General features: G+C 40.9%; 3 protein-coding genes across 3 annotated transcripts; 1 reads left to right on the top strand and 2 right to left on the bottom strand.

The window, feature by feature from the left end:
• Positions 1-13,552: 13,552 nt before the first annotated feature.
• buc (bucky ball) lies at positions 13,553-18,248 on the bottom strand (the record flags this gene model as incomplete). The annotated part of the gene is made up of 5 exons (XM_083936039.1): positions 13,553-13,647; positions 15,089-15,184; positions 15,254-16,750; positions 18,003-18,152; positions 18,242-18,248. 5 exons carry the CDS (start codon positions 18,246-18,248, stop codon positions 13,553-13,555), a joined length of 1,845 nt encoding a protein of 614 aa, XP_083792165.1.
• A 1,387-nt stretch (positions 18,249-19,635) lies between these two features.
• On the top strand, positions 19,636-29,638 carry kbtbd2 (kelch repeat and BTB (POZ) domain containing 2). Its single transcript, XM_083936307.1, has 4 exons — positions 19,636-19,785; positions 21,748-22,241; positions 24,871-25,036; positions 25,572-29,638. The coding sequence occupies exons 2-4, from the start codon at positions 22,069-22,071 to the stop codon at positions 27,126-27,128; spliced, it is 1,896 nt and encodes a 631-aa protein (XP_083792433.1). The 5' UTR covers positions 19,636-19,785; positions 21,748-22,068; the 3' UTR covers positions 27,129-29,638.
• A 3,031-nt stretch (positions 29,639-32,669) lies between these two features.
• On the bottom strand, positions 32,670-65,022 carry avl9 (AVL9 homolog (S. cerevisiase)). Its single transcript, XM_083936174.1, has 16 exons — positions 64,849-65,022; positions 61,012-61,132; positions 53,912-53,997; positions 52,747-52,818; positions 51,416-51,505; positions 51,264-51,330; positions 50,947-50,987; positions 50,811-50,849; positions 50,654-50,723; positions 49,995-50,476; positions 48,237-48,371; positions 47,936-48,155; positions 45,697-45,814; positions 45,174-45,227; positions 37,853-37,941; positions 32,670-35,286 (listed from the first exon to the last, which is right to left on the bottom strand). The coding sequence occupies exons 1-16, from the start codon at positions 64,930-64,932 to the stop codon at positions 35,159-35,161; spliced, it is 1,896 nt and encodes a 631-aa protein (XP_083792300.1). The 5' UTR covers positions 64,933-65,022; the 3' UTR covers positions 32,670-35,158.
• Positions 65,023-66,301: the final 1,279 nt, after the last annotated feature.

Raw genomic sequence — 66,301 nt, 5'->3', positions numbered from 1 at the left:
TGCTGGGCGTCCCAACTAACAGAATGTCAGGACAAGCTTGGAGTGCCTGTTCTGTTTCATCTGCAGAAAGGCACAGTCCCTCGTCCTGCAGCACATGACCCTGGAGGATGGAGCTACTGCACTGGACCATGTCGCGGGAAAAGCGGTGAGATACTTCTGCAGACTCATGAGAGTGCAGGAGTTGCAGCCCCCCTGGTGTGGTGCAGCATTCAATCCTCACCTCCTCCGTCTGAATCACAAAGCTGCCATTTGCTGGCGTCCTGGTAGTGGAAGGGGGCACCATTTCCTTAAGCTCCAGAGAATGATCCCCCTTGTGCACATCCAAAGCTGATGAGAGGGGCTGATTGACAGGGACACTAGGGCTGTTGTCGCTGTTGCGTACTAGAAGGCCACTGGGGCCCTCCGTGTCGTTGAAACCTAGAGTGCTGGTCCTCTGGGTTGCAGACAGTGGCTCAGTTTGAACCTCAGAGCTGGTCGTTTCTCTGGTCTGGCTATTTTGCTGGTAGCGGAACCTGCGGGAGTGGTAGGCCATGGTCTGGTAATACTGAGGGTTGAGCATGCGCCGGTAGTCCATCAGATGGAGGTGGGTATGGGGTAAAACAAAGCTAGGTGGCTCCATGTACGGATTTGGCTGATAATGGGGCATCATCGGCATGCCATAACCTTTAATAGAAGAAAAGTAGTATTAGTCTACAGCCACAATAGCAGCTCTACAAGCTGTAGCTTAGAGCCTGTGGGGGCGTGCAAGCAGGACGATTTTAAAACAAAGTGCAGTTGAGGCTGATGGAAATGTAATTATTCTGCAGGTATTTGGTCAAAGGATCGGACAATTTTTTTATTTTTACTAATGATGGCACTAGAGGATCACCAAAGTTACTATATCATTGTAAAAACAATATTAAAAAGATCCCATTTTGTTAAGTGAGATTTCCATGCCTTTTTTATGATAGCAGTTTGAGGTGCAATACAAATATCAAAATAGTGAATCCACAGAGAAAAGCATACAGTCTGTATGCAGAAACTGTGCCTTTAAACGAGCCGTTAGTACAGTTGTAATGTCACGAGTGCAAAAGTAGAGGACCTGGAAACACTGACCAATCAGAGCAGACAGTATGGGTAAAAGTGTTTTTTGAACATTAAAGCCACTGGAAACCCACCTCTAAAAAGTAAAAATGTATAATGATATCAAAGTTGGGTGTCTCATTAGAATTAGACTTGAAAACTAAAGTTTCTAACTAGGAAATTAAGTTTCCAGCAGCTAACAAAAACACAAGGGAGATGTAATGAAATATACAGTATAGGATAACCAATAAACTCTTAGATAAATAAATACAGAAAGTATAAAAAAAACAGTAAGCAATAAACTCTAAGTCAAATATGAGGTAGATGTAATATTAGGTCAAATAAGATTCACAGAAAAATAAAATCAGATAACTTAAATTTAGAGGAAATGTATAAGATATAATATGTATGACTGTATGAAAGAAATGAGCAGTAAGATTGAATTATTGCACTTAAGTAGTGGATAAAGTTATTGCACAAAGAAGAAGAAGTGTCCAGGTATGTATCAGTAGAATATTAATTGCACAGTGAGTGGCTCCCACTCCTTCCCTTCTGTCCTCCATTTCCTCCTCCCCCTGAGTGAGGAGTTGTAGAGGATGATGGCCTGAGGGACAAAGGAGTTCTTGAGCCTGTTGATCCTACACTTGGGCAGAAGCAGCCTTCCTTTGGACAGGCTCCTCTGGGTGCTGGTGACTGTGTGCATTAAGCATCTACAAAACTGAGTGAAAATAAACGTTCATTACTATTAGAAATCATGTTTAAAAAAACAGCTTATTTTGTGTGGGCATGGCCGATCAAATTTTGATTGACAGCCCCTCTCAGTTTGATTGACATCTCCCATGACATCCAGCACACAACATGGCAGAACTAACGTAAGTAAACAGCAGCGTGATCAGCCGAGTCCAGCCCTGACTTCCATATTTGAGCATCTGATTCTAAATGTTTTGCTTTCATATTACTCCTGAATAATGTTACAATAGTTAGCATATGCAACGTTAGCTTTACGTAAGATGTCCCCATTTGTTCTCAGAGCTATGAATGCAATGTCAATTGAATGGCTGTATAGCGTTAGTTGGTATCAATATTTTATCATAACTTTAATCATTGAGTTTTCTGCGCATCCTGGTGTGACGGAGCAGAGGTTTCAGGTCCGCTAGCTTGCTTGGGACAAACTGTATGAAATGCGGATGCAGGATCATATGAGGGTTAACGTATAACTGCGAAATGGTCATTAACGGGTGCATATCGTCAGTACTCACTGACTTGTTGAACCATATATTGTACTTGCAGGTGTTCCTATGGAGAGAGTCAGATGAAGCTGACAGAGGCAGAAAACATGTGCTGTCAGGTGGACACACCGGTATGACTCATCTCTCCCCCTCAGTGACTTTCTGCAGGACTGATTCATCCAATGCAACGAGGAATGCAAAGATCTCTACATTGGAGAAGCAAAACAACAACTGCATAAACGCATGGCCCAACCAAGGAGAGCCAACTCCTCAGGCCTGGACTCTGCTGCCCACTCACATCTCAAGTAGAAAGCCCACTCCTTTGATGAAAACAATGTCCACATCATGGACAGAGAGGACAGATGGTTTGAAAGAGGAGTAAAAGAAGCCATCTATGTAAAAGTGGAGAAACCATCGCTAAACAGAGGAGGAGGTCTGAGACACCACTTATCTCCAATTTACAGTGCTGCCCTTTCATCCCTTCCCAGGAGATTCAACAATCTAACCTCAAAGAACAACTGTTCACAAATGGCCCCATGTGACTCCCAACGACTGTGGTTAAGACTCAACAGATCACTAACGAAGTCCAAACCTACTTTCCACCAACGACTGTCACTAACGATGGTAGTTCGTGCTTGGAGCACAAAAGGGTTCCAGTGACATCATCGCCTTGTGAGAGGTTAAATACCTGGATCTCCACACCAGTTAGTTGGACCAGTCCCAGCCTGGTTCTGGTCCTGGTCCAGTCCCAGCCTGGTCAGATGCGTACATGAACTGATGAAGCCTCTTGGATGAGAAGTGAAAGGTCTTCCTAGACCAGAGGTTCCCAATTCCAGTCCTGGAGGGCCACTGTCCTGCATGTTTAAGGTTTCTCCTGCTTTAACACACCTGACTCAAACGATTTTCAAACCTGTCACAAGCTTCAGCTGTTTGATAACGAGCACATGATTAGAATCAGGTGTGTTAGAGCAGAGAGAAACCTAAAACATGCAGAGCAGTGGCCCTTCAGGACCGGAATTGGGCACCCCTTTCCTAGACAAATAACCAAGTCCAGTTGCTTTTGACTGAAATTGCTTTGGGGATAACGATGACCTGGACAAATGAGAGCATTCACAGGCTTACCTAGTAACCATGTCTTGGATTGCTTACACACCTATTCATCTGGACTTATTTGTTTCTTTGTGCTGCTGCAACATTTGAATTTCCCCTCTGAGGATCAATAAAGGCTCATCTTATAACAAGTGCTCTTATTGCACTCAAATCTTATATACAGTCGATTCTCTGTGATGGCTAACTATTAGTTAGTTGGGCAGAGGCACAGGATACATTTATTTGACTGAAAAGTTTTCGGTAAAGTTTTGAAACTTTATCATTATAAATTTATGTTCAAATAAAATCAATACACCTCCTAGTCTAATTAACCCTTTTATGGAGGAACACTTCAGATGAAACAGTGTGCAGATTCTGACTGTATCCAGTTTCAGATATATCCTGTGAGGTTGTTTTTTTTCTCTCAACATGTGCTGTTGCAAACCCCTGTACAATAGTAACACTTTCTCAAGGCCATGGACAGGTGAGGATAGCAGCGTACGTATTAGATAACTCAATGTATGACATTCTACTTGAACTGATACTGTATTCAACTGGCTCAAAATAATATATTTTATTAGTAAAGCACTTTTCACTGAGAAAGCTACCCCAAAGTTCTACAGAGTAAAATTAGATTAAAAACAAGAGCATACAGCAAATCTAATTTAAATATGAAATTGAGTATTTTTTTAAAATCCAGTCATTTTATCATGCCTGAATAAACAGCATTAAATGAAAAAAGTGAGGCTTTAATCAATTCAGCTCAATTTTATTGACAGTGTCAAATCCTAACAGAAATGATCTCAAGACATGTATAGTGTAAGTCTAGACAACACTATAACTCCTTTATGATTTACAGAGACCCAACAATTCCTCCATGAGCAGCAACATGTCACAATATCTATAATAATTCAATTTATGTACAGTGTTTACATTTTGCATTATACACATACGAACTATAATAGTATATTATATTACAATTAAAAACATTTAACTACTATCCACAATGATGGCCGTGGAGGTTTTCAGATGAAGAAATAAACCTGGTTGTACAGAAATGTTCTATGACACAGAGCTAATGAGCAGGTCAACAGCTACAGCCCATAATAGACAGAACTTCAGACACGTGGCTTTTTGTGCAGCCATACTGATAATCTGTGCGGGTGAAAGATCATTCTGAAATAATCTCACTTTGTCAGCCAAATTTTGTTTTGAGAATGTCATCTACACAGTCTGCTAACATTAATAAACACCAAAGCTGACGGACTAAACAAACTACAGTTACCAACTAAACTGATGTCCTCTGACACACTTTACAGTAGCCAACGTTAGTGGTTTGCTCAAGACACGCCACATCAGTGAACATTACACTCATGTTAGCTTAGGTAGGAATCACCGAAACTAACTGTTAGCCCATCCATTTCAGGTGGTGTTATATAGTCTAATAATACAATAATGAGTCAGTAACGTAACAAAATATATCTTAACTGTATCTATAGGTTCGATCCTCACATGATCAGCCTGCATGTTCGGGACATCAGGGTGCTGTGTGGAGAGGGAGAGAGGACACACCTCCAGGTAATAGATAGGGCAGATCCAGATGATAGACGGATCCTTTAGCCAAAACTGTTAAACATGGGGGAAATGAGAGCTGCATATACGGGAGTTTTTGTGGTCGGGACCACTGCGGCTCATTAAAAACGTGGTCCACTGTTTTTCCGGTGGACTTTACCACAGATAGGTAATAAAAGGAGGACACACTGTTTACGATAGCCAGGTAGCTAACAGAAGGTAGATAGTTTGACAAAGAATGATTAAAAAAAACAAAAAAAAAAAACACGATAGGTACAGTAGACAGCTAGAAAACTACCGATAAATAGAAGGCTATTGTTAGCAAGATAGAGGGATCAAATATGCTATATCGCGAGCTATATTTCTAAAGTTATTAGGGTTAGAGTGAACTTGCGTTGACTGAGAGGCGGAGCAGAGCGCTTTTATATGAAAAACGATGTGACATCAGTACTTCTTGAAAAGTGTAGTGACGTAATATTTCTGAATATGACCACACCCACTTCAAATCCAAAACCAGGACAGTTAAAAACTGAAATGAAAATATTTTGAATTTAAATTCAAACTTATTGTTTATAATTTGTATATGCTTAATCTATGCACATACACTCCTAAATTACATATTTAGAAGGATTTTGTGGATTTGGGTTTCCAGGGTCTTTAAAGCATGTTCTAGTAAACACCCAAAATACAAATATAAACCTGAAAATGAGCATGACATGTTCCCTTTAATGTCGGAACAAAGTTCATCACATTCCATCCAAAAGTTGAGAAATTTCACTAAACAAACCTAAAGATTCCTGATGGTGCTAAAGGAAAAGCCCAAAGATCAACTTTGTGGGAAACATGTGTTTTGCATATGTAGCACGAAATAGTTAAGAAATTCTAATACCATAACATGATCCATGCAGTTACTGCAGTTGAGACAGCAATTTAAAGAACAAATATGAGCTTGCAGCTTATTTAATGCGGTACAATCAATGGTATTCACATTAGCACAGGCTGCAGGAGGCGACACATAGTACATGATTAAACTACTGATTCAGACATGTACAAATGGGTGATCACCTCACCAGAAACTGGATGTCCACAGAATCTAAAATATTTGAGAATGATGTTTGTATTAAAATATGCACCAATTCATTTAAAAATAAGTGGAAAACACTGAAAATATGACAGCATTTAGTCCAAAAAGAGCACTTCGCTGCATGAATTGCTCTGCACAACAGAAAGGGCCTTAAAGAGCAGTGATGCTTTCCACATAACATGCAACATAAGCATAAGTGGTACCCCCCACAATCAATTAGTTGATTGATTTATTTCATAGATTTTATACAAAGAACCCAAAAAAATGAGAACATGTTAAAGAGGAAACGTTAATTTCCAATGGGGTTCTAAGATGTCAGAAGACAAAAACAAAGAACCACATGACATTCAACAAAAAAATAGCACAATCCTGAAAAAAACAAACAAATGAGAATAAAATTAGATTTTTTTACAAACCTGAAAGTCCTAACCAGACTTCTAAAAGCCCCTCATGTTTAAAAACTTTAAGCAGCACCAGTATTAAAAAAAAAAAAAAAAAAAAGCAGCTTCCCTCTAGGCATTATATGTACCCAAATAGATACAAGGTTGAAGATTTGGCACTCACCTAAACCAGGGTAGGCATAGTACGGGTTGTAGGACACAGGCATGGGCACAGGCCACTGCATACTCTGCATGGGTATGCATGGCTGTTGGGGCTGTATGTAGAAGAAAGGTCTGTTGTACTGTTGCTGCTCCTCAGGACGTGGAGCTCCTGAAGGCCCTGGAGCCGGCTGATGGGATCCATGGGCCTGCTGAGTTCCATACGGTGGGTTTGGACCTAGACCAAAGGAATGTTTGAAGGTAGACGCGGCTGCCTTCATAATCAGTCGAAGAGACGAGGAGCGAGCTCAAGTAATTGTTTGAACTGTTTCTTCTTTGTTAGTAGGATTGCTTCCGTGTTTTTTCTGACAACAAATGCAAAGAGAAAATTACCACTGACAAACCAACACAGCTTTCAAAGCAGGGGAGCTTGTCAAAGGCTGCACTGATTGACTGGATTTTGGTTCCAGGTGACACTTGTCCAATTAGTGTTTGACGACCAATGAGAAATGTTTGTTCCCTCCCACTGCATCAACTCCCCTGAGGAAAAAGGCAGACAATGCATCAGAGATGGAGAGCAGCTGACTGACCTGCAGCTTGTCTGAATCATCATCACAGGTTACAGATATGTGACACAACCTGACGTTTATACCACAGAGGCTTGTTTTCTCGCCTCATTTGCAGACGAGCAGAGCAAAAGATCTCTAAATTCAAATCACATATTCACAAGACCTTTGCTGAGATGCAGGTTTGACCCCTGAAGAGCCAATTATGAGCTTGTTTGGTAGCCTGGAGCAGGATTCCTAGACGATACTACCCCATGAAGAGCAAACATGCTCTCTGAGACCAGTTTGTTTACTGCCAGTGATTTTTAAGTCTCTACTAATGTTTAAAGATGTTTTCAGGTCTGTGCGGACAGGATAAACATTCATAAAGAGGTTTTTACATGCTGCTGTTTACAAGAACATTTGCAGAACAACTCGTGTGTACAAAAACATGCTTAGAGCACACAAGATTATAATAAAACATGAAATTTACTTATTTATTCACATTTCAAAACAAAGTTTAGGGCTTTACATGACAAACTCAAAATGGTAGTCAATGATATAAGCTATTATACCACATTGAGCATAAGGAACTATGTATACAATGATATAAAATAATAAAAACAAGATAAGATAATCACTGAAAAAAGTACAACAATGCTGTCGTTTAATGTGTATTTTTTAATCCCAATAGAAAAAATATATATTAGTGCACGGTGGTGTGGTGGTTAGCACTGTTGCCTCATAGCAAGAAGGTTTGTGGTTTGAATCCCGGCTGGGGGCCCTTCCCGGCTGGGGGCCCTTCTGTGTGGAGTTTGCATGTTCTCCCCGTGTCTGCGTGGGTTTTCTCCGGGTTCTTCCTCCCACAGTCCAAAGACATGCAGGTTGTTAAGTAATAATGGTAACAATGGTAACATCGTGTGCCTGGTGTGAAGCTTGAGTTTGCGCGTGTGTATGAGCACTGTAACTTGCTGCCGCATGTTTCTAAAACAAGCTAAGCTAAGATAGCAATAGCTAACATCATGGCTAACATACGTAGCATAGCATTAAGTGACGGGACAGTGCACTGAAGCTGTTTGAGACTCAGACTCAACTGGAGGGTATATAAAAGGTGGTGGTGTTTAACCCTTGATGTTGCCCGCACTGATGATAATGAAGGCTTTAAATGGTGTGTGGATGCAGTTTCAGTCAGTAATACTGCCATGTGTGTAGAGGAGAGCTACAGGAGAGGTGTTAACCCGCTACCTTATGTGCAATAAAAGCTGAGAATTCAGTAAAGAGTAGTGAAAATGTTGTAATGTGAGGTTGTCCAGGCAACAACCGGCAGAGCATGCCAAAGTCATCAGTTTTAATAATTCTCAGAGACCCCAGGCGATTAATTTCTCAGTTTTCACTGGTTGGGGTATGTTAGGGTCATACATACATACATTTTATATTGTCCGTTTTTCCGTGATAACGAGATAGTTTTCCTCCTGCAAACGAGATAACTCCCTTCTGTTTTATCCTGATGAGATCATTCATTTTAGAGCTAATGAATGAAAGGTGATAGTCCTGAGATTTCCATCACCCCTGACGCCTCATAAAGACTTCTCATACCTCGAAGAGCACTATACCAACACTGACAGATGATTTCACTTGGTCATTTACTGTAATGAAACTAAAAATGTATCTGCACATTGTAAAACTCCTCCCTGTACTGGTATTTATGTTGCTGTAATATAATATTGTTGATGATAAAAAACCTATGTAGTTAATGAGGTCAATCATTTTCCATCTTTGCCAAGTGGTGAGACTACAGAGAGCCAGGAACAAGAGAGGATTTCAGAAACCATCAACACACAATAAAAGAAAAGATGGCAAAGACGTTTGGGTGCCGGAGACAAGAAAAAGTCCATAAGCAGTCGAGCGTTGATGACATCTTGTGGAGATGGACTGCACTTTTCCAGATGGAAGAGGTATGTTTTTAGAAGCAAGGCAACTCTGACCCATTAGTCATACATGTACCTAATTATTGGCCCGTATGTTTCACAGGACTGGCACTTTGTGTAAGGCCAGTTCGATCCATGTGAGCAAATGTCTTGTAGTTAACAGCTAGGAAACACTCAACAATGAGGCCAGACTGTTGACATCCAACTCTGACTTTTAATAAGATTAATTAGACATTCATTAAAGCTGATCTTCCAGCAGTTTGATCAGATTCTTAGCTCTTTGCAGAAGATTGTTTGTTCATACATTTTCAAAGTTCTTTCTGTATGCTCTGTTTTTATTTTCCAGCTCAATGCGCAGTTCCTGCGAGTTACAACAGTTCCCTTGGAGACAAAGTTCTTGGCACAATTAGACATTAGACAAGCATTCCCCCAAACTGCTGGAGGTCATCAGGAGCAAGGGAGGACGTGTGAACCTTTGCAGGTTTTAGATTTTTAGAGAACAGTAACTTTTCTTACTCAGACCGTGGACATCACCATCAGAAGGGAATGCATCCTCAAATCTCTGATAATATACCTGGGTGAACCAGTTCAGCATGTCCGTCACTAAGGGGCCATTCCGATGTAATGTCTTCTGCATGCACGTATCCATTACTTTGAATGAAGATGCGTGTCAAGTGTGCTCAAAAACCAAAGCGACACTGTAGCGGTCAGTGCGATGCGCCTGTTTATTCGTGCACGTCCACGGCACATATCTCAACTTTTTTGATTGCATCAGCACACCTGACGTCATGTGATAACAATCAACCAATCAGATCCACTGACCGGCTTCCTTTTCCATCCAAGAACTTAACAACACCTGATGTGTGAAATGACAGGTATTTTCCTTCTTTCCCACAAAGAAATTGAGCAGTAAAGCAACTGAGATGGATTTAGAGTGCTCGAAATCCATTTAACTTTGTTTTAACCCCCCGTTTAAGTGACAGCAAGGCACACTATTAAAATGTGATGGATCATTTTGGTTGCTTAGTAACAGCAGAGGCGACGGTAGCGCAACTTCCCAAGCGCCTTAGATAAATTGGTGAAAATGGCACAGGTTCTCAGATGTTCTATCTGAACTGTCCCTAACAGTTTACACTCAGACCCATTTTTGTTCTTCAGATGCAACATAATTATATTCTTTCCTAGTAAGATTTCTTTGATTTCTGTTTATTTAAATTTTATGGCCGAATTGCTGTAAGTTTGGAGGACTCATTCACCTTTATTGTATCAGCACCACCATCACTTTAAACTGAGAACTCTTGTTTCTGTTATTTATCAAGTAAATTGTTCTGTGTTTATAACGCTGAGACTGTTAGGCGTTTGCAAAGGTCTGTACTCGACTGTGCATTGTTTTGTTGTTTTTTGTGTGTGCAGGATATGCAGGAAAATGAGGCTGATGAACTGGAGCAGGCAATCATGGCGATCTTTGGGAGAGAGGATCCACCCAAAGACAATGAGATTGTGCAACAGTCATTGATGAAACACAGGTCCTGAACGAGGTGCCATGTTCTTCGAGCTCACATACGCACTCAACCTAAAATATCCAGAAATCTGCAATACACCCTTGAATTTGTGCAAAAAGTCCAGAGGGAGTTTGGTGTAAAAAAGATATCCCTAAAAGTTCACAGGCTGAGCAGCCAGCTTTAAATCCTAGAGTGGCAGGGTCGGCTTGCCTGATTATATCTTCCCATTGGTGTTTACATTTTAAAGTATTTCTACAACAAAGACTTTGGATTCTTTTATGTTCAAGTTGGTGTTTGGAGGTTGCACTTGCATGACTGCAGTATTGACATAAGTATCTGTCCAGGTTAAGAGACTGTCAGCATCACAGGCACAAGTAGGCAGTGTGCTGAAAAACTGGAGAACAATTGCATTTGCACTGCAGTGTTGTACATTTTTTTGACGAAAGAAATGTTGGAAATTCAAGCCAAGGAATAACTGTAGTCTCTCTATGGAACTGAAAACACTTAAGGAAAATCCTTTGAGCAACTGTTGTGTGTTGAGTAAATGATTTTACTTTAAGGAATAGTTACTGTCCAAATAGCTCTCTAATACTTTACAAAATGTATTTTACTCTGACCATTTTTGAATAAGAACTTTTTATATTTGTTTTAGGAACCTTTTCTGATTGTTTTATCGGGTCATTTATAGGGAAAATCCCTTGACGTGAGTATTTAGTTTGGGCAGATTTCAGCATTCCAAACCGTGTTAATCTGTGAAAAAATGCGGACATTTCTTGGCTCTTTTTTTCTCACCTTCATACACAAAGAAGTTATGGTTGAGAATGGACTAAGGCCCAGGGCATGGAATTGGCACCCGCCCACAGCCAAATGCTGGTAACTTTTGTGATTGGCAGGGGAAACTGTCAATCTACCTGCAAAGATGGCGTGTAGCCAATAAGACAACACAGCACTGATCAAGTGTTCAGCCTATTGTTGCTAAGCAAGCCCTGCTGTTTTCTTGGACTTTCAAATTAAAAAATGAGAAAAATAAAAAAAGAGGCCGCTGGCTGCAACAGAACAAACAGAGGATGAGGACGACGATTAAAAAAATAAAAAATAAAAAATAAAGACGTTTTAATACAAAGTGGAAAGTGATGGCAAGGTTGGCGTCTGGCTTGTGTACGACGCCACAACAGAGGAGATGCACTGTCGGATCCCCGTGTGTTTGGAGAGAGGAGGAAGCAGAGGGGAGAGTCTGCTCCTCCTCTTTAAGGACTCAGAGCCTCAGTCTTTGCTCTGTGAAAGGGTTTTTAATCAGTGTCTGTTTGTAGCTGGTGGCCAAAAAAGTTAACTTCAGGCCCTGCTAAGGACTGTTTATCTTTATACATAGAAGAAAGTGCAATGTAAGCCATTTGGCTCAAAAATGCAATAAATAAGACATTGTGGTGTGGTGGTTAGCACTGTGGCCTCACAGCAAGACGGTTCCTAGTTTGAATCCCGGCTGGGGCCCTTCTGTGTGGAGTTTGCTGATAGACTGGCGTCCTGTCCAGGGTGGACCCCGCCTCACACCCTGTCAGCTGGGATCGGCTCCAGCCCCACCATAAGAAATGAGTTTTTTTCAGTGATGCTTTTGTAGGTTTTAAGTAGATACTTAACTTTAAAATAATTTCAGGCCAAAAACTGTAAAAACACTTTAAAAATATATTTTTAAGAAGGATTTAAGCTGACACTAAAGGTTATGTTTAACTGTTAATAATCAGATGTCATTTTCCCAATTGACTGATTGTTTGGTCCATTAAATGTCAGGGAAGAGTGAAGTGCCCATCATGAACATGAGGTACTTAAATCCTCATGTAAAAGCAGCAAAGTACTCTACAAGTCTTGCATTCATTTGTAATTAAATCAAAAAAGAATCCAAAGTAAGTCCCCACGATGCAAAATAGCTGGTGTTCTAGAATATTATGTGATTGTTTTTATCACTAAAGAACACTGGAGATTTTAATGTAGTTTTTCCATGCTTCTGGTAGTCATGTGTATATTTTTGATCAATTTGCCACTTAACATTTCTTCATGCTCATTTTGCATCTTTTTGGTGTGTGTTCAAGGTCATTTAGCTTGATAATCCATGTTAGAGGAATCAATATTTTTGCTTTTTATAATGACTTAAGTCAAGCTTCCATCTACTAACAGCTGCTGAGAGAATATGTGCTTTACAGTAAATGACGCTAGACAGAACTAGCACCTTTGTCTGCTAATTTGGAGTCATCTCTATACATTTAAATAAATAAATTAAAAGCGTGCTGAATTACTGGCAGAACCACATCTGATGCTCAAAGCATAAACTCCAAGGTGGGTAAGACCCCTAAACTGCAAAAGCTCTTGCCCGGTATCACGCTTTGCTGTCCAAATAAAGTACATGCAAGTCAGAAAACCACAGATGAGTATGTCGTCAAGCTATTACAATAATTCAGATTATCCAAGTTCCCTAAATCTCAGAGCATAATGTGAAGCGTCACAAGAAGTAAAATGATTCAGCACTAAGCTTAAATAATGAATATCTTTTTATTGGACTGGTCCCAAACTGTGGCACACCACCACCATCATCAGCAACAACCTTTCAGCCCATGTGTGAAATTCATAAATCATGAATAGTGCAAGGCAGTGTCACTGCAGAAAAGTTATACTTTTTTCCCCCTTTTAATTGTTTTATCCAAACAAAATAATATGCCTCATTGTGCAGTGCATTTCACCTGGTGCTCTATATAACTTTTTAAACACATTATCCTGGAACAAGTACACCTGTTGGGGGGGACCTGAGGAGGAAACACAGAATTTTCATTAAGACGAGTCAAAAAAACAATAATGCATGTAATAAAAATCTTGTGCATTTCACCTACAGTTCAACACTCTTTGGGGACCTTAACTTCTTGGTTCTTCTCTCATCATAGAGCCTGACAAACAGAACAAAAACATTTGATTTATAGAAATGTGACAGCCTGGTCGGTGTTAACGCTGTTGTTATATTAACCTTTCTCCCAGTGTAATGGAGGCGGCTCGTCCTCGTTATCGTCCTCGTCTCTCGGCCGGTGGTACATCACTTTCCTCTGAGTACTCATATCTGTCCGGTGGAGATGAGGAGCAGAACACGAGTATTTAATTTGAAGAAGGAATGAGAGAGAAAGCATTTTGAAGAAAAACATCAGCATTCTCCTGTCAACTGAAACAACAATTGCATGCATACAACGGCCAAGCAGAGCTGACACGCATTATAAAACTGATTTTCACAAATTATGACGAGCATATAGGATATCCCCCGCGACCCGACCCCGGATAAGCGGATGAAGATGAGATGAGATGATATAGGATATCCATTCTCACGCTCCATTTTATCTCAGAGGTTGTTGCAGCAGTTTTTTGGTTGATGCCATTTGTTACACATACTTGGTGCTAAATATAACCATTTTTAGCATTTGAGAATTGATTTTTTTTTTTTTTTTTTTAAGGGTCAAAAAGCCTCCAAAATCCTACACTAAGACACCCAGACCACGAGGAACACCAGAGAAATATCCATGCTGTGATTTAGGATCAAAAGCCTTTGACATTTCGGGATTTCTGTAAGAATTTAGCAATTGGATGTCAAGCCTTTCTGTTGCGTAAAGTGCTCAGAAACCACCTTATCATGAACGTCCTGGTGAAAGCCATCCATCCTCTGAACGCCCCAGGTCTCTAGTTTGTGGTTGTAAAGTTTCATGAGGCTGTGATTATCCTAGGAGGTCACAGCAGCTCATTTTAGACAATGAAATGTCTCCTATGGGGACAGACGTCATCACACATGGAGACAACTGGGCTCAATGGATCCACAAGAGTCTCGTCTTTACAGTCAGACCCAGTTTATCACCTTCAACTCTGTGCATGGACCCCAGGGTGCAGAAATACAGGGAAACTCTCGGGGACCCAGAGAACAGATTTTCATTCACATATCTGGAGGTCAGAGGTCAACGCACCCCCTTTGACTGGACATGCCAGCTTTTCTCTAGCCAAAATTATCCCTAACTTTGGAGCGTTATTTAGCCTCCTTCCCGACATGGTCCAGTTTATTCACTCTAGCTTTACAGCCTCTTCAAAGCAGTCTAGTTAGGGGGTCCAGGCTTAATTTTACTGGGGTACTGGCCCCCTTAAAACTGCCATTGGTCTGAGGCTCCATCCCAGATGTGGGTCATGCCTTTTGTTCAGAAAGACAGTCAATCGTTTCCTTCATGAATCCTAAATATATTCTCATATATTGTGAAGTGTTTAAATAATTTCCCCCCGGGGATTATTAAAGTATTTCTGATTCTGATTCTTCATAGCTTTAGACTCTGTGATTCCATTGCATTTCACAAACATTAAAAAAGGCCTAAATGAAATACATTCGGGACCCAAAACTGCTCTTGACTTGGCTACACATTACAGCCGATAGAGGCTTTTTGTCACGTTTGGAGCTGCACAGTTGTTGCCACTGTAAACTGTTGGTTCAGGAGAAGATTGAGAATGTGAGCGTCTAAAGCAAAAAACTCAACCTTGTCTTTGCAGAGGGGTTGCTTGTCTCCTCCTGGGAATCACGTCTCCGTACCTGCCCTGGTCCGACATGGTCAGATCTTCTCTGCACGGTCCGTCTATGAAAGAGTTCAGCTCAAGATCACACACACACGCGCACAATCGCACGCACAGACGGAGAGACTTACCCTCACATGTTCTGCACTGCAGCTCACTACGGGTCATATCTCCAATCGCACCATCGGCTGTTTTACGAACGTCACGACCTTCCTCCTGGTTCGCTGGATCGGACCGGTCTTTGTACTGGCCTCTCTTGTACCAAGGTTTTGCAGCCTGTCTCTGCAGGACAGAGTGGGGCTTCCTGGGTGCAGAATGCTTCCTCACGACCACTCTGACGGGCTGCTCACACCCTCTTCCATACCTGCTTTCCTCCTCCGAGTCTCCAGCTTCGTCCCTGTACACCTTGGAGCTGTGGACTTTGTCCCTCGGTCCTGTCCCTTTGGTGAGGCTTTTCCCACAGCATGCGCACATGAACCTCTGTGACCCTGGCAGCCACACTTGGTCCACTTCTTCTTCAGCAGCAGCTTTTTTCGGAGACCCGCTCGCGACCTCTGCAAGCCTCCTGCCCGTATACGCGTGCTTGGGAAAGAGATCTGCGTCGTCCATATCTGTGGAGAACATCTCGTCTCTGGAGGAAAGCTCGTCCAGAGACGGACTGAGGACGCTCATCCGCTCATGGGAGGTCGGCATGGACAGGTAGTTGTAGTAGTAAGTAGCGGTTGGGGAGGAGAGGCGGCCCGCTGCAGCACCTCCAGGCGTCAGAACTCTCTCGAAAGGCAGCTTGAGGATCCGGTAGCTCGGATCGGCTTTCTGATGTTCTGCCGTTGATGCTTTGTCACCACTCATGGGATCTTTGAGCGTCTTCTGAGTGGAGGTAAAGGAAGAAGATGGCAGGATTGGATCCACCCTCTGCTGCTTCGGCAGCTCTTCAGCATCACTTTTGGGAACGCTTGCTGAGATATCTGACTGGATACCCGTGACCTCTGCGTTCTCCTGGGGGAAGAAGTGGCTGTCTGCCGCTGGCTCCTCCAGCTCCGGACGCTCTTCGTGAATAGAGGAGCTATCGAGAGGCAAGTCCCCTTCCAGCTCTGCTGACCAGCATCCCGTATTGCTCAGGCCGTCTAAGCTCCTTTGGCTGGACTCGCCGTCATACACCGCAGTTGTGGAGTCACTGAAGGTCACAGCTGGGAACGCCTGACTGATGTCGTCAGGCGTTGAAGGCAGGACGTGACCCTGCTCTTCACTTTTCTTCTCTTCTCCTGGAGAAAACATGCCCGAGGCCTGTGAGGCGACGCCAGAGTCAAGCTCCTTCTCGGCCTCCCGCAGCTCATTGGCTCGGATTTTATCCAGACATTCGATGAGTTTGGTTATGGTGTCGCTGGGGTCGGTTTGAGCCTCAGAGCAGGTCATTTCTCGGTGCCACTGGGGCTGTGGGTGATGCTGCTGCTGCTGCTGCTGCTGCTGATGGCGAGGCGTGTCACTCCAGCTGGGAGCGGGGAAGCGAGGCTCAAACATTCGCCTGTAATCCATCGGATATAAGGGGGCAAACAGTGGGTGTGGGTAAACAAACCCAGGATACTGCATCTGCATGTACTGGTACGGGTGCATGCAGGGACGGTTAAAACCTGGGAAATCAGATCAAAAACAAAAAAAAGCAAGAAAAAGAAAAGCAGTGAGTTCAATCAATCGACGTGTTCTCATGTACACGTTCCAACTACGTAAAGTTACGCACAGAACTTCTTACGAAAAACACACTGACGTACTGCAGGACCAGACCGGAAGTCGAAAGACACCAAACCAGAAGCACAAAAAAAAGAAAAGATGTTAGGTGATCGATTTGAGAAGGTAATGGCTGTCCAACTCCGCCCTCCCGCAGGCTGCAGCCATTAGTACTCTGCCAATTTTAGCAAACAAAAGGTGACGGTTAGGGTAAGGCGTATAAAAGACTTGGTTAGGATTTTTTAAAAAGGCTGTAATGGCTCGAAAGTCGGCCGCGAAAAAAATAACTTACTAAAATCGCCAAAGCGGAAGTCCAACAACGCACAAAAACAACGATTTTAGCCAACAAAAGGTGAAGTTTGTCATGAAAAATACACAAATGACTGCGCATTACTTGTCGTCGTTATATGTACAAAAACTGCACGAGGACAGCTTGAATCAATACTGGCTGACAGTGGTTGAAAGTACATTCACTCAAATATGTTTAAGGTATATGCACTTTACTTGAGTAATTCCTTTTTCTGCTGCTTTATTCTTCAACTCCTCTACAGTTCAGAAGAAAATTGTGCACTTTTTGCTGCACCACATTTAGTTGATAACTTTGCTCAGCAGCATATAAGTAAATCAAAATAAGCCCCATTTTCCACATTAAACGGGATACTATGGATGTCAGTAGACACCAGCCACTGATTACTGCTGCACAGACTCTGGTTGCAATTTTTTTTAGCAAGTATCCTGGATATTTTGGCTTCTTTATGTACGGGGGTAGATGCATCGTCCACCTTTGCACACAGTCTGTGGGTTTAACACTAAAAAAACCCACCAAAGTCACAGGATAGCAAACAAACTAACCAGTCGGTGCAGCACTGAACAAGCAACTGTGTTCTGTGAGGTTAAATGACTGTTTTTAATCAATGGAGACTGGTGGCTTTGAAGAGAGCGTAGATAACAGGGCTGTCTGACAGCAAGATAAAGCTATGGAAATAGTCCAAATACCTCATACAACCACACGTCAAAGGCATCAGAACTATCCGTTTTAATAATGTGAATGCAGAACATTTACTTGTAACAGTATTTTTACACTGTGGTATTAAATGCAATATATGTCGGTTGTTTGCAGCAACAAAAAAGCTTTAAAAAGATGAAATAGCTTGATACCTCCAGGCACTCCATAGTGACTGTATGGGTTGTTCATCTGCCAGGGCTGGTAGGGGTAAGGTTGAGACGGTGGCTGGACGTAGAAGAAAGGTCTGGGGTGTTGAACTCTCGGTTGTCCAGCCCCAAATGTGTGTGGTGGTTTGCTTCCATCTACAGGAAGCACAGATACTTTCAAGCAAATCTATCTCTCTGTTCATGCAGGCTCATAATAGCATTTTAAGTCTAAAGAAAATCTTTACCGTCCATTTTTTTCTTTCACGTGTTGCTCAAACCGTGCGAAATAGGCCACTGCAGAGGGCTGAAAACAACCAAAGAAGCATTAAAGAAGAGAATTAAAGGCGAATTAAAGAGGCATTATCGAACAGCAGTCGAAGCCTTCGCTCTCAGCTCCGCAGGACGTTCTGCTAACAAAAGCCGCAGCTCCTCTGCTCATCACTCAAATAGGGAACACCTGCCGCCGCCGCCGCTGCTGCTGCAAATGAGCTTTGGGTCTAAACAGTGTCCGTTTAACCTGGATCAAAGAAAGTGTGGCTGGGTGACACATGCAACAAAGCTAACCAATGAAGAGAAAAACATATTCAGTGATGAAAGCTGAAATACATGTTTATTTAAAAAAAATTGCATGGAAGAAAAAGAGCATTTGACCATAAAACCATGAGCAAATATACATGAGCAAATATAAATCTGCAGAGGACAAAAAGGTTAAAAGCCATTTTTATTATGAAAAATACAAACAAGACATTAAAATAACAAATAAGTATTTTCCATAAAGGTACAATAAATGTGGGAAAGGATTCCCCGACATAAGAACTGTATTTCAAAGTATGCATTCGTTTATTTATCTTTTTATATTATAATTTTGTGTATGTATATATTGGATACATTAAAATAATAACAATACCAATAATATGCGCAAATGGGTAAGTGGTGTGCATGCTTAATAAAGAAATATGGTGCATATATATATATATATATATATAGAGCCCAAATGAGTCCTATTAGAATTTAAATATATGCTCTAGAGCACGTAAGAGAATTATGTATATTATGTTTTATAGAGGTCTATACATTAAACAACCTTCATATGTTGCCAGTTGTCTCCAACTGGGAGACAAAACAAGCAGAATTTGGCAACAATAATCTTATTGTTTCTGGCAGAAAAACTTTATACACAAATGTCGTTTCCTAAAATGTCTATTTTCGATGCATTTATAAATTAGAATAAACTATACAAAAACGTGCAATGAGTTGTAAAATCGCAAAAGCCCTGTATGAATATGTTTGTACCTTGTATTTTTTGACCGAGTTTTATTTGAGTTTTTAGATCTTATTTGTATTTATTATTATATTATTATTATTATTATTTATTTTCTTTCTCTGTTATTGATGTCACTTGCTCGGTTGTTTATACTCTATCCAACTTGTATAACCTTGTATAACGTGTGCCTTTTTAACTGTGCTATAAAAAAAAGAAAGAAAAGTCAAATTCCCCAAATGTAACCGTTGCCAGCTGTGTCTCCGTCTGGCCACCAGAGGTCGCTGTTCCTCTCTTCGACAGGCCATGGCCGCTTCTCCGGGCGCATGCGCAGTATCCTCAATTGGCCTCTACTCCTTTCAGGCGCTTATGATGCGGGTTGAAATGTTGTCCGCTGCTCGGCTCGCTTCTAACTACATAACTGTTTAACGTCTACACTCGGCCTTGTGGGAGCTTACTTGGCACTTTCTGTTGACGAGAAAAGCCTTCGCGAACGTTCACTGTGCGTGGAGTCCACCTACAGTCACTGTAAGCAAGGGTTTGATGTTGATTGTTGGGGTGGTTAACTAGGAAAGTGGCTCTAGTTTATTTAGCTCCTTTAGCAGTTAGCCTGTTAGCCGTGTGTGTGTGTCTCATGACCGCGCTCTAAATGTGGTTGCTGTTTATGTTGTACCTATCATGTCTTTCCTCTTCCCCGGCCAACTGCTAACGACCAACGGGCTAACGGCTAATGTTCTAGCGTTACCCCGGAAACTGTGGAACGTTGCTAACGTGCCGCGAGCAGGTTAGCAATCGAGCAAGTGTCGCTCCTTTTGAGCTCGCGCTAAAACGTTAACGTCGAAGCACGCTTGATGAGGTGTTCTCGGGTAGTTTGGTGAAAGAGGAGTGATGTTTTTAACGTGTATTTTAATTAAACAGCGCAACTTGTGTGACGCCGTTTGAAGGTTTTGTCAGGTTAGCTAAACCTCAGCGAGATGTGCGTTTTTGCAACAGGCCCGCCTGTCTTTGATGTTACCTTCCCCATGTTTCAGGTGGGTTTTGAACATGGTGATAACGTGCTAACGTTTGTTTATTGTGTATTTAGTCATTAAGAATATTTATTCTTTCTTAATTTCCCCTTTTTTCATTGTTTTATTTGCGTATTTTTTTTAAATTATTTGTTTATTTAGATTGTTTGTTCTTTCTTAATTTCCATTTTTTCATTCTATTTAATTTTCTTATTTTTGTTTATATATTTAGATTATTTTTTTATTCATTTTCTATTTATTTAGAGTCGTATTCCTTAATTTTCCTTCAATCATTCCATTTTATTTCCTTATGTTTGTATATATTAAGGTTCTTATCTATTCTTTATTTTTTCCTCCCTTTACATAATATTTAGTTTATTTATTTAGATTTATTTATTCTTTCTTATTTTTTTTCAGTCATTCTATTTTATTAGCTTATTTTTTTGTTCAGTGATTTGAGATATTTATTATTTTTCTTAATTTCCCTTTTTCATTGTATTTGTTTATTTTCCTAAAAATGCATCGTCACAGAGCTGAAATGTTGACCTTTTTTCATGCATTTATAGAGTATGGTGCGTTGGTGCAGATTAAACTACCCAACGGATTTTAAAGGAGTTAAAATGAGCACAACCTTAAGCATCAGCATTAAATATAACATACACAATAATGCAGCACAGCAGATATAATGGAAAACCATTTTACTGCAGTATACACACTTCGACTTAAAGTACATTTTGCATACCTTTACTTCAGTAAAATGGTAAATACATCTTCCACCACTGGACACTAGACAACCTAATAATAGACATGCATCTTAGAAGCTAACTAAACGGCAAACAGATGTCTATGTTCTCATTTATCATGTGTCTCCTTATGTGTGGCAAGACATTTTTTTAATGCGGTAGTGTTAAAGTTAGCTTTTGGTATGCTAAAGTGCTAGCTAGCTGCTCATACATCACAGAAATTGAAAATATCCTGAGGTTCATGTTGTCAGCTGTCACAGGGCGTGTTGACAACAAGAGTGTGAAGGCGACACCAGATCGGAGGTCGCCTCGGGTGGCTGCTGGTATCAGATCTGATTCAGTGTGGTGTGGAGATGGTTGTAAAATCCCCCCCACTCAAACCTTGAATTCCACGCTAATATTTAGCATGGCCAGTTATTAAAACTAAAATTTATTAGCGTTACCTTGTATTTTTCCCTTCTGCAATTGATTATCTCCTCAGTGCTTTAATGAAATAGACGGCGTCATTGGTGGTGTGCAGCTTGAAGGCATTGGTGATTAAAGTGGCTTAATGGCTCTGTGTCTCGGTAACCTGCCAAAAAAGCCCAATGATGAGATTTTACCCTTTTCCTGTTGATATCTGCTCAACTTTACTGCAAGGTTTTCTCTACCATCAGTTGGTTCATCAAGCTTCATACAACCAGCTGAGATAAAATTTTTGTACTGACAGTTTGTACTGTTTTTCCTCCTGTGTTTTCCAGACAAGCAGCTGATGCAGCAGTGTTGCGACAGTTGTGGTGCTCTCCCTCTACCTCCAGTCCCCCAGTGCCTCACTGCATGACCTCAGACAACAGAGAGATCCACGAGGGGGAAACCGCCCCTTCCTCACCCAGGAGGTGTTGAAGAGCTGTTCCTCCTCCACCCACCCCCCCACCCCCGCCCCTGTTTATCCTCTTGAATCTTTAAGTGTGTATATATATATATATATATATTTTTTTTTTTCTTCTCCTGGTTGGCTTGAGCCCGGTTCTTGCCGGCCGCGTGACTTTTCAAAACTGGGGCGCGATTCATGGGATGCAACCATGTCGGATCTCAGTGAGCGCAGGCCGGTCAACACGGACTACGCTGTCTCCCTGCTGGAGCAGCTCAAGTTCTTTTACGAACAGAAATTACTGACCGACGTTGTGCTGCTGGTCGAGGACACAGAGTTCCCATGTCACAAGATGGTCCTGGCCACATGTAGCTCCTATTTCAGGTGAGTAATGCGGGTGTGGAATAACTTGTGTTGTATGTTCGGGGGGGGATTGCTGTTTTTAACAACCTTAGGGTGATTGCCACCATGCTTTGTGTGGCTTGGCTCAGTTTCAATAAATAATGCACCATACAGCGTTTAGTTTTTAAAGGTAGCAGTTATTCCCCTCAGTCTCATTTGGATGAGTTGTAGGTAAGCCGTCATTCTGTAGCATGAGAGCTAACCTCCTACAGTTACAATGAATAATGCACCACGTTGTAGAGCAAGTGTGATCCACTCTATACTATACATAGAGGATGGAAAACAAGAGGATGGTGTTTCCTTGAATGCTGGAACTCGAGTGCCCCCCCCCCTCTTCATACCACTCATTTAGTCTGTGATATATTTTTTGCAGAACAAATGAAGCAATCCCTAACCAGTAGTTCTGTAGACGTATCCCTCAAAACCCTCGGGAGGCCTCATTTGCACGCACAAAATTGCATAATGAAGTGTGTGCACTGCAGTGAATATGACGGAGCAGCAGCCTTGGCTCTGGGAAGAGTCCATCTGTACTGTGAACACCCCCGTCTAACTCTGTCTAACCCCCCACCCTCCCCTCTTTCACTGTACACTCACACATGCATTCCAAGAAAAGGTCCCGACAACTCGATGCCTCTTACACACATGCACGCACACGCGCGCCTCTCCGTGAGATCTTCCCCACTGTTTCCCACACACTCGTTATCTGGTGTGAACATGCAAAGCATTTCCCCTGCAGTGTTCAGAGGTGTCGCAGCGCTTCCTCCTAAACCGCCTTCCCTTTTCTCTCTCTCTCCCTCTCGCTCTCTCTGTCCTGCTGCCTCTACTTGCACGCCTCGCTTAAGGGAAAGGAGGGAGTCTCTGGGGAGAGCTTGTGTTTGGAGGGGAAAGTCTGGTCACGTAGGTCTTGTTGGGAGATGGAGAGAAAGAGAGGAAAAGCAGGAGGTGGTTGTGGTGGGGGTGCAGGGGTATGCCTGCAGGGTTGCGTAATACGGCCTGGCAGGCTTATCCCCCGCTGCGAGCAACAGAGTCACAAACACCCACAAAACCCCACACAGAAGGGCAGAGGGGTTTTGCAGATGACTTATTGTTTAAGAGCAGAGTTGCAAGTGCCAGTTATTTATTTATTATTTATATTTAGTTAGTTATTACATTGAATAATCTGTATTATATGTTCATTTAAATGTTTATAAAAATCTCCTCATCATTAAACTGTTCCAACTTCACAATGCAGCGTCTCCAAAAGGCTAGCAGTAAACTACCAGCAGATTATCTTGATCAACAGTTTGACTTACAAAAGGACAGGAAATGGTTAAAAACGCTCTTCACAAGTTCAAATGTCTTGATTGTCTCTGACCAACAGTTTAGCACTTAGATATTCAGCTTATTATCCATTAAAACTCAAAAAAACATTTCACTTGAGAGGCTGCAAGTAGCTCATGTTTAACTTATTTTACTCAATTGTGTACATTGGCAGAAAACTAACCTGCAACATACGACTAATTGATTAATTGACAAATCACTCTAATTGCTTTGTATGACCATCAGTCTCAAACCCAAAGGTTATTGTCTTTAACAATAATTTACAGCAATATTAAATAGAAATAGCAGACAGCCACATTTTCCTCAATAACGAAAATGTTAAATCATTGTCAAAGTTATTTTCTGTCAATTGAGAACCATTTAAACACTAAAGCATCCTTCGGAGCTCAGTGTGCATATTTTTGCTCCACTTAGACATCATTTTTCTTTTTAATGATTGTTCAAAGCCCGTCCCTTGAAGCTGTTTACCTAAATAATTATTTGGCACACAAGAAGTGATGTTTGTATATTCTTCCGCGGAAGAACTGCGTTGTAAGCATGGGCAACGCCAACAGAAGCTCAAACTCAGAAAGTCTAAACACAAACGATGAAAAACATCACAAATGTCTCTATGAGCAGCACAGAAGCATCAGTGCAGTTATGTCCTCTGTGAGACTAACTTTAATATCTTTGGGCTTCTCTCTCTTTTCAGACATTTTATTGATCGAATACTAATCGATTTAATAAGCACATAAATCAATGAAAGTCATATACTGCCGTCCCAGTAGCCTTTGAAATGAAACCATGAATGTTACATTCCAGTATCAGTCAATTACAGGTAGCCTGACTCTGGTTGTCTCTTTTTACAGCCACTTTGGCGAGTGGCCAAGCATCATTAGGAGGCTCTGTTTATTTAAAAAGAAAAACTGGAGAGCAAAACAGCAAACAAGGCTGAACTTGGAGTTTTATAAACACTAAAAAATGTTGACCTCCTTATGGGTTTATTATGAAGTTATGTCTTTATTGATTGCAAAAAAAGATAACCAGAAACCACAGATATTTGCAGATTAGTAGGTCTGAAATGAAAATAAATATTCAAATACTAATTTCTCCTGGGGAAAAATGTCCTTCAGAATAAAAATCATTCATTTTATTTGTGCCCAATGAAATCCTTCTAAACAGACATAAATGAACCTTGAATTAAACCTCTTACATTCATGGGCACAGTCTTTATCACTGTGAAATCTTCACTGAATCAGTCGCTGCTGTGTTCTCCTGTTCACTGTCGGTCCTGTGCCTTTTGTTCCTGCAGGGCAATGTTCATGAGTGGCCTCAGTGAGAGCAAGCAGACCCACGTCCACCTAAGGAACGTGGACCCGGCTACCCTGCAGATCATCATCACCTACGCCTACACAGGCAACCTGGCCATCAGCGACAGCACTGTGGAGCCACTCTACGAGACCGCCTGCTTCCTGCAGGTAAGTGCAAACACTTCTGGTCAATGCAGTGCTTATTTAAAGTCCTCCTGTTGTCCTCCTGTTGTCCTCCTGTTGTCCTTTCTGATGTGACTGAACACACTAACAAGCATTGTCTCTTTATTGTGATATGTTATTACTCTGTGTTAAAGCTCCACTACACTACTCAATAGAGCGCTGAATGTATATTTATCCCCAGCAAATTCACTATTTCCTTCTGTTTGCGTAACATTTTAAGCAGTTTAAGCAAATTACTGAGCCACAGACAGAGTAGAGAAAAGGGCTTAAAGTTCTTCAGGAGCAGAGCTGTTTTAAATTCATATTCAGTAATACGCAATTCAATACGCTGTCTACATTTTCATCCAAGTATTGTGAGACTAATTCTAATCTAAAAATCAATCAAGAGCCCTTCATTTGTTATTTTACTTATTTTGAGAGTGTAAAGTATTTCGCTCCTGAACATCTTTAAATTACTAAGGTTGTGTATATTCACAAATACGAGTATCTACCATGATGTCTCTTGTCCGTCTCTGTTCAGGTAGAGGACGTCTTGCTGCAGTGCAGAGACTACCTGGTGAAGAAGATAAACGCTGAGAACTGCGTCCGCATGCTGAGCATCGGTGACATGTTCAGTTGCAGTGAGCTAAAGCAGAGCGCCAAGCGCATGGTGGAGCACAAGTTTCCCATGGTGTACCGGCAGGAGGCCTTCCTTCAGCTTTCCCACGAGCTGCTGATAGACGTCCTGAGCAGCGACAACCTCAACGTGGAGAAGGAGGAGACGGTGCGCGAGGCGGCCATGCTGTGGTTGGAATATAACATGGAGGCGCGCTCGCAGCACCTGTCATCTGTGCTCAGTCAGATCCGCATCGATGCGCTGTCTGAGGTGACACAGCGCGCCTGGTTCCAGGGTCTGCCGCCCAACGACAAGTCGGTGGTGGTGCAGGGCCTCTACAAGTCCATGCCCAAGTTCTTCAAACCTCGGTTAGGCATGACCAAGGAGGAGATGCTGATCTTCATGGAGGCCATGTCAGAAACGAGCGAAGCATATGTAATGGCCGGGGCCTTGCCTACTGCAGTCGTGTGTTACAGCCCGCAGGCGGAGAAAGTGTACAAGCTCAACAATCCCCCAGGAGACCTGCAGAAGGTGGGGACCCTCGTTACGCCAGACAATGACGTGTTCATAGCTGGAGGACAGATCCCTCTCAAAAACTCTATCACCAACCACGGCAAGAGTGGAAAGTTACAGGCGGTCTTCCGCTCAGTCGATAGCTTCTTCTGGTTTGACGCCCAGCAGAACGCCTGGGTCCCCAAAACCCCCATGCTGTGTGCGCGAATCAAGCCCTCGCTGGTCTACTGCGAGGGCTTCATCTATGCAATCGGTGGTGATAACGTTGGAGGGGAGCTTAACAAGCGCACGGTGGAGCGTTACGACTGCGAGAAGGACGAGTGGAGCATGATGAGCCCGCTGCCCTTCGCCTGGAACTGGAGCACCTCTGTGGTGGCGCACGACTGTATCTACGTGATGACCCACGACCTGATGTACTGCTACTTCCCACGCGCCGACACCTGGGTGGAGATGGCCATGCGCAAGACGAGCCGCTGCTTCGCCTCCGCCGCTGCTTTCGGTGACCTCATTTTCTACATCGGTGGCCTACACGTGGTCAGCAACTCTGGCATCCGCCTGCCCACGAGCACCATCGACGGCTCCTCTGTCACCGTGGAAATCTACGACGTAAACAAGAACGAGTGGCGCCTGGCCGCCAACATCCCCGCTAAGCGTTACTCGGACCCATGCGTACGGGCGGTAGTGCTGCTCAATTCGCTGTGCATTTTCATGCGCGAAACCCACATGAACGAGCGCGCCAAGTACGCTATCTATCAGTACGACATCGAGCTGGACCGCTGGTACCTGCGGCAGCCCGTGTCTGAACGCGTGCTCTGGGATCTGGGCAAGGACTTCCGCTGTGCGGTGGGTAAGCTGTACCCCTCCTGCCTGGAAGAGTCCCCCTGGAAACCCCCAACCTACCTCTTCTCCCCCGACGGAGCAGAGGAGTTCGAGGTGGACGGGGAGCTGGTGACCCTCCCTCACGTATAGCTCTTAACCTCTCCTCCCCTACCGCGCTGACTGAACTAGGAATCTGTAACATTGAGGGATGAACAAGAAGGAAGGGAGGAGGGGGCAGATCCGTTTCTCTAAGATATGAAAAGGGTTTGACGTTCTGAGGAACACTGCAGCCCCCAAAACAAGCTCGGAGCGAAAACATGCCCCTCAGAAATACTAGTAATCAGAAAATTAGTTGTTTTTTTTTATTATTTGTCAGTTGTGACATCTGTTAGATATTATTACAAGTCTGTCATACTGTTTCTCCAATGTGATAATCTAAATGTCAACTGATTTTGTGATGATGAGGGTGATGATGCACTTAACTGGTAAACCTTCTCTGAATGACAAAGGCAACTGTACCAAAATCCCCCAGCCGGCCCTGCGATAATGACTTCGCTCTCTTCTCTTTTTTTCTCACCACTGATAAAGGAATACTTTTGGTTTTGAGTATAAAACATCACCTGAGGCTCAAAGTGATCATCTTGCTCCTTTAGTGGAAGACGGCGGTCGTAGTATTATATAAGTCTGTATTGATCATGCAAGTAGTCGTTAGACGTGTTATCAGAAATGTTCAGGAGCTTTCAGCCACATCTCATGGCCTTCAGTGGTTAGAAGAGTTGTTTTTAGGGGAGGTGGTTCAGTTGTCTTCACGTGAAGAACTTCCATCCGTTTGCAGTTACTTGGTGCTTTTATTAAACTACTGATTAATAATCAATAATGGACCTTTTTTTTTTTTAGCTCAATTGTTATCATGTGATAATAAAATCTCATCTCTATCTGCTGAAGGCCACAAGATTAAGGATGGGAACGGATAAGATTCAACCAATACCGATGCTAAACTGCTAACTGTGGTGCTAATGTTGTTATAACGCCACACGTTTGGACTGTTTTCCTCTCCGCCATGACTCCTTCCTGTTATAAGTTTGCCGCAGCGCAGATGATTGTTGTGCACGGCGCTTCTGTCAGAAAAACATGCTGGCATTGATAAAGTCGGAAGCAAATGGTTCAAGTCCTGATTCCAATTTGTTACCGGTTCTCAACTGGAACAGTCCCCACACAAGATGGAAGTTAAAAGGTCTGGAAACCTTCTGTAAGTCATATCTTGTACTAAGAATGGCTTCTGCTTTTTTATAAAAGTTTAAACTGTCTACAAAGAAAATGATTCATATTGCAGTCTATAAAATGTCCTAAAAGTTTTAAATAGCCGGATTATTTTCACTATCACTCCAAAATTCAAAAAGTCTCAAATTTACAAAGATTGATAAACAAATGATCACTTTTGAGAGGCTGCAACTAGAAAATGTTTTGACTTTTTTTGCTTGAGATTTATTTTAGTCTCTTTTTTTAGACCTAAATGTCAAACTTTCTCAAGTTTCAGCTTCTCAAATGTGAGCATTTGATTTATTTTTTTCTTTAATTGAATATTTTTGAGTGTTTGGGACAAAAGTCTCAATTTGAGCAGTAGTTCATACTAATTTTTGTGGTTCTGGGTAGAGCTGCAAAGATTAATCGATTGGTTGTCAACTATGATAATCTGCATTTATTTTGAAGGGGAAAATAAGACACAATTCTCTGATTGCAGCGTCTTAATGGGAATATTTTCTAATTCAATTGGATAATAAATCTAATTTTTATTTTTTCCTCTGACAGCAAACTGAATATCTTTGAGTTGTGGACAAAACAAGACATTTGAGGACATCATCTTAGGCTTTTGACAGAAAACAGTCAGAGGATTAAAATAACCATTGGTTCTGGATCGCCATTGAAATCGGGGTTTACAACATCTTCTGTCCTCCACAAATGAGCAACATGCAAACATTTCAGAGCCACTTTTAAAGCTTACAAGTGTTTGATAGATTCGCTTTAAAAACAGGATCCAAGCAAGAAAGGCGCCGCAGACGAGAGGTGGTTTACGGGCGGGGTGTGAGGGCGGACGGGGGAAAAAGAGTGAGAAGAGGAGAGGGTTTAAGAGGTGACTGCAGGTCCGGTCACCCCATTGCCTCTCCTCCCTCACCGCTCCGTCCTCCACCCCCTGACTCCACTACAGTGCCCCATAGCTCTCTGTCCGCCTGTCTGCACACAGGTCTTCCACACAGCCCGCAGTTTACACCTCACTCATCCATCGTCACATCATCATTCATTCTTTTCCACGAGGGTCTCTGCAGACACACAACTCCACTCTCAGTAGGTTTCGGGCTCATGCATATTTTTTTGTTTGTTTTCCAAGCTGCTGAAATATATATAATAAAATATATATTTTTCATATGTTTAAAAAGACAACTGTTTTAGTGTGGGGAAAATAACCAGGTCTATTTTGTATTAGTGTCTTTTTTTTTTTTTATTTAATACCAAACATTACTGTAGTGTGATTGTGGGTAGATCCATTTTCCTATCAGATTTAATTTTTCTCGAGTGAATATTGAGGAATCTTGCTGCTGATTGGTTGTGAGAGGAGAGGGCTGGCCCACGGCTGTTACTATGGAAATCGTCCCCGGCAACCACTAGCAGTAGTGGAGAGGGTGAGGTTTGGGGTTAGGGGAAGGGAAGCGGGCGGGTTGGGGTGGAGGGTTCTTCCTCGTACCTTTTTAAAAACATGAGCACAGGTGCTTCATGACAAACCTTACTAGCATGTTTGGCTGCATCATATTCCTTTGGCACTGTATTTTGAATGAACGTTAATTTATTAAAAAACATACCAAAAACGTTCCTGAAACCGACTCCCTGTTTCTTTTTGTTGGGCTAAAACGTCTTTGAGACATTGTGATACACAGTTGTTGGCCAGTTATCTGAAATACTTGAGGGATTATCATTTGAAAACTAGTTTTGGTCCAAACCATCACTGTAACTTGGTTATTCTAATAAAGGGAAAATAGTCATTATTTTATATTCTCATTTACGTTATTAGCCATAGACTGAACCTCTTTTAAATCAGACTTCAACAGAGATGAACATATTCACACATGGTCATCGGATTTTGAAATTAAAAAGCCATTGAGTTTCTAGCACTGAATATTTACAGAGCCTATCATAAGTATTCACCCCCTTGGATGTTTTACCCTTTTATTGCTTTCATAAATCAATCATGGTCAATAAAATTTGGCTTTTTTCACACAAATTTTTTGGGGAAAAAACTCTTAAATGTAAAAGTGAAAACCGATTTCTACAAAGTAATGTTAATGAAACAAAATTATATAAAGAAAAATAATTATTTGCATAATTATTCACCCTCTTTTAAATGTAATGGTCTAATTTAATAGTCCATCCAATTGGTGCCAACAGTCTCACAAATAGTGTAATAAAGATCATCTGAGTGGTGTGGGTGTATCTCAAGTGATTGAGGTATAAAACACCTGTGTCTGAAGGGTCCAGAGACTGGTTGATCAGTATTCCTGGCTACCATTACACCATGAAGACAGAAGAACACTCCAGGCAACTCAGGGAAAGGGTTATTGAAAAGTACAGTTCAGGGGATGGATACAAAAAAATTTCCAAGGCATTGAACAATCACTGGAGTTCAGTGAAATCAATCATCAAGAAATGGAAGGAATATAGCACATGTGTGTATCTGCCTAGTTCAGGCCGCCCTCGTAAACTGAGTGACCGTGCAGGCAGGAGACTAGTGAGAGAAGCCACCAAGACCCCTACGACTACTCTGAAGGAGTTACAAGCTTCAGCTGCTGAGATGGGAGAGACTGTGCATATAGCAACTGCTGCCCGAGTTCTTCACCGGTCAAAGCTTTATGGGAGAGTGGCAATGAGAAAATCACCGTTGAAGAAAATTCATATTAGATCTCGACTAGAGTTCGCCAAAAAGCATGTGGAAGACTCCATGGTCAAGTGGAAGAAGATTCTTTGGTCGGATGAGACCAAAGTTGAGCTTTTTGGCCATCAGACAAGACGTTATGTTTGGCAAAAACCAAACACTGCACATCACCAGAAACACACCATCCCCACTGTGAAGCATGGTGGTGGCAGCATCATGCTGTGGGGATGTTTCTCAGCAGCCGGCCCTGGAAGGCTTGTAAAGATAGAGGGCAGAATGAATGCTGCAAAATACACCGAAATCCTGGGGGACAATCTTTTTCAGTCTGCAAGAGAACTACAGCTTGGGAGAAGATTTATTATTCAGCAAGACAATGATCCAAAGCATACTGCAAAAGCTACACAGGAATGGTTTAAAAAGAACCTGGTAAATGTTCTGGAGTGGTCGAGTCAAAGCCCAGACCTCAATCCTATAGAGAATTTGTGGCTGGACTTGAAAAGGGCTGTTACTGCCCGATACCCGTGCAACCTGACAGAGCTTGAGCAGTTTTGCAAAGAAGAATGGAGCAAAATTGCAGCGTGCAGATGTACAAGACTGATTGGGACTTATCCACACAGACTCAGTGCTGTGATTGCAGCCAAAGGTGCATCTACTAAATACTGACTTGAAGGGGGTGAATAATTATGCAAACCATTATTTTTCTTTATATCATTTTGTTTCATTAACATTACTTTGTAGAAATCTGTTTTCACTTTGACATTAAAGAGTTTTTTCCAATACATTTTTGTTTGAAAAAAGCCAAATTTTATTGACCATGATTGGTTTAGGAAAGCAATAAAAGGGTAAAACATCCAAGGGGGTGAATACTTATGATAGGCACTGTATACATTGACATTATGTATCTGATTTAAAAAAAAAAAAAATTTCCTCTGAATTTAACAAATTTTCACTCAATGTTATTTTTCAATGTTCACAAATTCAGAATCAAAAATTCAACGTTAAGTCAAACAAAATTCAAATGCAAAATACAATGTATTAAAGTCAACTAACATGTTTTCAACCTCAAATTCAATAGGCCGAACTCAGATGCAAACTGTTTTTGGATTTTTGATTCTTAAATCAAAAATAGAAATAAGGGTGAAAATAAGTCTTGAAAATCAGTAAACTTCAGAGGCAATACATTCAGATAATTTCAATGAAAAAATATTGAGTGTTGGAAACTCACTTTCCCCTCCATATTCCTCCGTACACCTCCATACCAGCTAGGCAAACACTGAAAATGCCCTGGAAAATGCCTTTAATATGATGTGTATGATGTTCCTTCGCTCTTGTAAAACCTGTTAGTTTAAAGTATGAAGAAGGACAAATGTCTCTCTGTAAGGAGTTAGTAAATGGTTAAATAAATGCATCAGCATGTGGACTGATGCTGAGAACAGCACAGTACACTGGGTGTGACTCTGCTGGCCTCGGGCTGAGCTCTTGTGTCCCATGATGCTGCCCAATTGTCGTAGGACAACACACGGGTGCATTTTTGTGCGACCATGTGCTGCCACCACAACAACAACCCCCTCTACAAACACACACACACACATCACTTTGTTCGGCTGACCTACATTTGTACCCAGACACAAACACCCAGAGGGATAAAAAGAACTGTTCCTATATCATATAGATACTAAAAAATAAAAGTCTGCAGTGTATTTTAATTATATTTTTAATACAGCAATATAGTATAGTATCACTTCTTCTCAAATACATTAAAAGCATCTGTCAAGAAAATATTCTGTGAATTTTAATCCACAATACATTCATATCTGTTAAATACAAAATGAAAATATATCATAAAAAAAGAAACGCAAGAGCAGCTTTTAACAGCAGAAATCCAAAGAAAATTCCCAAAACGATTTAATGGCCAAAGAAAGCTTAAAAGCATGAAGGACAACAACATTGAAATCGTTTTAAAGACAGAAGGGTGACACTCATTACAGCTGTAAAACTGGACTGGACAGAGCATGCTCACTGGACCACTTTTAATTCAACCATCGTTGAACGTTTGAAGCATTTGGAGGGAAAAGATCCTGTAAGCACCTCTAAAATGACAGTTCTACGAGATAAAGATTCACATAAATACAATATAACAGCTGTGGTGCACGAGTACTAACAGCACTCCGCAGATCAGGACTTGTTTCCAGTGTTGTCATGACAAAACATGGATATTTATGAGTTTATACACGACAAATAAATAAGTTTTAACTTTAAACTATCTTCAGATTTACGAAATATAGTTATCCCAATATATATATAGTATAAAAAGGCCTGGGTGAGGGTTTATCACACCCTGTCAAACACATGTGGGTGCAGGTTCCTTCATAGTTAAGGGAGGATTTTTAATCACGTTTATGAGGGCACATAATCAGGCATAAGGTACACAAGATTAATTATGTAATAGCATTGTGGTTGCAATAACAAGACATGTAAGTTCATGCTGAAATTATGTGTCAAATAATGAATTATTAATGGATTAATCAAATGCCAACAATTCCCCATGTTGCGTTTTTCACAAAATGTGATAATTTGCTGCTTTTATCTATTTTAATTTCTCTTAAAATAAACATTTGAGTGGTTTTAGGGGACAAAAGAGGAAATTTATAGACCCAGAAAGTGACACAATGTAATTAAAGATTATCAGACGAGTCAAAAATATATCTGAATACATCAATAAATAATAAGATATTACCAATTAAGTGTCAAAACAAATATAAAGCTGTGTACTTTCCCTTAGGCTACGGTCAGTGGTAAAACACGTTTAAACCAACAACCACTTAAAAGATAAAATGAGTGAAATAAATTAAGATTTCATTTACACAGCTTAATTTCTCCCCATTTGGTCATATTTAATCAATTATCTGTTTTCCTGTTCATCTGTATTGCTAGCTAGCTTAACTGAAAACACTGGTAGCTAAAAAACTAAGCTAAGCTAAGTTTACAAGCTAGACACACCCAGCTCACTAACTTTCTAAAGCTAACGCCTGTGATACAACCGTTGAGCAGTTAATGTTAATCCTCCATTGCTTGGAAACAGCCTTGGTCCTGGGTAACTTCCTGTCAGCTGATGTCATTCACATACAATGCAACAGGAAATAAACTAGGACTGTTTTGGAATGTTTATGTCTTTGAAAAGGTCTATACATGTGTACAGCATTGTTTTGTAGTTTTAATCTTTGAAAAATAGCTAAATCATTCTAGCCAGCAAGCTAATGCTAACAAACTTTGCTAGCTAACATTACATGACAGTTTAGACACATTTCCTTCTTCTTTTATGTTCTGTTTATTAAAGATCCCATTTAGAAATAAGTCATGGGTATTTTCTAAATGTGTACTATTTAATGTATTATAATGTCAAAAAAACTTAGAGAGTTAAAGTAAACGTAGAATTAACTAGCTAAGTGTGTTAGCATTTTCTTGCAGGCTAAAATGCTTTAGATTGGAGGTTAAAGGAACAGTTTGCTGCTTTAAATCTTTATGTTTACACACAAATTCAATTATTTAGCTGATAATATTTCTCTATTGATATATTTTTGACTTCAAAATCGTACATTTTGGCACCATTTTTCACTATTTTCGGATATTTTCCACCTAATAATCATCAAATAATAGTAGGTTTCAGCCTTTCCTAATTCACTCATAACCATTTTTTAACGCAGGACTTCGTGCTGTTATCACAACAACCACAATGCTGATTACGAAGACACCACTGAACATGAGCCAGAGTGAATTTAAAACCATTTAAAAAAGGTGCCACAGCTCATGCTGTTCTGTCAAATCCTGTGACACCGATTTGTTTATTTATTTATTTTTTTTACATAATTTCATTGTCAGCAAAATAGTCGGCAATATAGACAAACTCCAGGAATATGCAGCAAAAGAGCGACTACGTCCCAAACCCCGACAACGGCCTCTTTAGTGTCTTGCAGGAAAAAAGCATCCAGCAGTAAAACAGAAGTGATGCACAACTGCTGAGATTTCGTTTTTTTTTGCTCAAAAGCGCGGGCACTCTCTGCCTCACAGTGAATATGGACTGTACAGTTAGTATAAGAGAAGCGCGGCCTTCCTATCCGGAGTGGCGTCGCACCTGGTTTCACACTTAAAACCTGATTCTGAAGATGATTTTCCTCTCCGTCCGCTGACCCTCGGGCTTCACCGTGAACAGAAAATCAGAGGACGAGGACAGAGTCAAGAGGATCGGGGGGGTTTGGTTTCAGGGTTGGACCTCTGTGGCGGGCTCTGGATACTCCGGGGGGCTCACTGCTGCAGGCTGCGCCAGTGTGGAGAACCAGGAGGACATGGCCGACTTGGCGCTGGTCAACGCTCCTCCGACGGACTGACCTGAGAGCAGAGGAGGACGGTGAGACTTCATTCACAGAACAGGTAAATGAATGCTCCATTTACTTATTCAAAATCATAAATTCTCCAATTGTATACTGTATGTTATTTATTTTTACGTTCAGCTTCTTTTTTCAAAAATAAAATAGGTTTTGTAGAAAAACATACAGAATTAAAAATGGCTTCTCTTGAAGGATTATTTGAAAACTAGTTTTGGTATTATAATCAAGATTGTCAAAAACAATTGTTTTGACAATATATATGGTCAAAATGATATAAAAATACAATTTTATTTCTATCATGACGCATTTCAGCAATATTTATGTCATTTGGACGACGCTTTATGTTATGTTCTTTTTGCACTTAAAGCCCATGAACCCCCACACAGGTGTTTCCAGTTAACTGGTAGATTAGACCTCTTCACAGGACTGTGTGGGCGTGTCTACTGGGAATGACTGACATCTCCCTGAGTCTCCTGTTAGCACACCTGTATCATTCTTATTGGTAGACATGTATGACCTCATACATTCCCATCAAATTCTCATCAAAGCCCCGCCCACCTTCAGCCCCAGCAGAGGTCTAATCAGCCAGAAGAAGTGAAAACACCTGTGTGGGTGTTCAGGGGCTTTACGTTCTAAGTAAAATGAGAATGTGCTTTTCATTCATTCACTATGACTTTATAGAATTAAGAGAAAACATGTTATAACTTGATAGTCTATACGCTCAGCGGCCAATTTATGAGGGCCCACATGTCCAACTGCTCGTTAATGCAAATTTCTAATGAGCCAACCACATGGCAGCAGCTCATTTAGGCATGTAGACATGGTGAAGAGGATGTGCTGCAGTTCAAAGCAGCATCAGAATGGGGAAGAAAGGTGATTTAAGTGACTTTGAACGTGACGTGGTTGTTTGTGCCAGACGGGCTGCTCTGAGTGTTTCACAAACTGCTGATCTACTGGGATTTTCACGCACAACCATCTCTAGGGTTTACAGAGAATGGTCCCAAAAAGAGAGACGATCCAGTGAGCGGCAGTTCTGTGGGCGGCGATGCCTTGTTTTAGCCAGAGGTCAGAGGAGAATGGCCAGACTGGGTGGAGCTGATAGAAAGGCAACAGTAACTCAAATATCCACTGGTTCCAACATCTGTGAACACAAAACACCACCTACTTTCTAGCAGAGAGGGAACAGCGGGAGAAGACCACACTGACACTTTATTAAGCACCAGGTGCACCTAATAAAGTGGCCGGGGAATGTAGATTCAAGACTAAAATTAAATTAAAATCAGTCGGTCAGGGAATAAGGTACAATGATGTAGGGAATTTAAAACATTTGACATATTTTTTGTATAGTTTCATCTCATTTATAAATGCATCAAAATTAGGAATTGTTTTTAAGAAACTACATTTGTGCATAAAGTGGGGATGAGCAATTCCTCAAGCAGTCCTTGTTTCAATTGAACTCAATTGATAAACAACCGCACTTGAGTTTTTTGTGCGTGCGTGCGTGCGTGCGTGCGTGTTTGTGTGTGTGTGTGTGACAATGGTTATTGTATTGCCATTAGTTTTAAAAGAAAAAAAGACCTGGAGCAATGGTTGATTGTCACCAAAATAAAATAATAAAAGAAGCACAAAAGCTACTTGTACTGTCAAATCTGCATGATTACACTGTACTTTGGTTTCATAACTGGATGGCTAATGTTGCGTTCACACCGGCCGCGTAAATTCGCTTTACGCTGCCTTGTTCATGCTATTTGCATCACTTGCGCTGCTTGAACTGAAATATTTCCACATAAATATACGGATAAATAAACAGATTTTACGTGTTTTGCGTCATGCTGCGTGCCGCGTCCATTCACGTTTCGTCAGTTTGGTGACGTTGTGATGCAGCGCGGGGACTTGTAGTCTTCATGTGAGTCAGTGAGGATTCCTTCAGTGTTCTTCGTTCAGGAGCTTTTCCACTGCAGCGGTCTCCTTTGTTTGCTCAGCTTGTTTCTCTGATTACTTCACATCCAGACGTCCAGTGACTAAAATCCATCATCCGGTTCAAATACAGAGTTAAAAACTACCAAGATCTAAAAAGTGTCTCTTAAAACTGGATGAAAAGTCACTTCATGAAGCTTCTGGCTGACGCGTGCGCAAAGAGGATATGACGCCACTGACAGGAGACCGAATGTAAAGGAGCGCTTTTCTCTTTTTGAACATTGTTGGAAACATTTGGGATAATGAAGAAACATAATTAACAAGATAAAAACATAGGATCTAGTAGTTTTTAGATGATTTAATGCAGGAGAGTCACACATTAAAGCTTTAAGTAATAGCTATTTAAGCCAACATACAAACACCAAATATTTTCTCAGATTTGAGGATTTGCTGCTTTTCACTGTTTTATATTATAAATGAAATGGTTTTGGGAACATTGGATGGGCATTTTTTCTCTATTTTCAAATGTTTTATTTTTGAAACAATCAAGTAAAGACACTGATCTCTTTGAGCTTATTAATTGGGTGCTACACTGAATAATGTCTCCGCTCAGACACCTAATGTGGGGATTGGTTCCTGAGCTTTCTTACCCACTGCCTTCCCTGTCTGGACCACGCTGCGACTGGTGGTCATCATGGCGTTTCCGATCTTCTTCCCTCTCTCGCTGTTCTGCACCGAGCTGCAGAGGGGAGAAAACAAAAGGTTCACAAAACCAACGTGTGCATCCCCTCCATTTCCCTTGTGACATCGCAGGAATTCTTCCTCCTTTTCCAGGAAACGACGACACAAAAGTTGCGTTGCTAAATGTTGCGCCAAACCTGTTAGAGGGGGATTATGTAACAGCAGAGGCTGAGCTGCAGCCACAGGTGGTGCCGTGCTGATGATCGGAGCTGCCCTGAGAGCGGAAACGAGCAGGCTGCGTCCCACAACAAATGTGACAGCTAAATGCGGCTTTATCTCAGCAGCAGCCTGGTGTCAGTCCAACGCGCAACCTTTCACACGGATCCCCGCTGACCTGACATTAAGCAGGAATCTCACTCCTGCATTATCTGGGCAAAAGGCGCCAATGTGGATACGTCTCAACAGCTGCCAATGTGTGCCTTCACACCCTCTAATGAACCAATTATTTCATCTGAAAATAAACTTGCTCGCTGTGAAATTGACTTGACTGCTGCCGCCCCAATGACAGCATCACACTTTGAGTCTCATCAAGAGGACTCTGTTCCTCCTTTAAATATGCGGCGATATGTTGAAGTAGAGGTTATTTCAAAAGAGACCAACCAATAACAAAACCTCACATTTTTGTCGTGTGTTTCACGCCTTTTTTGCTGGTTGGTTTAGTGCGGAAACCTCTGGTGCTAAAAAAATTAAAAGTGCAGTTCCTCAAGTGGCCACTTGTCTCCAAAAGTGAGTCAATCCCCATAGACCCCCATGTTAACGTTACTAAATAAACATGTTAACAGCTTGGTACAGAAAGCAGTTTTGGTCTCGATAACTACCCTATTGGCCCAAATATAAGATAACCCTCCTTTTTTAAACAATTTGGGCCCAAAGGCGTAGATTTGGGGGGGGGCGTGTCCCCCTAATATTTAGAAGAGGTAGATTTGTCCCCCTTAAAAAAATATGAAAAGCAACCTACTCCCCAAAAGAGGTAAATAATAGTCCTTCAGAATTATGTAAATAAACTTCTTACCAGTAAACATGTCTTTGACTATTTCAGACACCCCTTAACTCCACAGTGCACGCCGCACATGTGGTTGTAACACAGAACTGGTCTCATTCTCCAATAGAATTGTTGTCAAGATGAACATGACTCCTTTAAAAATCATCACCAAAAACATGCAATGTTTTGAATATGCACAAAGTTTTGAACAATATCGGAGGATAATGGATAATAATAATAATTAAACAAATCATTTACATAAATTATTTAAATTGTTGTAACCAAACCTACGCCCTTGTTCGGGCCAATACAATAATTCCTCTGTTCATGACGGGGTGAATCTGTATGACATTATATTACCTGTTCACATGTCATCAGACTGTGTTGCTAGCTAGCTTAACTGAAAACACTGCTAGCTAAGCTAAGTTAGCCAGCTGAACACATTCATTGTTTTGTATTTTCGCTCTTTAAAAATGAGTAAATCATTTTAGCCCGCAAGCTAATGCTAACAAACTTAGCTAGCTAACATTAAATGGCAGGTTAGACACATTTTCTTCTTCTTTTATGTTCTGTTCATTAAAGACCACAATGGAAATAGGTCATGGGTATTTTCCAAATGTGTACTATTTAATGTCTCATAATGTTAAAGTAAAAGTAGCATTATTAGCTAAGTGTGTTAGCATGTTCTTGCAGGCTAAAATGCTTTAGGTAGGAGGTTAAAGGAACAGTTTGCAGCTTAAAATCTTTATGTTTACACACAATTTAAATGATTTAGATGATAATATTTTTCTATTGATATATTTTTGACAAAATGCCGTCTCCTTCCTAACTAATTGAAAGTAAATGTAGTAAATAAAAGTGTTTGTGTGAAAGAGCTCTTCATCTTGTAAAGTCTGTGTTTGAAATGTAAAACCAAAGAGAAAGTGAGACGTATGGTCAAACACCAAACAAATTGCGGTTGCTAGGCGCTTGTTGCTAGGGATCAATGATCAGGCTCCAAGGCTGCATGTACACCAGGTATCTGTCCTCGCTGTGCCAACTTCCTTCTGTCTTTATTTTCAAAATAAGTGACTATGGTGTAATAGTTGTGCCACATTAGTGAAGGAGCAAAGTGAGATTTTGAGCAGAGAAAAATACATTTTGCGAGCACATACATTTTATTTTGAAAATAAATTATATGCGAGCAAAAGTTATTTTCCTTTGAGCAAGCTAAAAATTCTAGTCTGTGCCCAATACATTTATTTTTTGCATGCTTGCTCTTATTATTTTAACTTGCAATAATAAGCCCCTCTCAGTTTTACGCACCATATCCAACCAATCAGAGACCACGAAAAGCTCAATTCAGATTGGCTGTTTCGTCTCCAATCAGCTCGCTAGTAGAAGTATAACAGCGTGCATCCCGGAAGCATTCAGAAACATCAACAGACCACAGTGGAGTTGTTTGACTAAAGCTGGATTATTATTTTTTATTATTTACTAATTTAAACTAGGGTTATAGTCGCCTGAACTTGGGTAGAATAAGAAATAAAAGATACAGAAACTCCATTCACTGAACGGGACGGTGAACTTTATTTCTTAGCTCCTAACATTAAACTCAAGTCAGACACACTCCCACTCTGTCCCCTTCAAAATAAAAGCACTTAAGAGGAAACTACAGTAGACAAGACTATTAATACAGAGTATTATGGTGCTGTTAACGCTATATCTCTGTGTATCTTGAGACATCAGCTGTTGTGGGATGTTAGTTAACTCCCCCCTCTCTCTGGTCTAGTAGTCCTGGCCTACATAACTGGACGATGTCGTTCGAACAGCAACACAAAAATGTCCCATCACGGCCAAATGTAACTAATATGTATTGCTTTGGTTATATATCATATTTTATGAAAATTTTATTAAAGTTTGTTTGTAGGTTAGCTACTGCCTTTGACATGAATTAGCAAGCATTGGCAACATACAAGATAGTTTGCAAGCTGACTAACATTTGCAGTTTAACACAGGACATCAGTGTAAAAGTTTACAGCTTAAGATTATTATTCATCAAGACAAAGTCAGATCAAAGTCTACAATTCATGAAAAAAAAATGTCTGAACATTGCAAGATGTTTGTTTTTACCTTTACCACTATTCACATATTGTTGAGAAAACATGTTGCATATTTCTCATGGTTGTCTATGTGTATTTTGATCAATTACAACATTTTTCTAATAATAAAATAGTTCATTTAGGATTGTACAAATCTAATAAGTGCTTTCTAGTTTTAAACGGATACATCTTTTTTTTCTTTTTTACTTTTGACCATTTGGCACATCCACATTCACATTTCAAAAAGATCCAGTCTTGTGTTTTAAGTTTTGCTAGTGCAGTTATACACTCTCATTTTACATTTGTATTGCAGGATGTTTCTTATTGTTTTAACTGTAGTTCCTGAATATAAGAACGCATTGATACTTTGTATATTTAGGGTTGTTGGTTAATAGTCTTGTAACTTCTGTATGCAGGCCTAACCATTAATACAGTAACTGATCTTAGCTGCATGAATGTTTTTATACAGTATGACACTTTGTGATTCATTTTGTAGATTGTCCCCCAAATGAGACATTTCATTATATCTTCTGATGCTACTTCCAGCAGGAGAACGCGCCCTGTCTTAAAGTGTGAATCATCCAAGACTGGTTTCTTGAACATGACGATGAGTTCACTGTACTCAAATGGCCTCCACAGTCACCAGATCTCAATCCAACAGAGCACCTTTGGGATGTGGTGGAACGGGAGATCTGCATCACGGATGTGCAGCCGACAAATCTGCAGCAACTTTGTGATGCCGTCATGTCAACATGGACCAAACTCTCTAAAGGAAGGTTTCCAGAACCTTGTTGGATCTATGCCACAAAGGATTAAAGCAGTTCTGAAGGCAAAAGGGGGTCCAACCCGGTACTAGCAAGGTGTACCTAATAAAGTGGCCGGTGAGTGTAAATTCCTCCTCTTTCTGGAAACTGTCTCCTGATGACAGCAGACATGAAGGTAAAGGTTTTTTAATGTGGCGGCCTGCATCTTAGCTGTGTAATGATAGCGCCTGCTTATAGGGGGACAATATCTACAGTTAATAATGATATCAACATTAAAAAGTAGATATAGGTAGTTAAGATGTAATACTTGTAAAATAGTACAGAAAATAACCCGGATTCAGTTTTAATATAGGCTTAAATTGTGCCACCCGGCCTGTGAAAAAGCTTCCAACAATCTTGTGTAAAGAGAGAGAGAGAGAGCAGTATTTCCCTCCTGAGACACGGTGCACCCAGAGAGGACACACTGACTCTCTCCGTCTCGCTGGCTGACCCAAATAAACAGCTCCTTACGCCACCCAATGCACCAACAATAAAGAGTGAGTGTCTGCCTGCCTGCAGCCGCGCAACAACATCTCTGCCAGCGGCTGCTCTTTGTCCAACACCGATGACGAGGAAAACAAGAAAAAAGGGGCCGGCTGTGTTTAGAATACTCATGCAACACAGCACATTCACAAGGAAGTGAAGCATAGGGTCTTTAAAGCCAGAGGCGGCGGCAGGACAGCAGTGGGACAAAGAGTGAGGAGCTGGACGCACTCAGCTTTCTCAGCCAGCAGCCTGGAGACATCAGACCCGTCACCGTCCGTCCCACTGACCCCAGTTTCACCCCCACAGGAAACAACTCCATGTTTACTGCAGACTTCCAAGATGGGCTGTCCACATCCACTGTTCGTACATAGAACTACGGAAAGTACCGCACTGGGATTCGTATATAATTTACAACTGTACAAATGACATCCAGAGCAATAAAGAAAAGCAGGTGATGTAGTATAAGACGCCTAAACTCCACGTAGAGAGGAGGGCCGGGGCGGTGGACGGGTCCAAAACACAGGAGGACCGGTGTTCAAGTCCTGCAAACCACCACCTTTATCTGATCTGAACCAAGTCCTTTAGAGACTAAACTTAACCGCCACCTTTAGACTCAACTTAACCGTCACCTTTAGTGACTAAACTTAACCGTCTCCTTTAGTGACTAAACTTAACCTTCACCTTTAGAGACTAAACTTAACCCTCTCCTTTAGTGTCTAAACTTAACCGTCACCTTTAGTGTCTAAACTTAACCGTCACCTTTAGTGACTAAACTTAACCGTCTCCTTTAGTGTCTAAAATTAACCGTCTCCTTTAGTGTCTAAAATTAACCGTCTTCTTTAGTCGTGTAAACTTAACAGTCACCTTAAGACTAAACTTAACCGCCACCTTTAGACTAAACTTAACAGTCACCTTTAGACTAAACTTAACCGTTTCCTTTAGTGTCTAAACTTAACCGTCACCTTTAGTCGTCTAAATTTCCCCGTCACCTTTAGTCGTTTAAACTTAACCGTCACCTTTACTTACTAAACTTAACCTTCACCTTTAGTGACTAAACTTAACTGTTACCTTTAGTCGTCTAAACTTAACCGTCACCTTTAGTCGTCTAAACTTAACCGTCACCTTTAGTCGTCTAAACTTAACCGTCTCCTTTTGTCGTCTAAACTTTACCGTCACCATACAGTTATGTTTATGGCGACAAACTTATCTGTGTGTGTGTGTGTGTGTGTGTGTGTGTGTGTGTGTGTGTGTGTGTGTGTGTGTGTGTGTGTGTGTGTGTGTGTGTGTGTGTGTGTGTGTGTGTGTGTGTGTGTGTGCGTGTGTGTGAACATGAGAAGGGCGTTCCAGCTGTGGACGGAGTCCCCTTTCATCCACTTCCTGGAATGAAACCGGAGCTGAGACTGAAGAAGTCTCCAGCTCATTTTTTTGGAGAATGAAACGTGCTCATGATTAATGACTTCAGCTGATACGAGACCCTCCACCACCTAGTTACACACTGATGGTGCTGCTGTTTACACGTTTCCTCACTCTTTTATTTTGGAGTGATCCTAAATTGTTTCAGGGAGTATGGAGCCTAATAAGAGGGAAAAGAAACGGCTCTTAGATGAATACTTTTTGCTTACAAATCCACAGGACATGACGTTAAATAGCATTGTTAACAGATGTTTAAAGGGTTGCAAAATAGTGCTTTAACAGGAAAACTCTCTCCTTCAAAGTAAAAGCACTGTGGTCTGACAGCAAACACAGAAGAAATGTGCTTAAATTTCTGAATAAAGTTGATATCAATAACTGAAAAACACTGGATTTACCAGAGTTTGGAGTTTATAGTTTATTTTTATATCACCTTGAAGCCATGTTTAAATTTGCCTACTTTAGATTTAACTCCAGTATTTTATTTGTGAGTGATCCTTTTTTCAGAAAGTACAGAGCCCAATTAACAACTTAATTATTGCTCTTAAATCTAAAATAATATTTTGTGCGCATGACTTAACAGAACATGATGTTGGTGAAACAATATTAATATTTTAACAGATGTTTATGCAAAATAGTGTTGTAAAAGATAAAATATCTCCTTCAAAGTAAAAGCAAACATAGGGGCAAATGTGCTTAAATGACTGAATAAAGATGAAATTAATAATTACTCATTGAAAAAAATGAAAGGAGCACACTGAAATCAAGCCATGGTTATGTTTTCCCAGGTTAGATTTTTCTCCAGGCTTTTATTTTGGAGTGATACTTTAATTTTTCCGGAAGTTTTGAGCCTAATCATCAAGAGTAGGATAAAAACTTGTTCGATTCATCTTTGCTCTTAAATTAGTGCTTTGTGTGCACAAATTAGCGAAACATAACAACATTTTAACAGATGTTTAAGGGTTAAAAAAAAGAGTGTTGTAACAGGCAATCTCTCCTTCAGAGTAAAAGCACAGGTGTCTGACGGCAAACGTTCGACAAAATGTTTAGTAGTGCTGAATAGTACTGAAGTACTGAATAAAGTTTAAATTAATAACTGAAAAACACTGGATTTACCACTCATTTTAAGATTTTTAAAGAATATGTATTCCTTAAAAAAAGGAGTAGGACACTGAAAATAAAGTGAGTAGTGTTTTACTGCACAGCCTCCTCTTTACAGTGGCGTCCTGTCACCACATGAGGGCAGCGGCGTGCATGTTTTGGTGACATCAGCTGATCTGCAGGAAATAATCTGATACCATGAAGTTTGAAAGAAAAAAGAAATGGGTCACTGCTCTGCTGCTGAATCTGCACTGCGGCTGTTTTTCCTGCTTCACATGTTGTTTGTTGATGCTCTAAGTTGCACTATTTTACACTTCATGAGCATGATATGAAGTTACATGTGTTGTAGAAATGGAGGAGAACTCACTGTGAGAGTCGTAATTTCACATCAGCCACGCTGTACTGGCCCTGGAACGGGTGTCTGCAATAGAGCAGAGAAGATTTATTTATCACACACACTCATCTTCAACCGCTTGTCCCTATGGGGTCGCAGGGGGGGGGGGGGGGGGGGGCACATAGAGACAAACAGAGACAGACAAACATTCACACCTACGGGCAATTTTAGAGTCATCAATGAACCTAACACCTGCACGTCTTTGGACTGTGCGAGGAAGAACCCGGAGAAGCTGGAGAAAACCCACACAGACACATGGAGAACATGCAAACTCCACACAGAAGGGCCCCAGCCAGGATTCGAACCAGGAACCCTCTTGCTGTGAGGAGACAGTGCTAACGACCACTCCACCGTTCCACCCAAGATTTATTTCTAGTAAAACATTATTATTTTACAGTTAAGTCCCCATCAACAAGGCCACTACACTGCAAAGGTTAAAGATCATTTGAGCGTAAATCCCACGTCATTAAGAGTCCGTCCCCTCCCGTCCACCTACCCCGGGGTGATGGCGGCCATGGCGGGGTGCTTGTTGCTGTACCACACCCGGAAGTTGTGAGTGATCTTCCACGCTGCAACGAAAGGAGCGCCGTAATCAGCCAGCAGCCTCTCGTTATCTGGAACAAAAGAGACGCCTGGAGGATCAGCAGCAGAACTGGATTTACTGTTGATTATGTTTAATGATGGCTGTGTGTTTGTGTGTGTGTGTGTGTGTGTGTGTGTGTGTGTGCGTGTGTGCGCGCGCGCATGTGTGCGCGTGTGCAGTGATTACTCCTCATCATAATAAGTCATGTCTCCGAAGATGAGTCACTCGAAGAAAGCTGCGAGTTACAGTTTACATCCAAGCTGTCCAGACTTACATAACTTAAGTAGTGTAGAAGGAATTTGTTTGATTTATTTAAGGAATAGGTAATAAGCATTTTTTTTTCTTCTTCAGATCTAAACAATCGAGATGAATTCATTATTTGAAAAAATGTCTCCTCTCTGTTTCTGAGTTATGAAACGTTATTATGTCACACTGAAGTTGACCTGAAATGCCCCTACTTCATCTTTTTATCCTGTTTGATATTTGTGTGAAACGTTGTCACAATCAACGCAGAGATTGTTGAGTTATGGACGAGCAGAAAAAAAGGGCCGTGACTTTTGCCCTTAAAGTGATTTTGTTTGGTCTGGCTTTATTATTCAGGACAGCTGAAGATTGACAGCAATAGAGAGAGAGAGAGAGGGGAGATGACTTGCAGCAAAGTGCCGCAGGCCGGAGTGGAGCCCGGGCCGCAGGTCGGAGTGGGCCGCTGTGGCGAGGACCTTTAACCTCCGGATATGGGCTATCTGCTCTACTGCTGTTTGTGCTGAATTTGAAGAACATCCCTCCACAGGTTCTTGAAATATCACGTTTACAAAAGTGTGACGGACAACACCAAAACAATATGTCTCCAGTCGAGGCGCCGAGACATCAAAAACAAATCAAAGTATTCAAAACTGATTCAAAAGTAAGACACAAAACCAGGCTGTTTCTATTTGAATTAAAGTCATTTTGTATTTTTTTTTTGCCATTCTGGCGCTTTTACATATTTTAGTCCATTAACAACAAATGATCAGAACTTTTTGGATTTGATTTGCTGCTTTTGCATTGCCTATATATATATATATATATATGTATGTATATTTACACACTGTAGATCAAAATTAGAGAACAAATTATAAATACTTGATTTATTCTGAAATATTGTTATTTTTTATGGTTCATAATTTGATAGAATATCCTCTGTGTCTATACCACTGCTACACTAGCATGTTTTTTTATAAACCCAAGGCACTTCAACAAAAACCTTTATTTAGTAAAAAAAAAACAGTGATCAAAATATGAGAACAGTGTTCATTGTGTCAGAAGAGAAGATTTCAACAATGTTTTCTTCTCTAGGATTGAAAAATGAACAGGAAGTGTAGAGGCCACAGCTTTGAATGACTTCAGCACATCTGCACCCACAGGACATCACTAGTTTCTCACACTGCTCTGGTTTGATCTGGGTCCAGTCTTCTTCAGTCTCTTCCAAGGTTCACTAACTGGAGTGGGTTTCTTACACATTACTTTGTCACCAAGGATTTTCCAGAGATTCTCTATGGGGTTTAGATCTGGACTCTGGACATTTCCTTGTTTCAATATTCTGAGATTCAGTTAACTGCTTCACCTGTTTCACAGTGTGACAGGGGGCATCGCAGCTGATTGGAGACAATAACAGTGAAGGTGTTGCAGTTGCTGAAGGAGGTTCACATAAACATTTGGATTCACCAGCCATGGAGTTGTACAAGAGGCCCAACTCCTGCTGCAGAAAACATCCCCAAACCAGGACATGACATCGCTAACATCATGTTCAGTGTCGGACTGGGAACGACTGAACTCAAAGTGTCTAAAGAAGTCAGTTCAATTTGGAGGAGGACGTGTCAGAGTCCAGATCTAAACCCCATAGAGAATCTCTCGGCAACAAAGTAATGTCTGAGAAACCCACTACAGTTAGTGAACTGTGGAAGAAACAGTGTATATACTGTGTGTGTAAGCAGTAAGCCAAGTCATGTTGGATTTATTAAGAGTGTGAGAATGTATTTATAACTGGAGACTTTTTAAAGCCTGCAGATACTCTGGATTAAACTAACCTATTAAAGGGACATTAACTTAATGAGGAAGTGAGAGGGGAGAGACACAATGAACCACTGAATGAAAGGAGGGAGAGTGTCCCCACCTTGCTGTAGTGCAGAGGACAGTAAGGAGTGGAGGTAGAGGGTGAACTGGGCTCTGATCCACTCGTCTCCGCCCTCCCAGCCCGTCCCGTCCAGGAAAACGTCGTCGCGGTTCTCCGTCACGTGTTTCACCAGGTAGTCGGCGAAGCGCAGGTCCGCCGTCGTCAGGTTCAGGATCTTCCGGAGCTCGGGGTCCTGGATGTGGACTAAAGCTTCCTCCACCTGCAGCACGAAACGCACACGATTTCAAAAATCTCTAAAACAAAATGAAAAAAAAAAATCTCTCACCCATGTAGGACTCACCTCCACGATGGCGTCACTGAGGTGCCTCTGCTGACGGAAGAGGATGTTGGTCGCCCCGGCAACAAAGCCGCGCACAGTCACGTCCGAGAGGAGGTGATGCTGCTGCAGCGCCATGTAAGGCAGACACAGGTAGCCCTGGCAACATGAGGCAAAGGTTAAATCTCTAAAGCTAACATCCTGCTGGAACTTAGAACACACACAGCTGATTTTTTTATTTGATGAGTGAGTGTTTGAAGCATGAGCATCATTTTAGAGGCGGTTTATAAAATTGATGTCGATCTTTAATGAAGTGGGAGAGTATTTTGGCTCCGTGTGCACAAGAAGAACTTAACAAGTAGATAGATCTGTCTTTATTATCTGCGTCAACCTTTTACATAAGTTACTACAGGCGACCAAGGGCAACAACCGGACATTTTGACGCTGTAGCAGTTTTAATTCAGTGTTTAAAGCTCATTCATTCACGACAGCATATTAGGGCCATTGCATGAAAAAATAACAATAATTATGGACCCGGGGGAGGGAAAAAAAGAAATCTGCAGGTGTGAATCGAACCCGGGCTGCTCTAACCACTGAGCCACCAGGCGCCCCATGTACCGAGGCTTGAAGTCCTCGACGCAGCAGCCCGGGTTCGATTCTCACCTGCGGCCCTTTGCTGCATGTGGCGCCCCTCTCTCTCACTCCTGTTTCCTGTCATTCTTCAATCTGTCCTATCCAATAAAGGCATGAAAAGGCCAAAAATGATCTTTAAAAAAATAAATTGGGAAGTTTACAAGTAGGAAACTTGGATATTCTGAGATTAGAGTGGTAATTCTCGAGAAAAAAACTCTTCTCACAGATTTATGAGGTAAATGTACAAGGAAAATAAATTGTGTGTTGTGGAATTTAGAAAGAATGAAGAGCGCATACAAGGTCCAATGACGCCAGTGCATAATTAGTGAATCATAAGTAAATCCAAGGTTTTTTTTCTCTTACATTTGTGAATATTTTCATGTAAATGTACCACTTTCATGTCAGAAAATATATAATATATATAATAATAAGTTTATTTCTCTGGGTAATATTTGAGAATAGCAAATTTACTTGTTATTAACTTATTATGCAATGACGTCATTGGACCATGTATGCATTCTTCAAGTTTTTTTCTCAATATATCAGAGAATATTCGAGAAAAAAAGTCAAAATTTTCAAGATTAAAGTCGTAAATTTAAAAGAAAGAAACTCAGATATTCTCTGAGATTAAAGTGTTAAATTCACAAGAAAAAACTGACAAATGTACGAGAAAAAAACTCGGAAAAATTGGGTGTTTTGAAGTTTAGAAAGAATAAAGAACATAACAAGGTCCAATGACATCATTGCACAATAAGTTAATAAGTTAAACTAAAAAGTCGTAAATTTACGAGAAAGAAACTCTGATATTCTCTGAGAATAAAGTGTCAAATTTACAAGAAAAAAACTGACAAATGTACAAGTAAAATTATTAATTATTGAATTGACTTATTAACTTATTATGCAATGAAGTCATTGGACCTTGTATGCATTATTCCTCTTTTTAAACTGCAAAACACACAATTTTTCCGAGTTTGTACATTTTAATCTGGAATCTGGAGGAGGGTAATCCTCCTCTGGGTCCCTAAATATTTCAAACTTGCCAACATGCACACACACTTTTCCGTCTATGTAGCTATAATAAGTTTGAACAAAATCTAAAATGTATACGAAAAAGCAGATCTGACACGTTGTAGTGTTTTGCAGTGTTACCTTAGTGAAGATGGGGAGTGGCAGGCCGTACTGATCCTCCTCCAGACCAGACACCAGACCCTGAACGACCCCTCCCTGACCGCTGGCAGACTGTGGCTGCACGGTGATGGGCGTCCCCGGCTTAGAGTCGAAGGTGTCCAGGAGCGCCGTTTCTTTCCCCTCTGCAGCCTCTTTGGGACTTTCCTCCAATACGCTGGGGTCCAGGGTCTCCCAATCGCTCTCCGAGGACTCTGGAGAGGTGCGTGACGGGGCTTTGAGGAGGTGGTTGTCCCCCTCTGTGCTGTTCCCGGAGGACAGGGACTCTGTGGCGCCGTGGGCCTGGTCGGTCTCCTCTAGCTCCAAGGTGGTGTTGGCGATGTCAGTGACAGACACGGAGACGAACTCCTCGGCTCCTGAGACGCTCTCCACCAGAGTCAGGTCCTCCGACACGCTGCTCTTTGGCTTGTAGTGGGACGAGTCCACCAGGCCGTGCTCGATCATACCTGCACAGATCAGATTTATTTAATTTCAGTCGCTTTTATGACTAATAATCAAGTATGCCTTTTGTTATTTTTGTAAGGCTGGTTTGTGCCAATGCATAGTGTTTAATGTCATTTTCCCTCTGTTTTTTCCTCTGTACTGATGCATATAAAACATAATGTACAAGGGGAGTTGCTGACCCGGAAAAAGTGATAAAACTGTCATCAGTGCTCCTACGAGTCTGTTGACAGGAGACACGTAGAACAGGACCTGCAGAAATAAACAACAATAATCAAAAACAGAAACTTTCTTCTCTAAAGTTCTACATTGTTAGGAGATATTAGTTTCTCATCGTACCTTCTTCTCCAGCAGAATAAGCTTGAAGAGGATGAGAACCTGTGAATGTAAAATTAAAAGATTTACCGATATTTCAAACAAAACCTTAATGATTACACTACAGGCATAAACATAATAGTTCGTCTGTAATCGTTACCTTGTGTCGAAAGTTCAGTATTAAATCTCTTGGTGATAACCCTGAGGAAAGAAAACAAATGAGGGATGAACACTCAGCCAACAACAGCCAGAGGCCTGTTCCATGAAGTGAGGTTTACCAGATAAAACAGACGTATTTCAGTTAGCCTGACTCATTTTCAGTTCATTTATTCTTTATTTGGATCCCCATTAGCTTCCACAAGGCGGAAGATTTGTGATTTTTGGATCCACAATTATTTGCATTTGTGTCACAAGTATGCAACTTGTCCTGCCAGCCGTGGCATGCAGCTGTACTGTATTTCCAAAATGTTAACCCACCAAGATAAACCTGTGACCCCTCCAGAGCAGAGCCCCTCAGAGAGCCGTTCATGTGGTCGTACAGTTCCTGCAGGGCGGGAGGAGGAAACAGGAGGATAAGTGGAGGCGCTAACAGGAAGTTAAACATGAACTTTAACTCTGACACTTGTCACCTTTAAAATCGAGATCTGTGAAAAGTCTTTCTCCTCGAAGTAGGCGTGTGTGATGAGCTGGAGTTTAGCTTGAAGCAAACCGTAGAGAGGCTGGAGAATAAAAACAGAAAGGCAGCAGCAGATCATGTGTGTGTGTATGTTTATGTCATGAGTCACTTTCCAGTAACACCCATAAAATCCTTTGCAAGACAAATTCTTCCCGCTGAACACTCAACCGTGACTCCTGTTTTTCCCCACATCGTGTGCTTATTAATGCTCTTTTTAGCAGGAAGTGGTCGGACATGATGAGATCTGTAGTTTTCAGTTTTGTCTTTAATTATATTTTCTTAAGGTCTACTTCACACGACACACACTTTATCCCTGATATTCCACTTGCCAGTTGAGAGGAAACCTGCCTGCAACATAATGGTTGCTACAGCGCCACCTATTGGTCGAAGGGCACTAAAGTCCACTCATCATCATTCATGTCTACCAAATGTGGTTCCAATAGCACAAAGTGTTAGGGAGATACATGACATGTTTTGTTGTGATATAGGCCAATTGGGCAGACTTTGATGGTCAGCTGTAGCGAAACTGTATGGACCATCAAAAATCTGAAAAAGTCACTTTTTCAAGCCTGGTCCAGAGATGTTTTGCACCAAAGTTGGTGATGATTTCTCAAAATTTGTAGGAGGAGTGGAGAAAAAGCAGATTTGGACACAGTTAAAGTGGCTGAAAACAATGTAAATGCAAATAGGCTTTTATAGATAGAGCCATCCCACTCCGACCCACAGAATTCAGTTGTTTTAGCGCCACCTATTGGCCAAATGTCACCAAATTTGACACGTCCACTCAGATATCATATCTACACATGTCCACTAAATGTGGTTCCAATAGCAAAAAGTATGTTGGAGAAATATGACATGTTTTTTTGTGATATAAGCCCCACCCACAACAATTTGAGCAAACTTTGAGGACCAGCTGTAGGAAAACTGTGTGCAACATCAAAAATCTGAAAAAGTCAGTTTTTCTGGCTTGATTCAGAGATGTTTTGTATCAGATTTGGTGATGATTGCTCAAAATTTGTAGGAAGGGTAGAGAAAAAACTGATTTGGATACAACTCCAAGTGTGCATTGAATGAGACCGTTTAGATACGTAGATGGATACATCAGTCCCTCAGAATCCAGTTGTTATAGCACCACCATAGGACTAAATTAGCAAAAAGCACTTCTGTGGGTCCCCAGCAATACACCCCTCACATTTGAAGTAGATGGGATGAACGGTTCTCAAGTTATGTCAATGAAAGACAGACGAACAGTAAGATAACGGCATCATCGTCTGACTGTCTCACCACACGACTGAGGACGCAGACGCTCTTCTGAACCGTCTCCCTGGTGACGTCAGCCTGTCGGACCTTCAGGGCCTGAAGAGGCATATAAAAAACATAAATATAAATATATTAGACCACAGAGCAAACATTATGAGTCCACTGGGTGAGCAATGGCTCTGCAGCCGACCTCATGAACACTGATGTCATGAAAGACAAAAATAGAAACAGGAGATGCTGTCATTTTATGTCCTTCGAAATCAAATCAAGAAGAAGAAGAAGAAGAAGCTTTGTGTGCATGTGGTAAATACACCACATGGCCAAAGTATGTGGACACTCAGATGTTATAACATTTTGATCTAAAATCAAGGGAATAATCTGCTTCAATGAAAGTTCAGTATTAATGAGAATTCTACGGCAACCAAGAACTGCCGACCTTACAATAATTGTTCTGTTTTAATTTATTTTATTTTGTTTCCTTGTATTACTCTAGCTACATCTGGTTTTCAGAATAAGGTATACATAGAAAATAGAAAACATATGTATATAAGATTACTGTACCTATTCATTCATAAAAATATATTAAACTATAGAGCTGTGACATGACACTGAATAACCTACTGTATTTATTTATTTATGTCCTTTACTAGCTGTGTTTTCCAAACTAGTTATTTAAATACTTGATTTTTTATTGCTTTTGCTGTTTATTTATTTTAACTTACTCTACTTAGTGTATTTTGATGCCAATACTTATGAAGGAGAATAAATAGAAATAAATAAATAGGAATTTCTCCTTTGGTATTAGAAAAAATAAAACAAACAATAAACCATTATAATAATAACAATACTAATAATAATAATAAATAAAAATATTGTTAAATATTTATTAGAGCACTCTTCATACAAGAGATTTACCTCAAAGTGCTTTAAAATAAAAATAGAACAAGGACAAATTAAATACAATAAAAGAACAGAACATGATAAAACAGAGACAATTAAATAATGAAATTAGCAAACAAATAATAGTAATGACATTAATTAAAAGCCACATGAAATAAAAAGGTTGATCTGAGTGACTGACTGTCTGAATAAACAAATAAATAAATAAATAAAATCCGGAGTACTCCTCCTGCCACTGGCGTCTACATACATTTGACCACATATAATATACATATATATATTTAGTGACCTTTGCTTCTATTTGGCGATAACAGGAAACTCCGTAGACACACTTCATGTCTTCACAGAGGGGCGGCAGGTGAAAATACACCGTGTCTGCAAAACAACAACAATACTCACATTAATACACAGTTATAGTATCATGCATGTTTGCGTACAGAGCATCCAGCAGGTGGAAGTTTGGCTTTCCTGAGTGTAACGTCTGCACCTGCACGCTACGAGAGAGAGAGAGAGAGAGAGAGAGAGAGAGAGAGAGAGAGAGAGAGAGAGAGAGAGAGAGAGAGAGGGTGGTTATGTAAGAGCGACGGTACAAAGGAGAGAATTAAACTCACAAAAGACATTTAAGTGATTGTTACAACATGGCAAGACTTCAAAAACAGCCATCGTTTAGCTGCCAAACTGGATAAACTTGCATAAATATACAAGCTGGTGTTCATTCCAACCCTCTGAAACATCTCTGACGTCCTCAGGTCCCAAAAAAAACAGTCGTTCTGCACATTCAGCTTATTACATGCAACCACAGGTGGATTTAAAGCGCATTCACTTGCAAATTAGAAGGAATTCTACTTTTTCTTTTCATGGAACTTTCTATTCTTACACCACAAAATGTATGTATGTGAAAAGAGCTAAAAATCAGATGTTTTGTTATTCGAATTACTAAAAAGAAATAAATAATATAGCAAAGTGCTGTAGTCAAGAACACAAATAGAAAAATGAATATGGAAAAGATAACAAATTATGTACAATTTAACAGTTTGAAACTACAACAACAAAAATCTAAATGTAACTAATTAATTAAAAAGGCCCAACAGTTTATACAAGTACAGCAGAAACAATGAATCAATCATTTCCAGATTCTCAAGTGTGAATATTTGCTGCTTTCCCTTTTTTTTAATAATGTAAATTTATTATAATAATGTTGAGGTTTGGACACTTTTTGGACATTTCTCACAACTATTTTTTATACAAACAATAATAATCTTTTAGTTAATAGTTAAAAATGAGTAAACCAGTAAAACCAGGCTTCTACATGAATGCACAAGTAATAATAATGATTTTTATACATTTGACATTTTTAATGCAGCACTTTTAATGTAACAGAATATTTTTTAGTGTTGTGTCGTGGCGACGGGTCCGGGCTTCCCCTAGACAGAGGCCACGGCTGCTGGACAGCAGAGATGCATCCTTCATCTCTCTGCTCTACAGATGCATGAGCTGATGAAAGGAAATGTACTTCTGTATGATAATAATTATAATATTATGACGTTGGGAGATAAATCTGAGGGGCGTATCCGAGATATCCACAGCGTCCATCTTTATAAACAGTCTGTGATACAGACCCTGAAATTGATTTGTATTATTTATTTTACTTATTTTTATTTAAAAATGAATGAATTAATAAAGTATTTGTTATTCATGCATCTCTATGCTTTCTCATTTTGTAGTATTATTTTCTGATTTTTTACATGTTTGAAACGATATATTGATCAAATCAATCAATATGTATCATTTTTGTTTAGGTTTCTTCTGTAAGGTATTTGTTTTAATATTCTCATTGTGGGACAAAAGTGCACTTAAAACCTGCTTATAATTCATATAGAGTATTGTAATTAGGAAAGGGTATGCAGGAAGATATGACTGGTGGAGACAATACAAAAGGATGAATATAAAACAGCCAGACTGACAATAACTGTGTTTTTATCCACATCAATAGAAATGGTCTTATTCCAAAGGACGTGTGTGTCTGTGGTGCTGTCTCTCCCCGTCCTGTCAGTGGGACTGCTGACTGTGTTTATGAGCCGCAGTGCAGAGAGGGGGCCGCTCACTGTGGGGTTTAATCAGCTAACAGCCTGGAGCACCACACACACAGAGGAGGGAGGGAGGGAGAGAGAGAGGGAGAGAGAGCGAGAGACAGAGAGAGAGAGAGAGGGAGAGGGAGAGTTGTTGGAAATAATAAGTAATAGTAAGGATGACTACCACAGAGCCATCGGTCATCCAGCAGTCCAATCCCAGTTAGACCATTTTATCACCACCTCCTATCCCCACAGCACTGACGGCCTGAACCAGGCTCTGCGGGATATTAACTCCATATTTGACAGCACAGCATCGCTATCCAATCTAAAACAATCTGAGTATCAAAGTTCAAACTCAGCTAACGAAAAGTGGTTTGACTCTGACTCTCTGTCTGAGAAAAACACTCCGAAAATTATCCAATGAGAAACACAGACAACCTGACAATCATGAGCTCCGCCTCCAGTACTGGGAAACATTGAAATCCTATAGAAAAACACTGAGAGCTAAAAAGGAGCAGCATGAACAGTGTCAACTTGAAGAAATTGAGGAGTTCATTGACTCAAACAGTTTTTGAAAAAAATGGCATTCATTCAACAAATCAAACAAGGAAGAATTGGCTATTCAAAACGGGGACATATGGAAGAAACATTTTGAAAAACTATGCAGTGCAATCCCACTGGATTCAGACCAAAATAATCTGCTCAACAAACTAGAAAACTTGGAATCAATCATTAAAGACAACCAAAATCCTTTAGATGATGAGATGAATGGGGGGAACTGCTGGCTAAGATCCAGAACCTGCAGCCCAGGAAAGCAAGTGGCCCTGATGGCATCTTAAATGAAATGCTCCAGTTTAGCAGCCAGAAAATCAAGACTGCCATGTTGAAATGATTCAATCTCGTAGTGGTTAGCACTGTCGCCTCACAGTGAGAAGGTTCCAGGTTCGCAACCCGGCTCGGGCCTTTCTGTGTGGAGTTTGCAGTGTCCCCTGTGTCTGCGTGGGTTTTCTCCGGTTTCCTCCCACAATCCAAAGACATGCACGTGTTAGGCTAAATGATGACTCTAAAATTGCCCGTAGGTGTGAATGGTTGTCTGTCTCTGATTGTCTTTATGTGTCCTGTGATAGACTGGCGTCCTGTCCAGGGTGGACCCCGCCTCACGCCCGATGTCAGCCTGGATTGGCTCCAGCCCCCCGCGACCCCCACATGGACAAGCGGTTGAAGATGAATAAATTAATATTTAACATTTTCCTGACACCTGGACACCAAGGGCTTATCACTCCAATCTTCAAAAGTGGAGCCAAATATGATCCAAACAGTTACAGAGGCATATGTGTCAGTAGCAACCTGGGGCGAGTTATTCTGCAGCATCTTAAACAGTCGACTGCAAAACTTCCTCAGGGAGCACAAAGTCCTGAACAAGAGTCCGATTGGTTTTACACCACAACACAGAACCACTGAGCATATCTACACCCTCCACAGCCTCATCCAGGAACACGTCCACCACAACAACAACACCATCTTCTCTTGTTTTGTAGATTTCAAGAAAGCATTTGAATCAATTTGGCATCATGGTCTGTTTCTGAAATTACTAGAAAAAGGTATTGGAGGAAAAATCTACGACATTATCAAGACAATGTATCTAAATAATAATTGTGCTGTCAAAATTGGAACCAGGGAAACAGACTTCTTCCCACAACGTAGAGGAGTGAAGCATGGCTGCAGTCTGAGCCCCACCCTGTTTAACATTTACATCGACGAACCGGCCAAATCCCTGGAAGAGTCAGAGATCCCTGGTCTCACCCTCTCCGACACAGAAGTCAAATGTTTAATGTTTGCAGATGACCTAATACTGCTCGCTCCATCAGAGGAGGCTCTACAAAAGCAGCTAGCTCACCTGCAAAAGTTCTGGCAGACCTGGGCCCTGACCATTAACCTGGAGAAGACAAAAGTCATGGTCTTCCAGAACCATCCCCACAGGTTCCACCTGGACTCTACGGACATAGAATACACACACAGCTACACATATCTAGGACTAAATATCACATCGACAGGAAATTTCAATCTGGCCATTAAAGATCTCAGAGACAAAGGCAGAAGAGTTTTCTGGACTATAAAAAAGTCTTCAAACAAAGACATCCCTGTCAAAATCTGGATCAAAATATTTCAATCCATAATTGAACCAATCATATTGTATGGTAGTGAAGTGTGGGGCCCGCTGATGAACCAAGACTTCCAAAAATGGGACAAACACCCAATCGAAAGCTTGCACATTGAGATCTGCAAAAGCATCCTCAAAGTTCACAGGAACACCCCCAACAATGGATGCAGAGCTGAACTGGGCCAATTCCCCCTTTTAATTCGGATCCAAAAAAGAGCAATAAAGTTGTACCAACACCTCAGAGCCAGTGAGCCCAGCTCCTACCACTACAAAGCCCTACAATGCCAAGTGGAGCGCAAAGGAGGGAGTCCCCGCAGCCAGCTGGTCCACAGGCTTAACTCCAACAGCACCGGGAACCAAGACCGCCCTCACACCATCCACCCTACCAAATTATAGCAAAAGAAAAAGACAACTACATCAACTATGGGACATCTACAACCAAAACCCAAAGCAAACTTCAATGCTATTTGGCCCTAAACAGACAATACTCCATGGCAGATTATCTGAGCTCTGTAACTGAGCCCAGACTGAGGAAAACGTTGACCATGTACAGACTCAGCGACCACAGTCTGGCCTTAGAGAGAGACCACATTCTGGCCTTAGAGAGGGACCACAGTCCGGCCTTAGAGAGACCACAGTCTGGCCTTAGAGAGAGACCACAGTCTGGCCTTAGAGAGAGACCACAGTCTGGCCTTAGAGAGACCACAGTCTGGCCTTAGAGAGACCACAGTCTGGCCTTAGAGAGACCACAGTCTGGCCTTAGAGAGGGACCACAGTCTGGCCTTAGAGAGACCACAGTCTGGCCTTAGAGAGAGACCACAGTCTGGCCTTAGAGAGAGACCACAGTCCGGCCTTAGAGAGAGACCACAGTCTGGCCTTAGAGAGAGACCACAGTCTGGCCTTAGAGAGACCACAGTCTGGCCTTAGAGAGACCACAGTCTGGCCTTAGAGAGCGGCAGACACAGACACACCTGGCTATCCAGAGAGTAACGGCTGTGTCGGATCTGTCCACACAGACAGGTGGAGACAGAGCAACACTTCCTGTTGCACTGTGACACAGATCTCAGAACCCAGATATACACTCAAATTACAGGTTCAACCCCAGACTTCCCCAAACTATCAGACCAAGAAAAACTACAACATTTACTGGGAGAAAAAAGTGGCACTGCTGTAGATTTAGCGAGATATGTGAACGCCTGCCACAGGAGAAGAGACGAGCTGCACGAACACACCTGACATGATTTCCTCCACATGAACCAGCTGATCCTGACTGGGTTCTTACCTGCACACTGATATGCTGCTTATTATTGTTGTTATTGTTATTGTTATCATCATCAGTATTATTGTTTACTTTTTTTTCTGTAATCCTGTACGCTTTGGCAATATTGTGAACCACAGTCATGCCAATAAAGCTTGTTAAAATTGAATTGAGCGAGAGAGAGACAGACGGAGAGAGAGAGAGAGAGAGAGAGAGAGACAATATAAAAACACCAGCTCAGTGCTGAAGTGTGAACAGTACAGTTGTAGTTGAACTTTGGCTCAGTTCCTCCTGTTTGCGTCTGTCTGAACAGCTGTGAACCACAGGACTGTCACATGACACACACACACACACACACACACACACACACACACACACACACACACACACACACACACACACACACACACACACACACACACACACACACACACACACACACACACACACACACACACACACACACACACACACACACACACACACACACACACACACACACACACACACACACACACACACACACACACACACACACACCTCTTTTGACCACCTTTGGAATTGAGATCTGAATTTTCAGAACAGACCAAACTGTGCTACTTCCCTCATGAGTCATCTTTGTCCCAAAGCTGCTATCAAAACTTTAAAGATTCATAGTTTTTTTCCTGCAGAAATCTCTTAAACAACTTCCGCCTGGTTCAAAACTACCAAACATCCAATAATTTGCAGGATTTGACCCTTTAAATGCCAGTTTGATTGTCACTGTTGTTATTTATGAGGAAAAAAGAGACAAAAATCAGTTATTTTCCATAAAACAAATGTGTAAAAAATATAAGCATCATGTAATCAAACTGGCATTTAAAGGGTTAAAGTCATTAATTATTCAATATTTGATCATTTTGATCAGGACTGAAGTTGATCTAAAGACTAAACCCCAAAAAACAGAAAACAATATTAATGTGTAAAGTTTTCAGAGCAGTTTTGGGACACTGTTGCTTTTCTAAAGTCTTCCCTTTATTCAAACCTTGAAACCACCAAACTTTCCATGATTCCAGCACCCGTATGAACCCTGCATCTCCTTTAATCAGCACCTGTCCCAGCGTCAGTCTGTTCACAATGTATGACACTGCCTGTTTCCATGACAACAGCTGTCTCGCTTTAAAAAAAAAAAAAAATCAAAGTTTCTTCCAGAACCATAACCAGCGTGGCCGTGTCCTTTGTGTCTTTTTGTGGTCGTTTTGCACCTTTTATTTGATATATTTTGTGTCTTTTTGCACCTTTTATTTGTTATTTTGTGTCTTTATGTGGTTCTTTTGCACCTTTTATTTGTTATTTTGTGTCTTTATGTGGTTCTTTTGCACCTTTTATTTGTTATTTTGTGTCTTTATGTGGTCCTTTTGCACCTTTTATTTGTTATTTTGTGTCTTTTTGTGGTCCTTTTGCACCTTTTATTTGATATTTTGTGTCTTTTTGTGGTTCTTTTGCACCTTTTATTTGATATTTTGTGTCTTTTTGTGGTTCTTTTGCTTCTTTTATTTGTTATTTTGTGTCTTTTTGTGGTTCTTTTGCTTCTTTTATTTGTTATTTTGTGTCTTTTTGTGGTTCTTTTGCACCTTTTATCTGTTATTTTGTGTCTTTTTGTGGTTCTTTTGCTTCTTTTATTTGTTATTTTGTGTCTTTTTGTGGTTGTTTTGCACCTTTTATCTGTTGTATCTCCTTTAATCAGCACCTGTCCCGTCGTGAATCTGTTTACAATGTATGACACTGCCTGTATCCATGACAACGGCTGTCTTGCTTTATGTCAGTAGCTAACGTTAGCTAGAAAAAACCCAAAAATCAGCGTTCTGGGGAAGCTTTCTTCCTCTTCCCAAACCATAAGCAGCGTGGCCGTGTCCTACCTTCCTGGTAGTTGTGCGCCCCGTCCGGCAGCGCCAGGAAAGGGAGGTACTTCCACTCGTCTGGCAGCAGGCTGCTGTCGTGACCTTCTTCTGGCAGCAACGGCGGGTACGAGAATTCCACCTGAGGGGCCAGGACACAAAGTGGAGAAAGTCAGAGATTTAAAGATACGTCTTTAAAAAAGCCTCGTGGCTCAGCAGGAGAATGCAGCATCCCACAGCAGAGCCACCAAACAAACATCAAACATCTCTTTGGGGTTGCTTTAGGTTTCTTTGTCGTCATTATGCGTCTTTTATTTGTTATTTTCAGAATCAGAAATACTTTAATAATCCCAGGGGGAAATTATTTTCGTTGCAAACACCAGCTATACAAACAACATATTTAACAACAACAATATGTACAGGCAACATACTATATATTTGCAAAAACAGAAATATAATACAGTATATAACTATATATTTATACATGTAAAATATCAGATTAACAATAGTACCTATGTCCTACCAAGGCAACTCAATGTGCTTTACATAAAGACAAAAACAAAACAACAACAACAGCATAAATACAAAAAACACAGTTAAAAGCAGAAGCAAAGAAGAATAAAAAAAAGTAAAAGAAAAGAAAACAGATAATGTTTAAAGTTATTAAAAAAAGCTCAGCTATAAGCACATGAAACATTTCAAATTGCTCACAGTTGGGGCTGATTTCAGATCAGCTGGTAGTTTGTTCCAGTTGTGTGCAGCATCACAGCTAAGTGCTGCGCCATCATGTCTAGTTTGAACCCTGCTCCACTATCTGACCTGAGTCAGTAGATCTCAGAGCTCTACTGGGTTTATGATCTACTAACATGTCATTCATGTATTCTGGACCAGAACCATGCACATAAATCTTTTCTACAGCTGACTGGGAGCCAGTGTAAGGTCTTAAGAACTGGGGTGATCTGATCTCTTTGTTCTGGTTCAAACTCCAGCTCCAGTGTTCTGAATGAGCTGCAGCTTTTTGATCCTTTTTTAGGAGAGTCCTGTCAGAAGACCGTTACAGTAGTCGAGTCTATTGGAGATGAAAGCATGAGTCAGCTTCCCCGGATCAGTTTGGGACATAAAACCCTTAATTCTGGACAGGTTCTTAAGTTGATAAAAGGCTGATTTGGTGACTGATTTGATGTGGCTGTTGAAGGTCAGATCTGAGTCTATCAGCACTCCAAGGTTTGGGACTTGGTCTTTCTAAAGACAGTGACTCAAGGTGTTTACTTAGAGCAACCCTCTTCTCTTTATTGCCCAAAACGATGATCTGAGTTTTTTCCTGATTTAACGGAAGGAAATTTTGGTTCATCCAATATTTGACTTGCTCTAAACCAGGGCTACCCAACTCTGCTCCTGGAGGGCCACTGCCTTGCATGTTTTAGGTTTCTCCCTGCTCCAACACACCTGACTCTAATGGTTATCAAACCTGTGACAAGCTTCAGCTGCTTGATAAGGAGCACATCATTAGACTCAGGTGTGTTGGAGCAGAGAGAAACCTAAAACATGCAGGACAGTGGCTCTCCAGGAGCAGGGTTGGGCAGCCCTGCTCTAAACAGTGACATGAGGACTCTATTGGACTGCAGTCATCTGGAGACAGTGTGAGATATATCGGTGTGTTATCTGCATAACTATGATGGTTGACACCAGAAGTCTGCAGAATAAGACCCAAAGGCAGCACATACAGTGGTTTATGATTAAGTACCTGTTAGAGAGAGGGGGGGAAGACAGACTCTCCAACGGATTTGTTTGACAGTTTAATGAACACAGGCATGTGGTGTATCCGGGTGCAAGGAGCCTTCTGCCATTATTTTGCACCTTTTGTTTGTTATTTTGTGTCTGTTAGTGTTTTTTTTGCACTTTTTTTTTTTTATATTTTGTCTTTTTGTAGCTATTATGCTTCTTTTATTCGATATTTTGTGTCTTTTTGTGGTCGTTTTGAAATTTTAATGGTTAAACAGCTTAAATAACCTTTAAGTGCAGGTTGTACAGATTTTAGGGATATGAAGCGTTTGAAAATACTCGAAAAAATTACATCACAATAAGCAAAAAATCCAATGTAGGCCCTGACGGATCATTTCTATTGCACGGTTCAAAGTGGTTTTTTTTAATGTAGTGCAGCGATTTCACAGTTTGGTATTAGTACTTTAACTCGAGTTAAGGTTCCACCTCTGCCCGTGTCTATAAGCCTGCTGCCAGAGAGACAGATGGACGGCCGGTGAATAAAAGGCGGAGACATACGGATTAAAGAGCCAAGAACCCAATCTGATACCCAGCAGGAGGCCACTGACCCTGCTATCAGATGACCTGCTCCAGCACCAGAGGCCACAGCACCTGAGACAAAAGAGTGTGTGCACAGTCTACTTTGTTTAACATTTAATAAAAAAAGATCTGCTTTCTCTTTGGCCTCATGCAGCAGCTGCTTCCGCGCCCACTGAGTCCAGGTTAACGGGCTGCAGAGAGGCTCGACAGATGGAGAGCAGCGACGTCACGGAGGGATAGAGGCAACGCGTTTTGTTTTTATACAGACAACAGAAGAGGCGGCAATTAGGAGATGCTTAAGGGCACATAGGCTGAATGCATCACATGCGCTGGGGGGGGCATGCAAGCTTGGTCTGTGGGGGGGCTTCTGCAGAAAGAAGAGGTCACATCAGCTGTGACTGTTGTTTGGATGGAGGCAGGACAGTCTCAGGTAGATATTTCTATAACATCCGTGAGACGAGGCAGCAGGTATTCTCTCAGAAATGCTGAATATGTCGTTTTCTGCCTCCAGGGGACTCTCAATGAAAACAAAAGGAAGAGATTTAAGTGACGTGGCAAAGCAGCGTGGGAAACATCACAAGTTATTTTGGGTCTCTTTGTGGTTATTTTGCACCTTATAAAAAACCTTTTTGCTGTTGCTTTATGTTTCTTTGACGTCGTTCTGTGTCTTTTTGTGGTTGTTTTGTACCTTTTGCTTGTTGTTCTGTGTCTTTTTGTGGTTGTTTTGTACCTTTTGCTTGTTGTTCTGTGTCTTTCTGTGGTTGTTTTGTACCTTTTGCTTGTTGTTCTGTGTCTTTTTGTGGTTGTTTTGTACCTTTTGCTTGTTGTTCTGTGTCTTTTTGTGGTTGTTTTGTACCTTTTGCTTGTTGTTCTGTGTCTTTCTGTGGTTGTTTTATGTTTCTTTGTGGTCACTTTGCATGTCTTTGTCATCAAGTGTTGAGAACAACTTCTTAAGCTAACTAAAGTCTTTAAAAAGCCTCTTGGATCAGATAGAAAATGCATGATGAACTAATAGAATATGATGCACTGCTGCAGACTAAACTACCCAATAGGATATAAACGAGTTAAACAACCATCAACATCTCCTGCAGGAAAATGCACCATACACATTCATGCAGCAGGAACATTTACCCACAATCATCGAGGAACATTTCATTTACTTTAGGTACATTTTGCTTATTTGTAACAGAATATTTAGAACTTTTACTTAAGTACATGGTGTGAACACTTCACTCAACTGTCATCTATTTGAAAGAGAGCTTAATAAGAGAAGGCTGATTTAAGTTGCAGTATAAACAGTTGAACACACTGAAGTGGAAAGATGCCCCATGTTGGCAGCTGAGCACACGTTACATAACCCTGAGAGCCCAGAGCAAACAGCTGATGCTACAGCAGAAAGTCTCTCCACTGTGCGTGACCATCCCCATCCCCATCACCACCCTGCAGGGGTTTGTTCCTGCATGCATCTATGAGAACGGGCTACAGAAAAGCAGTGGAAATGTGCCTTTATTGTGAGGAAGTTAGCAGTTAGCATTGGAGAGAGCCGGGTTCACGTACCTGACAGCCCTTTTTGTGGTGAAAACCAACCACCACGATGTGAAGCACCGGTCCCTTTGGATCATCTCTGCCGTGAAGCTCCATTCAATCCCGGGGTGTTTGTATCCGTCCTGGGGCGCTTTAGACTCCGGGCCCGGATGTAAACACAGCTGATTGTTACCCTCCTTTGGATCGGCGGCAGACGGACAGGAGGACAGGAACACAACCTAAAGGAGAGGGTTCTCTCTTCCGCTTCGTCCCCGTGTGTCAGAGAGGAGCGAGGGGCGCGAGAGGGTTCCCTGCAGCGCACTTCCGCCTTCATCAACTAGTATGGAGGACTAAACATGACTTTACGTCTCATTAAATAAATAAATGCACGAATAAATAAATAAATGCTGAAATAAATGAATGAATGTATAAATAAATAAATAAAACAATAAATAAATACTGAAATAAATAAATGCTGAAATAAATGAATACATAAAACAATAAATAAAGGCAGGAATAAATAAATAAATAATGAAATAAATGAATGAATGTATAAGTAAATAAATTAATAAATAAATAAATAAAACAATACATTAATACAGGAATAAATTCATAATGTAGAAATGATTAAATACATAAATAAATGAATACATAAATGCTGAAATGAATGAATAAATGTAGAGATAAATTAATAAAACCATAAATAAATGTATATATAAATACAGGCATAAATAAAATACATAGATGGACGCTGAAATAAATGAATAAATAAATGCATTACGAAATGTATAAATAAATGAGTACATAAATGGATGCAAGAATAAATCCTACCTCATTAACATATGGACACAAGAATAAATAAAGATGTATAACTAAATGTAAAGCATTATTTATTTATTTATGTATTTATTAATGCATTGTTAAAGTTTAATTATGATAAAGTATCATATTTTATTAATTCTAATTTGTAAATGAACAGTTTTTATTCAATTTGTAAATAAATACAAATGATATAGTAGAGTAGAATAAATGAATACATAAATAAATAAATAAAGTTGCATTAAAGGAAAAAGTGTAAGTAATTTAAATTTGCATCTAACGACAGAACCTGAGTAAATACCACATTCCACATCTGAGCTACACAAGTAGGATTTAGGTAGAAAGTATAATGAATCGTTTAATATAGGAATAGATAAATATTCAGCATCATAGCCATGATTTAAAACTTTTCAACATGTTCACCTTATCAACAGGACAATGTGTATACAACAAATACGAACAAACAAAACGGATAAAGTCAGGGGATTTAAAATAAACCGTTTTATAATAAATATATCATATAGCCTATAAAATAAGTACTTCGACCGCTGGCAACCCACAGAGGCTGTGTGGGTGGGGAGGTTTTTCTTGACCGACTCTATACTCTTTGTTTGAGTCAAAGAATTACGTCATGGAAGCATAACCAGCGCCATCTCGTGGAAATAAA

This window comes from Echiichthys vipera (genome assembly GCF_963691815.1).
Source record: "Echiichthys vipera genome assembly, chromosome: 21".
NCBI classification, from domain to species: domain Eukaryota; kingdom Metazoa; phylum Chordata; class Actinopteri; order Perciformes; family Trachinidae; genus Echiichthys; species Echiichthys vipera.
Note: the sequence above shows the minus strand (reverse complement) of the source record. Positions and strands in the feature narration are given on the sequence as shown.

Coding starts and splice junctions, on each gene's coding strand:
- kbtbd2 (XM_083936307.1), top strand. CDS start 22,069: ATGTCGGATCTCAGTGAGCGCAGGCCGGTCAACACGGACTACGCTGTC. Junction 22,242..24,870: donor ACATGTAGCTCCTATTTCAG/GTGAGTAATGCG, acceptor TTGTTCCTGCAG/GGCAATGTTCATGAGTGGCC. Junction 25,037..25,571: donor AGACCGCCTGCTTCCTGCAG/GTAAGTGCAAAC, acceptor GTCTCTGTTCAG/GTAGAGGACGTCTTGCTGCA.
- avl9 (XM_083936174.1), bottom strand. CDS start 64,932: ATGGAGCTTCACGGCAGAGATGATCCAAAGGGACCGGTGCTTCACATC. Junction 51,331..51,415: donor CACAGATCTCGATTTTAAAG/GTGACAAGTGTC, acceptor CCCGCCCTGCAG/GAACTGTACGACCACATGAA. Junction 50,477..50,653: donor AGTTTTATCACTTTTTCCGG/GTCAGCAACTCC, acceptor TGATCTGTGCAG/GTATGATCGAGCACGGCCTG.